Genomic DNA, 57937 nt, shown 5'->3' with positions numbered 1-57937 from the left:
CCAGTGGGATAAAAATAACCGACTGAATCTCGGTTCCCATGTTTTTTTTATGACCGGGAAGTTTTGAATTCCATCGTTTTCATTTAGGAAAATTTAGTGGGGATGGAAAAAATAGCACAATATTTTACATTCATTAATGATTGGTTTATTTTATCGAAATCTCAATGGGAATAGAAGTTAAATTGCTCCGTAATCGAGAAATTCAGTGGGAAACTCGTATCTATTCCCTTAGCTCGCGTTTTGATGATTCTGAATATCACGTCCATCAGCTTATGGTTATGGTAAAATAAAAAAGTGGTACGAGTGGCTCTGTGTCAACCTCGTTCCCTGCGTATTATCAGCTTTTTAATGCTTACTGATAGCGTCAATCAGTAAAGTCTAAATAAAGCCTAGGTTACACGTGAACGAGGTTGGCTTTTCCCTTGAATATGAAATGGATATCAAAGTCAATTTCTCAGTGAGGCTGACATTGTCCCATTGGGGACGAGATTTCTGCGTAGGGGGGAGTCCCAGCGGGTCTGTGACACAGAGGTGTATAAAACATAATTAATTTTTCTTAACAGTAAATAACTACACAAACTGCTCTTGCCGCCATCATGAATCCAAAATGCCACCGCTGTCAAAAGACTGTATATCCTGTTGAAAAGATGCTTTGTTTGGACAAAGCATGGCACAAAGGATGTTTCAATTGTGAAGTGTGCCATATGAAATTAAGCATGAAAACGTATGTTTATTTTAAAAGTTTTGTTTTTAAATAAGAATGATATCGTTTGCTTACTCATCAATTTTAATTTACAAGCTTTTTCAAATTGAATTGATACGAATGTGGAGCAAGATTAGTAAGAAAGAAAGAGGGAAAGAAAGCAAAACTTTCAAAAAATTTCTGTTTATTCGGCAAAATATAGCAAAAGTGGACACCGGCCTGATATAAAACATGTGTCCGATAAGAAACGGGAACACTAAAGTAAAACAAAAACCTTTTGAACGGATCTGCCTTATCGGGGAAAACTTCGTCGGGGAAAAGTGACGAAATTTTGGACAAGTGACGAATATTTCCCCCGACGAAAATTTTCCCCGGCCTTAATGCGTTTACCAACTACCAGCAAGCGACGAATTTTTCCCCGACGAAAATTTTCACCGACGAAAATTTTCCCCAACGAAGATTTCCCCGATAAGGTATCCAAGAGAAACTTTCATGGCCTTTAAATGGCTCTAAAATGGATAAGCTCAGAATGTTGCCTGGAAATACTAGGAAATGACTCAAAGTTATTTTTAAAAAATGTAAAATTCTTTAAAAGTACTTTAAAACTTTTACCGGAACTAACCTTTCAAAAAATCATTTTACTAGCCCCCTTTCGGCTAGTTATGAGAACAAAAAATACATTTACAGTTGTCTCCCGCGAATTCGAACTAAAACGGGGAACCTTATTCATTTGATTGACAGAGAGATTCGAATTATAGAGAGTATTTCAAAAGGGTTTTCCTGAGAAAAGTTTCAAATTAAAGAAAGATTCGAATAATAGAAGTCCGAAACGAGAGGCAGCTTATCCTAAGAGTCTCTCCATTTTTTTTCTTTAGATACAAGGGTTACAATAAACTTCCATACTGTGGACCGCATTACCCAACGACCAAACATACAACAGTAGCTGAGACACCTGAACAATTGAGATTAAAAGAAGCAACCTCGAACCAGGTAAGGATATTATTTGTGACAATCTCGTACCTGGACCCTTCGCACTTGTATCAATCTTATGCCCAGAGCCATTCACACTTGTAAAAATCTCGTGCCCGGACCCTTCGCACTTGTGGCAATCTGGTTCTCAGAGCCATTTGCACTTTTAGCAATCTGGTTCCCAGAGCCCTTCGCACCACTTTTGATTTTATTAAGTGAGCGCTATCAGAATAATAAAAAAGGTGAAATAAGGGACTCGGTTCGAGTTTGTCAACTGTAGGAAAAGACACTCATCTCCTTGGGGATTAATGCCCTCCTTGGAGATCGAATTAGTCAACTGTATCAACTGTATAATCTCGTGCCCAGCGCCACTTTCTTCATCTTTTTATTTTTCTGGTGGACGTGAGCGCTATCAAAATGATGAAATAGCGAACAAATGGACTAGGTCCGTGTTTACATTGGTGATACTAAGGCTACATCAAGACAAGACATGATGATCAAAAATAATGGTTCAGATTCTATCCTCTTCAAACATCTCTATACCCCACGACCTCGTTCCATGGTTTATTCATGATATGCAACATTGCAATGTCTTCGCAGCTGATTGGTTAGAAGTGACGTGACGATGTGACGATTGATTTTACGTCACTTACAATCAACGAGCTGTTGTCCATGATGTAATGTCAGAAGACATTGCAATGGTATATATCATGAATAAGGCATTTTTAACTGAAGGGACGAGAAAAATTTTTCCAGTTAAAAAGAAATTGTAGAGGTTTATGTTAAAAAGACTGTATTTTTATTTTTAAATTTTTCTGAATTAAATCAATTTTTTAATCTGTTTTGTTTAATCTGATTTTTCCTCACACCAGTCAGGATTAGTTTACCAAAAGAATCACCAAGAGAATCTCAGCAAGTTCACCACAGTTTCTGATGACCCAGAAACGTTGAGGAACAAGAAGATTCAAGCACAAACCAGTGGGCTAGTCTACCAAAAAGATCACCAAGAAAACCTTGCCAAATTCACAGCTGTCTCCGATGATCCGGAAACTGTCAGAAACAAAAAAATGCAGGTACATGCTTTTTTATATATAAGAATATATTTTATAAGAATATTTATGATGAAATTGGCCGAAAAATTAAGAATGTCACCATCATGGGATTTGGCAGCTGAAGCTAACTATGTTATTTTTAGAGCAAATTCAATTATAAATTGCCAATTACCCCAAGTCCTGGAGGGGGGGGGTACCCTTGCAGACCGACGGGGGGGGCTCCGTTGAGGTTCGAAAAATGGACCCTACGTGGGACTGTTTTTTTTTAAAAAGAATTGCCAAAAATTGACCCTGAATGGGACTGAAATTACAAAATTTTCTCAAAATTTTCTACTTTCTACCCAAAGTTTCTAAAAAAGACACCCTACGAGGAACTAATTTTTCTATTTTTGTGTTTTTGCGAGCCTATATGGAGATGAAAAAAGGTAACCTGACCCAGCGATGCATCCCCGTAACCTATTCATGATATGCACCATTGCAATGTCTTCCGTTCCACCCAATAGCTGATTGGTTGAAAGTAACGTATTGACTGATTTTACGTCACTTCCAACCAATGAGCTATTGGTACCGTGACGTAATGTCAGAAGACATTGCAGTGGTGCATATCATGAATTTTGCCCTTAATAACGGACCAAAACTCGATGGGGATTTATATTCCCGAGTTTTTTAAGGCTGGGAATTTGAATTCCATTGTCATAAACTTCATAAAATTCATTTGGGATGGAAGAAATACCACAATATTTGGCAGTGTGAATTTTCTTATCTGATTATTTTCAACGGGAACAAAAAGTGGAATATAATTTTCCACTGGGGACGATATTTTGGCCGATTCTTCAAGTAGGAAAGGGTACCAGTGGGTCCATAGGGGATGTCTTAAATCAGTCGGCTAATTGCACACATTTTTTTTCAAGGCTCAACAAAGTCAAGCAGTTTACCAAAAGAACCATCAAGAAGAACTAGGTAAATTCACCGCAGTTACTGACGACCCTGAGTTAGTACGAAACCGAAAAATGCAAGAACAAGCCAGTACAATAGCCTATAAAGGAACTGCTCCTCCAGGATCACGAGAAGCGGATGGTAAGTTTGACACTTGACTAACAAATCGGCTGAGTTTAGCGGGACGAGATGTAGTTTTTACAAGCTCTTATTTGATCTGGTTGGTTGCTAACCAGTAATGAATCAAGTTTGTTACTTTTTATAAAGAACGCGTCAGTTTTATTACTTCAAATGACCAATTATTAAAGTATCTTATAATCCTGAAAGGAGCTAGAGAGGAATCTTCAACTTTTCTCAAGCATAAAAAAAGTGAAGGGTTAAGAATTTCGCCGCATTTAGAATGACAGATTAATAAATTACCCATGATGCATTGTGAAAAAAAATTCACGGACGATATTGACTTTCCGTGAATTTTTTGTGCAATGCATCATGGGTAATCATTCGGGGAGAATTCGGAAAGCCGATATCGTCTATTGACTATAGCCTTTTCTTTGTTGTTTTTTCACGGCATTTATCAAAATCTACCGTTGGAATTAACTTCTAATCTAAACGTTTATGTGAAAACCACACGGGTCATGCATATTGGATGGGAGATAAAAGGCTTCATTTCTTCCCCGAGAGTTTCAAATCTAGTTCTACCCTTCCAACCTAAATTACGGCTTCCAAACCGTTTGTGGCTATAAGATTTCAAGGGAATTTCCCTTTTTTCTCAAATATTATGACTTTCGTTGTAAATTTGAACTAGTGATTGGTTATAAATTTTAGACCTTTATACTGCTCTGCAAAAGTAACTTTAAATTGAACTCCGTATTCCTATACTGTTCCATTAAAAATCTATACAGGGGGTGGAGGAATCTTTTCAAATCAAAAGTAACTTTTGAAATTGTATAGATACTCCCCTGGAAAATGGCACAAGTTCTAAAGAAATCCCTGGAAAAATGTCCTATTACCTTGAAGTGAAGGTGTTCATGCCCTGGACATTTTAGAATAACTTTTAACTCCCTGGAAAACAAAACACCCCCTTAGAAATTTTTCCCCTGGAAATGTTCCTCCACCCCTTGTATGGATATAAAATGGAATGGCCCGCTTCAACGTCGATTAGAAATCTAAATAACTGGAAAATTATAATTTTCTTTTTCCATTAGGGTTCGTGCCTGATTTGGAAAGCCAACAGTGAAAGTAATCTCTCGTATGGAATAGTTTTGGTGACAATGGCAATTAATTTGAAAATCATTTCAGATCTATTTACAAATCGATGGATATTTTAAATTCTGTATGCAACTTTTGTAAATTAACTTTCCATATTTTTTAATGAAAAAAACTTAATTTGATAAAAATTAGTAGCTTTTTATGTAAAGAATCACAGTGTATCAGAGCCCAAGTCTCTGGGGGAGCCAGGGGCAGAGGGGCCGTGCTGTCCTCACTCTTTTGCAAAGTAAAATTTTTGATTGCGCCTCCTTAGATTCTATATTCATTGGTCCCCCCTCCACTGTGTATGTAGCCAAACTGTGGTGTTCACAGTATTAAATAATGTGGTATTAGTATTGGACAATGCCTTGCTGGTCCTTAACCAGCCTTCGCCCATCCCAGGTTGAACACGCGGTTATCTAGCTAGGCAGAATAGGTTCAATTTAAGGGATCTGACCATAGTTAATTTTTCATCGTCTATTAGACGATATCGGCTTTCTGAATTCTCCCCGAATGATTACCCATGATGCATTGTTAGGGTTTGGGTTATCGTCCGTGATTTTTTTTGCGCAATGCATCATGGGTAATCATTCGGGGAGAATTCGGTAAAGCCGATATCGTCTATTGTCGTCTTTAAAATGTGTTTTCTGAGTGATGTAACCAACAAAACTATGACATGTTATACATTTTCTGTTAGACAAACTATTCCTGATTCTGAAAATTTAAAAATTGCATTGAAAAAATTTGATGAAGAAGAAAATGAAGATTTTTGCGAAGACGAGTATTTCAACTTTGAGGAGCTTATTTTCGGCGAAGATTTTGAAAATTTTTTTGCACTAGAAGGTGTACAGTATGTGGCCCCCAAAACGGCGATCAAATTTGAAACTTCTCTCAAATCTAGAGGAAAAGAGATTTTACAAAAATTTTTGCTGCATGAAAACCTTTAACATTAGTACTTTATTTCCTGGAAGTTCTTTTTTAAAATTTTCAATTTCAACAATATTTTTCAATCGCTTAAAGATAGGTAGCTTTTTTCTAATGGCCCCCAAAACGGAGGTTTGAAATTTTAGCGATTTCTCAAGATATTTTTAAGATATGTTTAAAAAATTTTGACCATAGTTTTGAAATATGATTTAGAGGGTTTTGGGCATAAATTTATTTGATAAAATTTTTACAGTATACCCCTGGTTGTCAAAATGCAGGTTTGGGGCCCCCAAAACGGAGGTGTAGCTAAAATCAAATTATCAAGCCCGGTGGTAAAAGGGGGAAAAACTATGAACATATTTGTGTTTTCCCTTATATTTACGACCCGATGGATGTAAAATTTATGATTTTTATGAAATATTTCAAGATTTTCAATATTGCAAAGTCCAAACTGAAAATTTAGAAATTTTCAAAATGACATTTTTGATTTAACAACGTCTTAATCAAGTTTTTGAAACAAATCTCTTTCGAAAATAGTTCAATTCATGTATGGAATAAGCTGTGAAAATTTTAGAAAAAAAGCTTAAATGAAACTGAAAATATTAAGCTTTAAAGATATTTTTCTCCTATATTTTGCAAAAAAATGACATAATTTGCCGTTTTTGCTGATTCAGCAAAAAATTTTATATATAATGTTAATTTTTTGTTATAAACTATTAACTCAAGGTGATGTTGATCAAGATTTTTTGCTTTTTCTCATAATTAGAATTTTCGGTTTTGTCAATGCTGATTCTAGGGCTCCAAAATACTGGTTGACCTTCAAGATGCTATATCTTTTACCCAGCCTCTAAAGTCACAGATGTATTTGCATTTTCTGAACGGCATTAGGTGTAGAAAGTTTCCTATACCCCGTTTTCATAACTTATTTTCAATATCCAAGGAGCTAGAGTGAGTCATATGCAATATTTATCCAATTTTGGTGTTAAAATATTTCCTTTAGACGCAAATATGTTATTTTGAATCCGTCAAAATCGAACCAGCAAAAACATGCTTATTCTTAAGTATAACCATCATTCTTTCAAAATAAACAAAAATCGTTTAATTCTGATAAATCTACAAGTCAGAATGTTCATTTTAATGAAAACCTCCGTTTTGGGGGCCGTCTCCGTTTTGGGGGCCATATACTGTATCTTTAACCAAACTAACAATATATTTTCGGAAATTTTCTGTAAAAGCTTCTTTGTCTCAAAATCTTGAAAATAGTGGCTTTTGACCAATTTTTAATCCCAGTTTTTTGGGATTGAAACATCAATTTAGAAAATTTTTCCGAAAATTTTTAGATAGTTCAATCTTTTTCAGACAATTAAAAAAAAATTGAAACAAAAAGGTTAATTTTACCCATTAAAACTTAGCAAGCTGTGAGAAAGATGCAAAAGACGTGTTGTGTATAAGAAATTGAATGTTGACACCAGAAATTTTCAAACTTCAACCTCAAAAAAACCACCTTGCCACCACGTGCCTCCAAAGGATTTTCATACCACAGTGGAGCCAAGACACTCAAGTCTTATGTATGCTAATTTCAGCTCTTCTGGGGACAGTCTTGGAAAGATATTTCCAATTGAAAATTTCGTGTCGCTATAATGATCAGAGCCCTTAAGTAGTTTCTAGACGAAGTTATCGTCCGTTAAAGTGATAGTAAAGGCGGGGAAATATGGCGGTATGGCGTTATGGAGGGAAAACGGAAAAATAATCGGCGTTAGAGTTTCGAAGACTGGCAAACTCAACCGGCTGTAAATCTTTTCGGCCGAAAAACTCGTGTACGAATCTTCTACGGCTTTGGGCTTAATTCTTACGTCAGTGCCGTAGCCAAAAAACTTTTTCAGATTATGACGTTTTTTTGAAAAAGGTGTAAATTTCGTCAATGTTGTCTGTATATTTACTTATTTGATTTATTTGCTTAATCTCTTCCCTCTTTTTACCACTCTTACGTTGAGCCGACGTGCGCCACAGAACGAAATAATTAACTAACGCACTGACTATGTAAGAAGATAGTCTTATGATTTGAAAATATACTAATATGGACGCGATTTCTACTTTCCTTTTGCTGAAAATTGACTTTCGGAGAGGCAGATTTAGCCAATCTGGAGGGTATAAAGTCCAAAAGTTTTCCTGGTCCGTCGGCCCCAACCATGGTGGGGCCTCCTTAGATACTAAACATATAGGGCCCCCTTAAAATATAATTTGTTACGGACGGCACTGTACGTTACATAGTGATTTGTCTTAGACTATAGCATAGTCTTAGAAGTTTCTAGAAATATGGTTGTAAAAGACGGAGGAGAAAATCTTTAGATAGTTTAAACAACTTATTCAATCGGGTTAAGTTTCGAAATCAATGATAAGTGCCTTTAAATGACTTTATTGATAAAAAGCTTAGCTTTACTACCATCTTTCCCTTATAAGATAAATAACGACATTGATTGAAAAAGAAGGAGGAATTCTATGAAAACTGCCTTATTAGGGTAATGTTCAAAACAAACACATTTTGTAATTTCCGAATACCGTTTAATGCTTATTAACTGATTTCCTCTACACGTTTTTTTATAAGAACAAACTAAAATTTGAATTTTTTCCAACAAGTTAGATCATTTTGTATGTAGCTGATGATAGACCTTTTCATAAATTACGTCACGAACATCACTTGCCTCGTTTTGAAATTATTGCCATGGTGATTAACTCCCAGCGGATTTTATCTAAACTACTTTCTATTCATAAAAAGATCATTTAATGTCACAAGGGACACAATCACCATGGTGATTGTTTGAATACGAGGCAAGTGATGTTCGTGACGTAATTTATGAAAAGGTCTATTGTACGCAAGAAACTTAAAGTACTACTAAAAATGTTTTGAATTTCTGTTTTTTTATAAAGGCTCCTTCTGGTAAAGCACTTTGTTTTTGTTAACAATCATTTTCAACTTATTTGATAAGAGAACAAAGAAATTATATAAGAACATAAGGCTTCGATGGATAAGGAACTAAGAACAAGTTAAGAACATTTTAAGGCTTTGAGGACTCTAAAACACCCAATTTCTTAGGAAAATGGACAAAAATACTCACAAAATGGTATGAATAAGAACATTTTTATGCTTACAACTCAAAAGGTTAAGAACAACATCCGAAGGCTTCAAAAATTTTGGATATTCTTATGAAAAAACGTCAGTTCACTGATCTACATAGTAACATTGACTCTACATAGTAACATTAACTCAACATAAACATGTTATTTTAAGCATTCAAAGATCCAAAAACTTGCTCAGAGATGCTTAGATCAAGAGACTTAAAAATGCTTGAAGGATGCCTAAGAAATTCCGAAAACCCGTTTAATTCCAGCCAAAAACAGACAAAATCGGAAGATGTAGGCGCAGTTAATGCTCAGCATATGCTAAAAATTTAGTACAATGCTTATGATGAAAAAGACAAAACATATAGTAACATCAACTCTGCATTAACTTTAATTTTCAGATGCACGATTTTTCAGCCGTAGGATAGCCAAACTTTCTCTTTCACAGGACATGTTGTCCAAGAATAGCTGTTCGACTACGTACAAATGCGAAAACAAATCCTTGCTGTTTTGAGGCTAATCGCCTAGCAAACTGAAGTTACTTTTTAACCTATCAGAGGCATTATCTTTTTCCGTTGTAAATAAAGCAGATTGGGTACCACTCATGTTTTACGTTCGCTCGATGCTCTACCCTGCATAGTTCGACTGGTTACCCCATTGGCCAACGAGGAAAGCCCTCTTTTATGTCATCGTGGAAAGTAGTTATCAGAGTGAATCGTGGGTGATTGTTCTTTTCAGTCCAGGGAATATGGTTTACAAAAATGAATGTTATTGTAACACATTTGTTTCTGCTGAGTCCTTCTGTCAAATATTATTTCAGCAAACAAAACAAAACTAGAAATGTTTTGAAACAGAAATCCTTATAAGGGAGTAGACACGAGACAAATAAACAACACATAGGCGATAGACAGGAGAAAAAATCTGTTGGCTTACTGAGTTTTTTCATCTTATCTTATATCAATCTACTAAACGGTTTTTAAATCGAACCGCAATTCTAAATTTATCTTTAATAACTATATTACCTGAGGTTTTGTAGAGATCTGTGATTATCAGACTAAACCGATGGGTGGACGGGTGTTCATCCTAAAAGGTAGGGTATCCCGATTGGGGTCCCATTAGACTACTTATTGGCCTACCCTACCTTTTGGGAGCACCCATAACTGACTAAATATCGTAAATGAAGCAACGATCGCAATTTTTGACACCCCTGTCTCACAGTTCCGGTTAAAATTTTCCTATCAAAAATCGAACATCGAAATCCCAATGGGGATAGAAATTCTATTGTTCCCAGCTCAAAAAATCCAGGGGTGGTGTTTTGGGGTCCAATTCTTTCCAGCTAATTTCCGGTGGGTCTGGAATTGTAGAGTAATTTTCCAAATTCTCACTGCGGATGAAATTATGGCCGAATTCTCCAGTTCGGTGGGTGGGGGTCTCAGCGGGATTACGACACAGGGGTGTCTTTTGGTACCAATTGTAACGCCTTCATGTAAAAGTAATAGGGCATGGTTTTGGCTAGCAAATGTGTATTCACTTGTACAGTCATCTTCTCTAATTCGAACTTCTATTATTTGAATCTTTCCATAATTTGAATTAAAACGTGGGGGGAAACATCGGTCAGCGGGGACTTACGGTGACTTGTCTTTGCCATTTAAAGAAGATGTAGGCTGTCTTCTCTAATTCTGTAATATGACATGCCACTAAAAATTATTTTTGAAATTTTAATCCAATCAACTGGTGTTTAATTGATAAAACCACTGTGGTCATAATAAAACAAAGCCTTTCTGACACTTTCTGGAATGAGATATTCTGTTTTATATGCATTTAATAGAGGCTTGCATAGGCCAAGTCGATACAGTATAAAAACACACACGGCTCATTTTGGTCAGAAATGGCTAAGAAAATGGAATTTTAAGCCTTTTTTAAGTCCATATGGCTTTAAATGAATACGGCTCCTACAAAAGAAAGCTCAGAGGTAACTTATAAGAAACATTTTTTATAAGAATATTAATGTTTTATAAGAAACATTTTTTATAAATATCGATGTTTTAAAAGAAACATTTTTTATAAATATCGATGTTTTAAAAGAAACATTTTTTATAAATATCGATGTTTTAAAAGAAACATTTTTTATAAATATCGATGTTTTATAAGAAAATTTTTTTATAAGAATATCGATCTTCCCAGTTAGGGTCAGGGTTGGAGCCCGAAACAATAACATAACTATGCTAATTATGCTATTAATGATGCAATCTTTACTGTACGAGATTTTATATTGACAGCCCTCTTGGTTCTTATAAAAAAAACCGTATTTCCTCTCGCAGCACTGTTTGTTTACACACGTCAAAAAGTCATAAAGTGCAGACGCTTTGCTCATAACTGGTCGCTCAATAACATATTCCAACAAAGGTCGGAATTTCTCGTTAACTTCAAAATTAGCAATTTTGGAAATAAGCAACACATTTTCAAAGACATTAAGAAAATTTGACTCATAAAATAATATTGATTTAATAGAAAGCACTGTGATCTCAACTTTAAGAAGATTTTTTAAGTGTCAAATTTTAAAAGAATGTTTTCATAAATTTATCAGCACTGTGTTAGCATCTATACCAGTTGCCGCATAAACTGACAAAGTGGCATGGACCCGAATCAACTCCCTCATTTCGAACTTGGTATTTCGTATAGGAGGTGGCTAAACAATTTGTGTCATAGAGTTTGTTTGTAACGTTTCACGTTGACTTGTCAACTGGATATTGCAATTTATCTTGGAGATATCAATTTGTAAAGATGAATCCTCCTTGTGCACGTTGCAATAAGACTGTATATCCTACAGAGAAATTAAATTGTCTGGATAAAATATGGCACAAGGGTTGTTTCAAATGCGAATCTTGTGGTATGACCTTGAACATGAAAAACTACAAGGGATACAAGAAGCTTCCATACTGTAGTGCTCACTATCCCACTACCAAGTTTACAGCTGTTGCTGATACTCCAGAAAATTTGCGTTTGAAGAAAAATACAACAAATCAGAGTGGGGCTGTTTACCAGAAAGAATTTATTAAGGAAAAGGGAAAGTTTACGGCTGTTACTGATGACCCTGAAACCATGAGAACAAGAAAGACACAGCAACAAGCCAGCGGCGTTGTATATCAAAAAGATTTCATTAAGGAAAAGGGAAAAGTTACATCTGTTACTGATGACCCTGAAACAATGAGAACGAAGAAAACACAACAACAAGCTAGCGATCTTTCATACAGGGGTACTGCACCACCAGGATCTCGAGAAGCTGATGGTAAATTATTTACAACATTTTCAACATATTCTACATGGTGTCAATTAAACATAGCCAGATAGAAAACACAATTGATAAATTGAAGTTCAAATCCAGGCGGTGTCAATCGAACAACTTTGAACAAAAATCGCAATTGAACGTAATCGAATGTAATCGAACGCGATCGAATAATTGTGATTCAATTGTTGAACGTGATCGAATCTCAATCAAACGGCCGATTCCTTGGCTGGTAATATTCAATTGTGTTTGATTGCGTTCGAGTAAGGTTAGATTGGTTCGAATAATAGTTAACTATGTTCCACCGGTATTGATTGTCAATTACATTCGATTAATCTTCAATTACGATTGTGTTCGATGAGTTTGATTGTGATTGAATTAAATTGGATCACTCCGATAGAGCTTTTTAGCGTGGGCGACCGAGCGCTTTAAGTATGGTACGAAAGCGAATAAAATCTAAATCAATCGAACGTAATCGAACATAATCGAATACAATCGAACGTAATCAAAGCAATCGAACCGCAAATCCTGGATAATATTCGATTGCAATTATTCGATTGTGTTCAATTGCGTTCAATTGATTCGGCGTTTGATTTGTTCAATTGACACCGTCTGGTCAATTGTTGGTTCATTCACGATCACGGCAACTCAAATTAGAAAATTACTAGCTACCAATTCACATCCTAATATAATTGTAGTACAATTATATTAGGATGTGAATCGGTCTTATTGTATGTTTCATAGATATGCTCATGGCAGGCATAGAAAAATTGTTCTGTTTGCCTCACCTGTCCGCATCATGTTTTCCTCTGACTTTCCTGTGCAGCAGAGCTAAGTGAGAAGAATTTTGAAAAGGCAAATTGTTTTTTAATATATAACGGTGTCAATCGAACGAATCAAACTGCGAATCAATTGAACGAACACAATCAAATAATTGTCATTTGATTGCTGAGCGCAATCGTATCGTAATCAACTATTACCCAGGATTTGCTATTCGATTTCTTCGATTACGTTCAATTGCATTCACTCACATTAATCACTCTCGTCTTGTAAGGTACTTGCACGCTCGCTCTTACTTGATTTTCCAATTGGCTCTTCCCTGCTCTTCCAGAAAAAATTTGATATAGGGGGTGGACGACAGGAATGGTCAGATAAAAAAACACTCCAAATTTTTCCACCAATTAACTGATTTTTATTAGAAATCCAGTAGTTTCGATTGTTTTTGTATTGGAAATCCAGGAATTTCAAAAAAAACTATTTGCCTCAGAATTCTGCCGTCGTTCACCCCCTGTAACAGACTTAAACTGGAAGAGCGCAATGGCGTATTGGCCGCCCAAGCTAAAGCTTCAAAGGTCTTTGTAAGGTCATTGGTCGTTTGAAAAATGAAGGAATTCGATGGGGCAAATCTGACGTAACGGTTAAAAAAAAGTTAATTTATTTCGAAACTTTATTTTTTATGCTTGAAGCTTTTTTAATGATGTAATGCAGGCAAAAATGATTGACAAAAATTTTTTGCTCATTTTCACAGGAAAGTCGACATCGACGGCTAATTTAATTGAAATCAATATCTTATTGAACTAATCGAACATAATCAAATCTCAATCGTACATAGTTCGACTGCAATTGAATATTACTCAGAAATTGGCTGTTTGATTGAGATCCGATTGTGTTCAACAATCGTATCGCAATTGTTCCATCGCCTTTGATTGACACCATCTGGATATATAGCTTTTTTATTTAGCTTTTCTTCACAGAACACGACTGCAGGTGGAGAAAAACGTTACTTTATTTTAGCTATACACAACAAAATACAACAAGGTGGGCGGATGAAAAGAAAATGGCATACTTTCTAATAATCACCTCTTCAATCAATTTTCAAAAATTTTATCGCAGCATGCACCGTCATCCTTGAAAAAATTACCATTTGATAGTTCCTTGAGATTTTCCCAGACATTTATTTATCCGGAATTAAATCCTAGGTCCTCCTCTCTTGTAATTATGTCACTCAGCCAAGTGGAATACTACACCCATGTTTAGAACTGGGGCGAACCCGAAAAATATTTTTGTTTCCGGTCCACAGTGTGACAAAAAAACACTCACCTGGTCGGCTGCGAAAAAATCTTTTTTGTTCCCAAGCTGGTCCTCTTTCAAATGAAATAAAAAAATTTCAGATTTTGAGGACTTTTTAATTGTCGATGTCGTCATTTTCTGAGCTATTTTCCTTTAGCTTCCTCAAATATTGAATTTTAGGTAGATGTTGTGATAATCCTTGGATAAATATCTTTCATTTGAGCCATATTTGAGCTTCTAATTTTCACTTTCATTTTCAAGCCCCAGTAAAAGTTATGACGTCACATGGGGACCAGCAAAATGATCAACATTTTTCTCACCACTCGTTTTTGTGATCTATAGGCAACTACTTTTTTATTTTCTGGTTTACAGACATTTAGAGATGATTTTTTGGACCGGAGGATGGAAGAAAAAATTAAAGTAAAATTATTTTCAAAATCTAATGTCAGAGAAAATAAAAGATATATGCTTTGAGGAACCCAGAACACCAGATATAAAAAAAAAGTTTGAAATGAAGCACATTTGAAAATGAGAGTTTGTTGTACTCTTTTCCCTTCCTTTCCTTGCCCATATAGACTGAAGTTTTCTAAAAAAAATCTTTCTCATAGGGGTTTGGAAGAGCAAAAATAAATTAAGGTTTTCAAAATGTCAATTTTACTTTTATTTTATTTTTACAAAAAAAACGTCAGACCATAGACTGGAGTCGTTTATAATGCGTGCAATACTAATAATACCAATACTAATAATAATAATACGGGGTTTAGTTTGTATAAACGACTGGAAGAATCCGGTGTTCCAGCCTTATAGATACAGGGGCTAGCTACGCAGAAACTTGCATGGCCCCCGTCACCGGAGGGGCCAGGGGGGCCATGGCCCCCCCCAATATTTTGCAAAGTATTTTTTTTTTTACTTTGAAAAATCTTATATATACCGTTTAGAGGGGTGAAATAAGGGCAAAAAGTCGAAAATTTTCTTCGTCGCCCAACCATGGTGGGCGACATATTTTTTTGGCCCCCTCAATTCGATGCGCACGCCGGGGGCCATGACTTGCGTAGCGAGAAAACAATTTATCAAGCAACAACAAACTCTCAAAACGAAATCGACTCAAATGAAAAACGTTCAATAAACAAATCCACACATATTTTTTTTCTCAAGAATTATTTTGAGCAGGAAAAAATTATAATTGCAATATTGATACTTTTCTTTTGTTTGGAGTTAGTGTGCACAAAGGTTTCTAGACGACTAAAATTGTTCCATTCATTACTTTTTGCTTTATTTCTACTATGTATAAATTAGTCGTCTAGCTTGCTAGACTAGTCAGACCAGAAAATAAGTAATTGCCTTATAGACCTAATTGATTATTTAAAAAAGTTAGTTTGCTTTTAAAAAGTCTGTGCACACAAAAAGACATTGTAGCTCTCACTACAATGTAGTGAGAAGTTCAGAATTGGAATTTCAGAATCACCGATCGAAAAAGTTTTGTTTTTCTCTGACCGCTAAGAAAAGAAGCAGCTTCAAACAGGGATTCCGACATCCCTATTATTCCCAGCTCTAAAACAGAGTGTCAGAATTACATGAAGGATGTTGATTCTAGACCAAATTATGGTAAGCACCAAAATACAAATCCCTGCCCCATTACAAAGAATTGGTAAAATTTAACACAATGATCCAGGGGGGGGGCACGCAGTTACTACAAGACAGTATGACACTTACTACCGTGGTGGTACTGTATTCAGAAGTTATGAAAACAGTTACTACACAGTGTAGTAACTGCTGTTTGGGGGTGGTGCCAAACACTAAAACTAGCACTTTTGGTGTAGTAAGTGCTTATATTTTAATTCTTTTTAAAGAACTTTCAAAATTTTTCACAAAAAATGATTTTTTTTGTGAAAAAATTCTTTGTTAAAAAAGATATTTTTGTTATAAATGGACGAAAAAAAAATTTGAAATTTTTCTCAGACCCAACTTTGAAATTATGCTTTCCCTAATTATCATTAAAATGTTCTCAACAGCTGTTAACCAAGTAAATTAAAAGAAAATATAGCACAAAAATGGCTTTAGGTTGAAAAATAATCGCAATTTAGGGTAATTTCGAGCATGTTTTTGATGATATCACTCAAAAACAGGGGTGGTACCTGGAAATCTTTTCTGAAAACAGTTACTACCAAGGTGTAGTAACTGCAAAGGGTGATGGTCCTGAAAAAAAGTGTTGAAAAAGCACTTACTACACATCATGTCTTGTAGTAACTGCGTGCCCCCCCCCCTGAATGATCAGCTAAAAACATGTACATAAATCCTGTATTTCATATTTCATATTTAAAGGGACATAAAAGTACTGACAAAATTTGTAAACAAACTGTATTCAACGGGATACAAAATCAAAACAAATGTCACATGTCAAAATAAAAAAAAATAAAAAATATGGTTGATTTTGATTGTTTCAATTGTTTTACAAGTTTGTTTTGAACGCGTGATTTTAATTGTTCTCTTTAAAATGACACGTGGTTCACGCAATGTTTGCGTTTTACTACTTTAATGTCCCTTTAACATGTGAAAAAAGAAAACAAAGAAAAATGACACAATTAATGGAAAGAGAAAAGTTTGTCAATATTTTTCAAGTTGAAAATAAACCAGTGATCACACTTTTACCCAAGTACAATATTTTGCCTAAAAATATGATTAAAAATCTGAACTTCTGAATAATATATTCAATATTGCACTTTGTACTGTGCCACAACTATTACTTTGATTGTGTCTGAAAATCAACAATGGAGATTTCTGGTTGTTACAGTACTTTGCAAAGCAGAAACTACAAAACAAACCAATGCTTTAGAAAATATCTCAGGATTCTAATTTTGACTCAAATTTTTACTTAATTGATTGAGGTACTTTAATATTACACTAATGATGCAGATTGTAATATTGAAAATTCTCTAGTAATACTTTTAAATACCCTGCAAATACCTGCTGTAGTTGACACATGTTGATACAAAATAGTCATTTACAAGCAAAATTATACAAATAAAACACCTTTTTTATATTCCTTTCTCTATCCCTCCTTTAGGTTCATCTTCTTCACTTGAAGATACCAGATATACACCACGTTCAGAGCCAGTACATCAAGCACCAGCACCCACATATGATCCAGAACCAGAGTACGAGCCTGAGCCAGAACCCGAACCTGAACCCGAGCCAGCGTTACCTGAACCAGCAGCGGGAGGGAGTGGTGGAAGATATGTTGCAATTTATGATTATGCTGCAGCTGATGAGGACGAGGTAATGTTTTTATGAGTGCAGCTGTCTTCTACACATTGGGCTTACAAGGTGAATCATTTGAATCGGATAGCACCTGCACTGCGTAAAATATGCAGATGTTTATCAGTGTCACAAAAATAAATTTTACAAAAAGTAAAACGCTGATAAGTTAAAACATTTTTTTATGTTTTTTTGGATAATTGCAATCGACTTTTAAAATTTGTCACATCAATATAAAACTTGATTCAATAAAAAAATGCTATAGCATAAGATTTTTTCGTAAAATTCAGCCCGATATTGCGAGAGAAAAAAACAAGAAATGGCCCATCGCCTCTTGAGGTCAAGAAATGAACATGAAGGGATTATGGGGGGAATGTTATGCACACTTTATTCCACATCTCCATCTGAATTACTATACAACATTTCAAGTGATTTGGACAAGGGATTCAGATTTTATGGCAATTTGAAATTTTAAGATTTAGACACTTTGGGGCGGTTGTAATAGTAGGGGGAAATTTGTTTTTTTTAGGTCGTTCGGTTGTTTTGGTCAAAGCACTTGTTAGGCGAGACCAATTTGATTCGTTGTTTTACGGGCCCGACTAGACTGGAGTCGTTTATAATGCGCGTAATACTAATAATACCAATACTAATAATAATAATACGGGATTTAGTTTGTATAAACGACTGGAAGAATCCGGTGTTCCAGCCTTATAGATACAGGGGCTAGCTACGCAGAAACTTGCGTAGCGAGAAAACAATTTATCAAGCAACAACAAACTCTCAAAACGAAATCAACTCAAATGAAAAACTTTCAATACACAAATCCACACATATTTTTTTTCTCAAGAATTATTTTGAGCAGGAAAAAATTATAACTGCAATATTGACACTTTTCTTTTGTTTGGAGTTAGTGCACAAAGGTTTCTAGACGACTAAAATTGTTCCATTCATTACTTTTAGCTTTATTTCTACTATGTATAAATTAGTCGTCTAGCTTGCTAGACTAGGGCCCGACTGACCCTGAAATCACATACTTTAAAGGCAGAAAGTTTCGCAAAGTTTAAAAGTTTCGCAAATTATGGTTTTATCCGAAATTTCACAGATAGAAATTTCGCGAATTCCTATAAAATTTACCTTTTTTGATAACAAAAACTCATAAAACACGCAAAAATTTAGCAAACAGTGCAAAAAAGTTTATTTTTCGCGAAAAAAAGTTTCGCTTTTTTCAAGTTTAATTTCTTACCTGGAAGAAACTGTCGCGGGAAAAGATCAAAATCGCGAAAGTTTCTGCCCTTAAAGGGACATAACAGTACTTGCGAAATTTGTAAACAAACTGTATGCAGCGGATACAAAATCAAAACAAATGTCACATGTCAAAATAAAAAATAAAACTAAATATGGCTAATTTTGATTGTTCAATTGTTTTACAAGTTTGTTTTGGACACGTGATTTTAATTGTTCTCTTTAATGACACGTGGTTCGCGCAATGTTTACATTTTACTACTTTAATGTCCCTTTAAAGTAAACTGAAATAAAAATAAAGTTTATTTTGGTTGTACATTTTATTTTTATTGCTTTACAGACTGCAAAAGTTTCAAAACTTTGGTATTTTTCCAAGGTTTTGAGAATTTCATGTTCAATTTTTCATTTTATCCATGAATTCGAGCTCTTTGTGTCTTTTTATTTTATATTTCGCATTTTTATCAAAATGTAGTAGTTTTTGCTCCCTTTTTAGGAGGTTTTATAGGAGAAATTCTACTTTTATTTTTAATTTTTCGCCGACCGACCGACCCTCTTTTTTGGGTAGCTTGACCTGTAAAACAACAAATTTAATTGGTCTCGTCTTATACATTTTTGGAAAGCTAAGGGGTAGGGGAATCAAAATAACTTAGTTTCCAAATTTTTTTTCGGACACTTTCGGACACAATCGAGCGATATTACAAAATGCCCTCTACTATAATATTTGGATTTCTTTTTTAATATCCACCATGTGTTTGGGTAAGTTTGTGGAGAAGGAAAAATTTGAAAGAATTGGGCAAGTGGTTGAAATTCAGCAGAAAAAAACATGGGGGGTGTTCCCCACCGAGCAAGTAGGATTAAAGGCATTAAATGATTTTAGTAAAGGTCAGTGTGAGGTTTGGGGTGGACAACATGGTGTGAACCCCCCCCCCCAACCAACCAACCTTCTTTAATAAAAGATTTTTGTCTTTGGCGTTAGAGAAATTTAAATTTTTTGCTTTTTATGAACGGTTGGTAAACTTCGACTGTAAATTGTGTGGGCAAGTGATATTTTTAAATAGGGGAATGGTCCAGGGTTTCAGACCCCTTTCCACAATGTTAAGTTACACTGGATCTATTTAGGGTCAGATCAGTGCTGGCAACTGCAATGGTAGGGACCTAGCCCCCAGGTAAGCATAATGGTTTTTTGAAAAACCTCTTGCCCTCTCATTTTTGAAAATTTTTTTGAAGCCTCAAGTCCCCAATTTCATGCGTTTTTTCCTAAACCTTGACATTTTTGAATAAAAAAAAGTCATTTCTCTGAAAAAGACAAGGTAGCTTCTGGATAAATTTCAAATTCACCTCTCATTAGGGCTAGAAGTAAGGTTCTTGACGAAGATATCTGTAAATTGAAAACTTATAGTCTATTAGTAGTTTTTGTCGCCATGACCCAATGGGTTTGTGGTCAAGATGTTTGGTTTCTAATCATAATTAGCTTCTGAACATAACTAAGAGTACACTTAGAAAATATTTGAACTGTCTAAGAGAGAAACTCAGATTGAAGGAAGGAAAAAAACCTGTCGATCTAAATATTTTATTTCCATTTTAAAGAAGAATTTTGAATTAGGCTGACTTGGTTTTCATGTTGCAGCAATAAATAGTGCATACTTAAAGTGAATGGGTTTTAAATATGGCGTCGAATAGCCTTTAATATTCGACCTTCCCAATTTTTCAGGTGTCTTTCCAAGAAGGAGACATTATCATTAACGGCGAATCGATCGACGCCGGATGGATGACGGGAACTGTCGAACGCACTGGCGAAAGCGGTATGTTGCCCTCCAATTACGTCGAAGAAGCTTAAAAATTTTGCATCAAAATCAAGTATACGTTCACACATGAAAAAGCAAAGTTAAAAAATATTTTTTATGTTAATAATTTTTTTTGTTTCATTTTTTTTTTTTTCTTCATAACACGTTTTAGAGAAAACTCTTTTTCATATATATCTCTTACTTTTTGGCTGTTTCTAAACAGTTTTAAATAACCATATTAAAGTTGAAAGTTCTTTATTGAGAGAAAAATTTTGTTGTGTAAATTCGTAATTAAACCCAATTGACTTTCATTGAGTCACGTAAACATTTTTCCCCGTTTATTTTTTGTGCTTTTTTTTATGTGTATACATTTTAGAAATTTTCTGTCCGTCCGTCCGTCCTTTTACAAAGTTACGTAACAGCTAATATTCAACTCAAATTTGAGCGTATTGAAAGAACTGTTTTACCGTGTGTCCAAGAAAAAGCGGAACATAATTTACATGAAACGCTCATTTAATTAGCAAATTTTATTGAGATGCCTTGAAGTTTTTACAAGATACTTCACTAATTGGTCATTTAAAGTGATAGAGATGACGCGTTCTTTAGAAAAAGTAATAAGATTCTATTTTTACATCTTAACGACCAACCAAATCAAATAAGAGCTTGTAAAAACTCCAGCTTGTCCCATTTTATTACCTTCTCATTGGTTTCTCATGTTCAAAACCTGCCTTGAGTAGTAGTTAATCATTTTCAATAAATTTATTCCAAACTTGATGAGATGAATGAATTTTATGAATTTATGCCCATATAAAATCTGTTCTACTTTTTATTCGGACACACTGATCAAACCTTTTTCTTACGTCATATTCAAAGCTTGTTTGCAAAAAAATACGAGTCTCCCATATTCCCATACCGTATGATAATAACTTAATAAATTTTAAACCATTTTTTTTTGTAAATTTTTCTGTTGTTGAATGCTACGGAGTACTGTTTTTGTTTCTTTTGTCTTATATATACATTTTTTTTTGTTTAGCTAGTCTGTGTCTGAATCGAAAATCAATAAATTTGTGTGTTTGTTTATTAATTTTCAGCTTATAAAATAATGGATAATAAAATGACATTTTATACGTATATTATCTTTGTCTTAATTATTTTCCACACCAGAAACTTGCTCTTCTTAAGTTCCCTTCTAGCTTTCAATTTCTCAAAAATTAATTCTTTATTTCAGAATATTCTACTCACTCCAATCAATATCTTTTCAACGAAAATTAAACAATATCACACCCTTGGAATTCTTTTGCTACCAGCTTGACGTTTTCTTATAAGAATTATAAAATATTTTATAAAAGATTTTTGAAGCCTTCGGATGTTCTTAACTTTTTGAGTTTTCAGCCTAACAATGTTCTTAACATGTTCTTTTTTTATATAAGGAACACGTTTATAAGGAACTCGAGGCTGAAAATGGTCCAAAAAATAAGGAATTGTTTAGGAACTGCTCAGGCTGAGAATAAGAAAACAAGTTTTAAGGAACAGTAAGAGATGGTTATCCAAACTTAGCAGCTATGTAAATAAGGAACTTTGAGGCTTAAATTCTCTGTAAAAATAAGGAACTCCAGACTCAGAGCAAAGTTAAGGTTCCTTATAAAAAAAACCTGTATTTTGTCCCTTTTCTTGAGAAATTGGGTTTTTTAGAGTCCGTGAAGCCTTAAAATGTTGTTAACTTGTTCTTGGCATTTTTGCCATCGAAGCTTTGTGTTCTTATAAAAAAACGTGTAGCTTACAACAGAAAACGAACTTTATACACAATAATCATTCTTGTATCAGCAAATACGGTAAAATTTGTAACTTTTTAATGGGAAATGTGTAGGAAATAATGATTTTGAAATTTCACATCTTTGGATTGAATAAAGTTTTACCCTGAAATTCTCACAGCGTAATCTATACCCAAATAGAATTTATTCCTTGTAATGAAAATTGTCTTCAAAAATTTAATCAAAACATTATTATCTTAACAGTCATTTTATAAAATTTCAAAACTTTTGGTTGCCATAAACCTATATTTAGACAACCAAGAGATGCTGTGGACATTTACAGTATATGGCCCCCAAAACGTCCGTCCAAATTGAAGTCTTTCTATTGAATTCAGAAAATAGTGAGCGTTAAATTTTAAAGTTTTAACATATCTAGTTTTTTTCCCAAAAGATAATTTTCTTAACAAAAGAGGTTTTTGCATGATTCTTATTCAATCAAAATTGAGTCACATCTTTCTACTGGTCCCTACGGTGGTTTAAAGTTTTTTCGCAATATCTTGATCAAAAGCATAGCACCGACATCAAATTACTATCAATGTGTATGACTTAAAAAATCAAAATTTACAAGTTTTGGAGACAATATACTGTAGAAAATTTATAATTCCACACTATTGTCACAAGATTAGAAAACATTACGTCATGAACTATCTTCTTCGGACACTACCAGGCAAAATCAACATCGCTTTTTCACCAAGGCCCATTTTACTGACCTCCTTATCCTCGCTTGAAAATCTTTTTCGAACAACTTCAAAACAAAACAAACACGGTATCAATAAAAAACAAACAAAGCTTGCGATTATAAGTAGGCCCCCAAAGGACGTGATACCGGCTCTTTCGGCCGCTTGGTGCCCACGATTCTGATCATGGCAATTGTTACTAAACCATTTCATCTGGAGTCGTTCAATAGTTCCGTCGTATTTATACTTTCGGACGAGCTCTGATAAGATGTTTCTATACGTCGAGCCTTTCCGCATTGCTAGGCTGTATCCGGCGTCGGGGACGACTTTACCGACCATTCGGATACTACAGTCGGGTTGTCGGACCATGTAATAACGTAGAATGTAATAATCGTTGATCACTGCATTCAGTTTCCTACGAAAAAAAAGAGATGAAGAAAACTTTTAAAAAATTATTTAAATATTGATTCTGTCAAAGATACCAAATGAGATAGAGTTTTTTTTTATAGAAAAAGTAACGAAATTGTTTTATTACAACCAAATCAAATAAGAGCTTCTAAAAGCTCCATCTCGTCCCAAAGATACCCTACAGAAACCTTTTAAGGTACCATCATGGTCATGTTCAGAAAATTTAGGAATTTCACATTTCATGGAAAGGGAAGCACCTCGTACCAACATGTCCTAGTTCTCCTACTGAGCTTATATGCATGCATACGCCCGCCGCCCTTATGTTCCCGCCCCCTGCTTAGTCTGCAAAAATAAATCAGAAAATCAAAACAATAATGATGATATATCAAGTCGGTTGACAAGTAGACGATGCTATCGTCTGTTTTAGAGGGTCAGTAACCGCGGGAAATTATACAAGCGGATAGTCAGGGCGTCAGGGCGGTTTACTCCTAGTTGGCAAGAAACTTACCCTGATTTAAGATCTCTAATAGCTTGTGACGTATCAGCATAATTATATCTCTTCATAAAAAGAAATGTCTTCTGAAATGAGGGATCTCGTTTAGGGTCAAAATATTCAACATATCCTGTGTTCAATTGTGTTCCAAACTTGAAAGATGCTGTCGGATTTATAATCTGAAAGCAAACATAAGAAGGGCGGTAAGGCTAAAATTTTCATCAGGTTGAACTTTTCGAGGGGTAAATTACTCAAATAAAATGTACGAGATTTTTTGATTTTATGTGGTTTTTTTTGTGATTTTTTTATTTTTTCGTGATTTTGTGATTTATTTTTGTGTGATTTTTTAGGAAGGTGTAGGTGATTTTTTCGAGTAATTTATTTACCCCCAGGAACTTTCGCCACATTCCTTTTTCAAAGTTCGGCAGAAACATTAGAAAAAACTTCGCCAATTGCCTAAAAAGTTTCCCCTTTAAATAAAAATTTTCAGGTTAAATCTCGTGAATTATTTGAGTCTCGTCAGTGAAATTAAGAGGATTTGATAAGAGTTCATCTGAAAAATTCGATGGAATCTCTATAGCTCGAAAATGCACAGGGAACGCAAATTTGTTCAATCATCGATAGTCCGATAACGATAATTAAAGGTTTTGTTTTTAAATACGAGTGATATCGTTTGCTTATTCATTTTAATTCACAAGCTTTTTCACATTGGATTGACACGGATGTGGAGCAAGATTGGTCAGAAAAAGGAAAGGAAAAACATTTTTTACTCATCATATCAGCATAATTAATATAACAATAGCAAGACACTGTCCTGATATGAACTATGTGTCTGATATGAAACAGGAACACTTATGTAAAAACAAAACCTTGAAGGAAATTTCGAGATACGGAGTAAAATTTATAATTTTTAGTTAAACAGTTATTCGAGTTAAAGAAATTCGAGTTGAAGAGACTCAACTGTATTTTCGAACTAAACTCTTACAAAAAAAAAACCGTTCATTCGAGTTAAAGAAATTCGAGTTGAAGAGACTCAACTGTATTTTCGAACTAAACTCTTACAAAAAAAAACCGTTCAAATTTCGAATCAAACCTTTTCATCTTTCAATCCATGGATGGGTAGTGATACAGTTGAGGCTACCATATTGGATGTCAAAACAGCAGTGTAGGTTGACATGACAATCAGCATAAACAAAGCTACACTAATTCCAATCACTCTCGAACCCAATTTCACTGGATTCAATGCACCAATATCACGGGCAAAAGCCAATCCAGTGAAATAGTTGACACTCTCCCATAGTGGGTACACAGGTGTTTTGATAGACAACTTCTCAGCAAAATATACAATCAAACTAGCCGCTAAAGTCAAGGATAACAAAACAAACCACATTGAAGCGGATAGAGGCTGGAATGTTCGAAAATTGAAAAGGGTCATGTTAGATTTCTGTGCGACGGTTACTAGTGCCATTCCACCATTTAAATATGATTCGTCTGTGAAGTCTAAAGCTAAAAGTCGGTCCCGTGTCATTAAGAAGGGCGCAATGATGACGTCAGCTTTATTTTGAACGACGTCACTGACCATTCCATTCCACGTGCCGTTAATTTTAGCGCCATAAAAGCCATCTTCCACTAATAAATAAAATCAAAATTAGAAAAACTTGTTTGTAGGTAGTATCGTGAAAATAAATTAAGTCTGTCTCAAAATAATATATATGGCAAGTAAACGAAAAAGTCTGCAATTTTAGTTTAAAAAACGTTTGAAAAAACGTTTGAAAAAACGTTTGAAAAAACCTTTAAAAACCTTTAAAAACCTATAAAAAACTTTTTAAAAACCTTCGAAGAACCTTTAAAAACCCTTTAAAAGCCCTTTAAAAACCCTTTTAAAAAAGCTTTAAAAAAGCTTTAAAAAACCTTTACAAAACCTATAAAAAACGTTTTAAGAACCTTCAAAAAACATTAAAAAACCTTCAAAAAACCTTTAAAAACCTTCAAAAAGGCTTTGAAAAACCTTTACAAAACCTATAAAAAACCCTTTGAAAACCGTAAAAAACATCAAAAAAACTTTTAATAACCTTTAAAAACCTTTTAAAAGCCTTTGAAGAACCTATAAAAAACCTTTAAAAAACTTTTTGAAAACCTTCAAATAGCCATAAAAAACCTTTAAAAACCTTTAAAAAGCCTTCAAAAAAGCTTAAAAAAACCTTTACAAAACCCATAAAAAAACTTTTGAAAACCTTAAAAAAAACATCAAAAAATCTTTTAAAAACCTTTGAAGAACCTTTAAAAACCCTTTAAAAACCCTTTTAAAAAAGCTTTAAAAAAGCTTTAAAAAACCTTTACAAAACCTATACAAAACCTATAAAAACGTTTTAAGAACCTTCAAAAAACCTTTGAAAACCTTCAAAAAGGCTTTGAAAAACCTTTACAAAACCTATAAAAAACCCTTTGAAAACCTTAAAAAACATCAAAAAAACTTTTGATAACCTTAAAAAAACCTTTGAAAAACCTTTGAAAACCTTCCAAAAAACTTCAAAAACCTTTTTAAAAACCTTTAAAAAAACCTTTACAAAACCTTTTAAAAGCCTTTGAAGAACCTATAGAAAACCTTTAAAAAACTTTTTGAAAACCTTCAAATAGCCATAAAAAACCTTTAAAAACCTTTAAAAAGCCTTCAAAAAAGCTTAAAAAAACCTTTACAAAACCCATAAAATTTTTTTTGAAAACCTTACAAAAAACATCAAAAAATCGTTTAAAAACCTTTGAAGAACCTTTTAAAAACCTTTGCAGAACCTTTAAAAAACCTTTGAAAACCTTTAACAAACCTTCAAAAAACCTTTTCTAAAACCTTTTAGAAGTCTTTGAAAACTTTTAAAAAACCTCTAAATACCTTTAAAAAAACCTTTACAAAACCTTTTAAAAACCTTTGAAGAACCTATTAAAAACCTTTAAAAAATTTTTTGAAAACCTTCAAAAAGCCATAAAAAACATTTAAAAACCTTTAAAAAGCCTTCAAAAAAGCTTAAAAAACCTTTGCAAAACCTATAAAAAACCTTTTGAAAACCTTAAAAACATTAAAAAAACCTTTTAAAAACCTTTGAAGAACCTCCAAAAAACCTCTAAAAACCTTAAAAAACCTTAAAAAACCTTAAAAAATTAAAACCTTTTAGGCCATGGCCAGTGCCAACAAAACGTTTCACCTTTTTTCAAAATGTCCGTGACCAAGCTTTTAGAATTGATTTTGGTCAATTTGAGGGTACTGATTTGGAATTTGAATGTTACCAAGCTTGCAAACCCGCAGTTTTTGCGTAATTTTCGATTTTTTTGCTTTTCCAGGCAAAATTGCAATGCCTGAAAATTCATGATTTTTGGGGGACCTATATCACGTGATAGAGCTCTTCAGGCTGAGCAGAAAAAAAATATTACATCAAAGTCTCAACTTCTCTAGATCAAAAGTTATGGGCGTTTTTGTGGTCAAAAACTGATGGAAAACAGGGAATTTCTCCACAATCTGCATAATTTATGCAAAATTAAACACCTTTTTTCACCACAAGTATGCCCATAACTTTTGATCTAGAGAAGTTGAGACTTTGAAGTAATATTAATTTTTTGCTCAGTCTGAAGAGCGTGGTATAGGTCTTTTTCTAATTTGAAGACCCCCCAAAAATCATGGTATTTCAAGCCTTGCAATTTTGCCTGGAAACGCAAAAAATTGAAAAATTACACAAAAACTGCGGGTTTTCACGTTTAGTAAGATTCAAATTCGGATTCAGCCCCTCAAATTGACCAAAATCAATTGCCAAAGCTTGGTCAAAGACATTTTGAATTTGTTCTTTATTTTTGAACATTTAACCATCCACTGGCCACGGCCTATTTTAAAAAACCTTAAAACTCACTCACACTTGCAATCAAATCAAAAGAAAGTACAATCATGGCCGAAATATATTGAGATTTTAGTATTCTAACATTTTTCAGAATTTAAAGTTTGAAATTTGAGCTTTTAAATCCTGAGATTTAACTCTTCTTTCCAACTGTAGTTTAACCAAGTTAACGCGCTTCAAAATCATTTGTGGTGTTTGAAATTTCGCAGGGAAATCCCCTTTGTCTCAAATATTTTGTCCATGATTGTAGTATTGGGCTCTCAATAAAAAAATTGAATATTTGGGGTGGGTGTTGAAATAGTTTTTGGAAATTAACCCCCTCACAAGGTCAAACCCCCCTGGAAAAACATCAATATAACCCCTGGACAATAGTCTATCCTCCAGCCCCCATCTTTCAGGAAGGGCCCGTTTTGTTTATACATTCCAGATGAGATGGAGTTTTTATAAGATACTTTAATGATTGGTAATTTGAGAAATTAGAAATGATGCATTCTTTAGAAAAAGTAACAAAATTGTTTTATTACTGGTTAACGACCAACCAAATCAAATAAGAGCTTGAAAAAACTTCATCTCATCCCATAAATTCACCAGTAATTCACCTACCAAGCCAAATTTCAAACTGTGCTTTCATATCAGTTTCCAAATATGACATCATATCAATACACAAACCAACACAACAAAAGGTTTCTACTTTCCTATCTCCCATTTGTAGATTTTTCACATATTTCATACATTTGCGACCATGACATTTCTCATTGTATAACGGAATGGAGGATACGAATGGAGGATCGATTGCAGTAACTATTCGAATTTGAGGATATTTGATAAAAAATTGTGGACGAAAATTAGTCGTGTATCGAATCAACTCATCTGATTTTTCAATTTTGTTTTCAGAGAATTTTCCAATGGTTTGTAATGTGGATCTTGTTGGATGATCTTTCGATTTTTGTTTGATTGTCAATACAGATTGAGTTTGCAATTCTGATGACTTGGACCTGAAGTTTAAAAAGAATATATCAAAGATGGGCCTCGTTGAAGAGTGATGAAACTTTGGTGAAAATGTGCTTTCCATCTCTCTTCGTACGATTACCTAGATTCTAAGCTCCCTTTTCCCGCCTGATATTGTTCCAGCCCGAATGGCATAGGATATCAGTTCCAATCCTTGCCTGGGTGTCCAGGGAGGGAAACTTTTCGGAAACTTTTATTTTGCATGGTTACTACCTGGTCTTCCTAAGTCGATTTACTACATTTTATTATCAGTAGACAGTGCATGCGTACTTTATAATTATAGGTTCGTATATTTAGCCCAGAATTCGTCGACAACAGGAGGACCAGGAGAACTCTCGGTATATTAAAAATAAAAATTGTCTTTTGATGTTTTACTTACATTGGACAAAAACTTTCGTTCTTTGTTTGCAAATAAAACACATTGATCGGTTCAAATTCAACATCAAATTTCGAAATTTCGTTTTCCAGCAAAATCCACAAATAGTCATCGCTCGAAACCTCGACAATGTGAGCTGCGTGTATAACATTTAGTGTCGTCACCATTGGCAATAAACAAACAAAAATCTTGATTCCAGTTGATTTCAAATATTGCAAGTGTTTCCCGATTTCACCGATTTTTGTATTTCGGATTTCATGAATTTGATAATCGTTTGCTGCTGGACACCATATCGGGGAAACATCGGGTTGGGTCAGTAAAATGTACGGTTGATGAAAAAGTTGGATAAATTTATGAATATCACAAGATGACTGGTGCAATATTTGTAAGTCCTCTTGGCTGGTCTGGTCAAGCTAAATAGATGCAAAAGACGAGTTAAAGGTTTTGTTTTGTTTGACAAGTTTTTTCACATTGGATTGACACGGATGTGGAGCAAGATTGATCAGAAATTAAAAAAGAAAAACATTTTTTTGAAATATGAAATGTGTGTCTGATATGAAACGGGAACACCTATGTAAAAATGAGCTCAAAACAAAAAAGTTTTTCATGCTTGGTAAAGTTACCTAGCTTCCGTAATTTCCACCATTATAAAAGTATGTACCAATTTTTCCTCTCTCTCTAAGAGTCAACTTTCGATTTTTGGCTCGGATATACCCGTCACCTCGGAAACCTAGTACCCCCCTATGGCCTTATATTAACACTGCTAGAAGACTTTTAGAAAAATGATCATTTAAAGGGGAACATAAGTGATGAAAAATATTACCTTCTTATTTGGTAGATGGTTTTCAATTTGATCACGTGATTCATCTCCAGTCCCTCTCAAACAGTCTACCAATTCGTTCAAGTTGCCGCCCTTACTACTCCTGCATATCAAGGGCGTGCTGGGCGTAATACATTTTACAAAACATCGCTCGATAAGTAATGTCCTCAGTATCAAAACCAAAATAAAGTGAAAAATCCGTTTTCGAGACGCTCTCATTATGAATCAAATATCAAAAGAATTGAAAAAAATCAAAATACCTAAAATAAAGGCGAATGAAAAAAGTTTAGTTATATTAAATAGTGGAATCTACCCAAACAGAAACTCATGTGGAAATTATATATGTTATTGTAGAATACTGATTGAAGACTTTGAAAAATGATGGCTTAGTCAGCAGCTGAGACCGGTGGCAAGGAGTGGTTTATCAACTGGCACATAACGTTGTTTCACCGTTTATCTATTGTTCAGAACGTCGATATAACGTTAGATGAACGTTGAAACAATGTTGTGTGCCAGCTTGGGGTCCACTCTGGTATGAACCAACAACCTAAACAAAGAGGACAATCGCCATCATTGCGAACGGCTAAAAAGGAAGAAAAATTCCTGCACGATTTTAGATTTAGATTTCACTGTATAAAAAGAAAGTGGGAAAAATATGAAAGATAAATTATAAATAAATTGAGGTAGAGTCTGGATCGCTTCGCAACCCTTAAACGAATAGAATTAGTCTTATTGCGTCCTTGATTAAACATAATTTAGCTAGCCGTACCAAATTTTAAAGCCGATGCATCCCCGAAAAAAATGAGGTTGAATAGACCTTTTCATAAATTATGTCACGAACATCAATTGCCTCGTATTCAAACAATTACTATGGTGATTATGTCCCTTGAGACATTAAATTATTTTTTTATGAAAAGAAAGTAGTTTTTATAAAATCTGCTGGGAGTTAATCACCATGGCAATAATTTCAAAACGAGGCAAGTGATGTTCGTGACGTAATTTAGGAAAAGGTCTATTATTACAAAACGAGATGATATTCTCGATTCTGTGATCAAGACAACTAGATGATAAAATACACCATACACCTTAAAACAGCACCTTCTAACACGATAAAAGAATTAGAAAAGGGCATGTAAAAATATCTAACCCTAAAAGACCTATAGAACAAAAGGCCTAATTAGCACATAATGTAGCTTAGACCTTTACAAAAGGTGTAAAAAATATAATATATCATATAAGAGAAACCCCTAAAGAAATAGAATCTAAAAATATTAAGACTATATTAAAACTATATTAGGAGTTAAGAGAATATTTTCCTTGGCATGTTTTTTGTTTAAAGTATTTGATCCCAGGATGGATTAGGATAATCAAAATCTTTATCTAAGATAAAAATATGTTCTAATATGTTTTCATCATATAAATTATTAGGATTTGTGTAGTACTCAGGGTTCTTTTATTAGTGATTTCATCTGAAATTATTTCAACATAGTCCGTATAAAAAACCCTGGTCTGGAAGCCTTTTGTTTCTTTCCATTGTTTCTTACTTGAGCTTGCGTTGAGAAATTAGTTTGTTATGCTCACTTTTTGATCATGTGATTAAATCTTAAACCAATCACAAGTGGAGTACTTGGTAACGTGATCAAAAACTGAGCAAATCGATTTTCATCTTTTGATAATAACAAAGGAAGAGCTAACAAAAAGTTAAAACAATAAGCTTCCAGACCAGGGTTTTTTATAAGGACTTAGATTTAAATAACATTGACAATGTGGATGTTGGATGCACAAATTGCTAAAAAAAAATTTATGAATAACACTATTTTATCAACATGTTCTCATAATTTTCAAACAAACTTTTATTGTTCTTGCAAAAGGAGTTTCATCAAAAATTATTTCCATTTGCCACAAATTCCTTGCACAAAATTCAAAATTACTTGCTTTAGATGTTATGTAAATATAACACTTATGTAATACATTTTAACCCAGATGTAGACCCGGCGGAAGCGGGGACACTGGGAAGACTCCAGCCTCCCCACTTTTGCTCAAGTCAAATGAGATTCTTTTCTCAAATTTGTAGTAAATTTTATCTCATTTTGAGCCCTCAGCCTCCCTACTCTTACGGTTGTTCCGCCGGGCCTGAGATATTCTCATAATTTCCAAACTACCTTATTCTGTTGTCTCTTACAATCAAGCTCATTATATTTGGCACTTTTTTAGAAATTCATATATTCAAGGAGTCCAATCCCTTCCCCTTTTGTCTACAAAGCTGCAGTATTGGCAATCTTCTTGCAATAGATCCCAACAGCTCTGATGGGTTTTCCACACTTTTTTTTCTAAAAAAGTGCCAAACTATCATGAGCAGATTTGTACAAAAAGTATCTTGAAAAATCATAATTCTAGACTAGGGCCCCTCACTTGTAAGTTAGAAAATTCATACCTCTAAATTTGAGTTAGTTTTCTAAGAGGTCTCAAAGGTTACGAAAATTATTTTCGACTCATTTAGCAATTAGATCATAATTTCCACACCTTACTTAGAGCTTTGTTGGTCCAAACAGGTCCCTAACAGCAAAGCACAAAAGGCTTTTTCAAAGTGCTAATAATTCTTAAAACCTGAAATCAACTTTCAAAGTCGAATATCTTAGCATAACAATGAAAAATTTGTTCTTGCATAAATATCTTTTCAGATGTGATTTTCCTTTAAAAATACAAAGAATTGTTCAAATGCATTAGCTCTTTGCGATTTCGTTTTCCTTCAAAAATACAAGAAACAGCTTCATACTAAAATTGTTGCTTTCAAAATAAACAAAGAATCTCTCTCTCATCCGATCATCAAGGGACCTAAAATTGTCTTTGAATTAAACTTAAAGATAAATTCGAATAACGGAAGCTCGAATAAGAGAGAGTTGACTGTATTCAATGGCAAGTCATTTTCCTTAAAAAATACAAAGGATTGCTCTAATATAAAAAGTCCGTGTGATGTCACTTTCCTTCATATCAGAAATATAAGGAAGAGCTGTAAGATAAATATTTTTCTTCTAAATAAACAAGGATTTATTAATAAATATCTATTACCCAGCTGACACACAACGTTGTTTCAACGTTGATCTAACATTATATGGACGTTGTGAACGTTAGATGAACGTTGAACAATGTGGCGTGCCAGCTGGGTATTACTTATATTACATCTATTACTCTAATTCGATTTTCTCGGGACCTAAAATTTTCTTCCTCTCCAGCTGAGGGGACCAATTTTTCAATTCATATTACAATTAAAGATGGAGTAAAAGTTGGCTGTACAAATATTTATTAGTATGTCCATTCTCCTTTAAGAATACGAAGAATTGTTTTATTATGATATTTCCAGGACGTCATTTTCCTTTAAAAATACAAGGAATGGAAAATTGTAACATTCCTGAGATATTTTTTTCCTTCAATAATACAAGAAATAATTTTAATAAACATTCTTGAAACGTTATTTTCCTTCAAAAATACAAAGAATTATAACATTACCAGAATGTTATTTTCCATAAAAAAACAAAAGGAATTGTTCTAATAAAAATAATCCAGATTCAACAGAAATATTCGTACTAGTAATAACATGGTTTAGAGAGGGGTTATTAATCCAAAATCACCCGAGAATACCATGTTATTCCGCGTTAATTATATGGTCAAAAAAAGAATTGAAGAACAATCAATCGTTTTTTTTTTGTTTTTTTTCGAAACTTATAAAAACATTCGAAACTATAAAAAACATTTGATTGACACTCTTATCTAGATTTGCTTAAAAATTTTGTGCGATATTTTGTTAACCAATCAAAATGCTCTGAAGATATCGTACGATACTTTTCAACCAATAGAAATTCTTGTTTACATCAGGGCGATTACAAAAAAGCGGGGTTATTACGGATTTATCGCCCCGTTCGTCCCTTACAAATCTAAGCTAAATGTAATCAACCATATAATTATAAGCAAAATCGACTCCAATAGAATGAAACATGAAACAAGTTAGGTTTAAAGTTTCGTTAATTTATCACATTTTTATCTTTTCAATATTTTTTTTGGCCAAACCAGAAAGAAAATTTATACAAAATACTACCTTTTTAAATTTTGTTCAAAAAAAAAAGTGAAGCCAAAAAAAAATTTAATAAACTTATCTATATAAAGACCGAAAAAAGTCATAAACCAAAAAAAAATTATCTAAAACTTTTACAAAAAAAATCAAGTCTTTGGTATTTTTTTAAGAAATTGGGACAAGCTGGAGTTTTTACAAGTTCTTATTTGATTTGGTTGGTCGTTAAGATGTAATAAAAGAATCTTATTACTTTTTCTAAAGAACGCGTCATCTCTATCACTTTAAATGACCAATGAGTGAAGTATCTTGTAAAAACTCCAGCTCATCCCAAGAAATTGCTACTATTGATTACAGGAATATTTTCGCGTCCGAAACATTTCTCATCATTTTTCGTAAAAATCGTAAAATTTACCGGACGCAAAAATTTCCCGGAAACTTTACATTACACAGGTAACGATTCTATGTAACAACAAAATATAACAAGAAAAACATTTTATGAAAAATAGGTAATAAAAAATCTATTCTAGAGAATTAAAGAAAAAAAGGTTTCTAGTCTATCCAACTCCAAATGTAAATTTAGCTGCTAGATAGTATTCATTTTAACCTGCTTTTTTAACAAAGAACTAAAATTTATCAAATAAAACTCTATTGACCCCTGAGTTCAAAGTAAAGGCGCTAGAAGCGATTCTCTTGTTTGAAATGAAGGCACTTATCAAAAAATGTACCTTGTGTAAACCGTTCAATTCAGTATATTCATGACGTAATTGTTTTAAAGGGTTTGTTTTTAAATAAGACTGATATCGTTTGCTTACTCATCAATTTTAATTCACAAGCTTTTTCACATTGGATTGACACTGATGTGGAGCAAGATTGGCCAAAAATAGGAAAAGAAAAACATTTTTTTTGCTTATATCAGCATAATATAACAATAACAAGACACTGTCCTGATATGAAATATGTGTCTGATATGAAACGGAAACACTTATGTAAAAATAAAACCTTTAACGGAAGTACCCAAAAAAGGCCGTGTGTTTTGCCACTAATTTTGATTATAGACAATGAGACTAGTCACAAACACCCTGGCTGTTACTGGAAAAAACGTTATAAATATCATGAATTGGCAGTAGGGAAGGTTCGTAAGGGATAAAATAGTTTAAAAATATACCCCATTGGAAGAAAAAAAATGACAGAGAAAAAAACAAAAAGAACAATAATAAATATCATACAAAACACAAAAAATATAGAAGATTTTAAAATTAACCTTAGTTTTTATCCATTGAGTCGAATGAAGACTTCACACGTATGGTACGAAGGCCAGACCAAGACCCTTTATTCATATCCAAGACGTAATGCTTTATACGGAAGCACCTAAATTAACCCAGGCGTTTGCCACTAATTTGATTGCTTAAGTTTAAGATTAGTGGCAAACGCACGGTTTTTTAGGTGCTTCTGTCTAAAATATTACGTCATGAATACCATGAATTGATTGCTTGAAATACTTTTTTAAAGTTTGTTAAAGTGAGAATGGCTCTGAACTTTCTCATTCCCGGCTGAACTTTTCAATTTATACATTACAACGAAAAAAAAAAGAGTGAGACTCTGGAAAGGTAAAAAGTTGTTAGGTGGTCCCAAGGTCGTCATGTATTTTCCATACATTTATAGAAAAATATTTTTTGCCAGTACGTCCGGGAAAAGCAGCGGAAAGATCCCGGAAATTGCTGAACAGGGGATGAGAAAGCTCATGATAATCCCCAGATAGACTCTTTAACCGTTCAATATCGACTCATGTATCATAAGCCAATAAAATGATGCATGAACAAACTTAACTTTATTTTTAGAAGAATTTGAGAATTTGAGACAAACTTAAACAAATCACTGTGTGACCACACCCCTCTATAGAAAACTCACAAACAAGATTATCTATAAATTGTTCTAGAATCTTTAAAATTGTTATATCAAAAAATGAACAGAAATTATTATCATAATTAATATATTCCATTGTATGAAAAAAACTTTTTCCTATATTTTTAGGAATTGATTAGTCACGTATCCAGCCTTTCTAATTCAGATTTATTTGCGGCGACAAAAAATTCTGGTTTCTTAAGTACAATAAGCACTATTACGTCGGCATTTGCGTCGGCAATAGCCGAATGTCGGCAATAGCCGAATGCCATCATGCATCACGCGAATTAGAATGGCTGCGTATCTTATTGGGATGTTAGTTCGTCCAAAAGCACAAAACACTTAGAACTTATACCTTTATATTCTTTTAGAAAACTTTGTGTTCTTTATACTGCTTTTAATTTTTTTTTTCGAAGAAGAAACTTACGCCGGTAGTGCGAGAATGTGAAGACGTTACAACGCAAGACGCTAACGGGAGGGCTGGGACCAGGTTCTCATCAAATACACCTTTTCGACCGTAGCCGCCATTTGCCGCGCAGGTATTTTTTTGTCCGTTTTACCACCTTAAAATCGTCCCAGTCTTTTTTTCGCACTTAAAGACAATAGAAAAAGTGCAAAAAAAGGATTGGATCGAGTTTAGGGTGGTAAATAAAATAATAAAGTGGCACGCACCTGACCGCACGAAAGTGTATTCTGAGTAGATTTCTCTTGATGATTTTCATCAGCTCACTTGATAAGCTGACCTTAAAAAAGCAAAAATCTATACCTCTCAAAACATAACATCACTAAAAAACAATCGTTAGCAATTCCATTAGCAACTAAAGTATACACCTTTTCATAAATTACGTCACGAACATCACTTGCCTCATTTCGAAATTATTGCCATGGTGATTAACTCCCAGCGGATTTCATTAAAACTATTTTCTGTTCATAAAAAAATCATTTAATGTCTCAAGGGACATAATCACCATGGAAATTGTTTGAATACGAGGCAAGTGATGTTCGTGACGTAATTTATGAAAAGGTCTATTGAGATACCGACCCCATTCTTTGCAAAACACAATTTACTATGGAATAAACATTTTGATCAAATCTTTCTGTCTATCAAGGGATGTAAAATCCATTATCTTATATACCAATCTACCACGATTCCTTCATCAGATCCATCATCTTTCAGGATACCATTCACGAATTTTCGATAGATAGGTGCGCAACTAGCAATCACTTTGGAATTACAATCAGCGATGGTTTCATTAATTGTAGTTAGTACCTTGAGGATACCTTGAGGATAAGACCGAATTAATCTGGACAACTCCTCATCTTATAATAAGATGGTCTGTACACTTTAGAACCATACTACACAAATCAAGCATATAGGACAAGACTGGTGTTGAAAAATCAGTCGATTTCCATTTTCATTTCCTTTCCTTGCTGAAAATCACTTTCCATTTAGATTTGATAAAGGCAAAATTCAATCCTATGGGGTTGAACATTTTGCTACAGCACCTGACCCCGAGAATGTAGTAAACCCCGAGAATGTAGGTTTCTCATTTTTTAGCATGGTAGCCCTAACGTTAGTTCAACTTCATAAAAAGTTGTTTCAGAGCATACTGTTACATATTACTGATTATTTCTAGACATAAAATTTTAACTTGAATTGATTTTTTCAGGCGAAAATCTGAATCGAAGTTGATTGGATACTACTCGAATTGAGACATTTTTTAAATAAATCCTCTCTAAATTGAAATCTATTGGAATTAAGTTATGATGATAGGGTATTTTCTTATTCCTAATGAACTAAGGAAATGTGGAAAATAGTCCATTTCAATATTTATTGTTCTGAGTTAGATAGTTTAACGAAATGTTTGACCTACCTTTTGGGGTTAGTTGACCTACAATTTGGGAGCCTTCATAACCCGACATAAAAAGTCTGTCAAATTATAAAAAACTTTTTTGTTGTACTTTCAAAACATGAAAGCATTACCTGAGAGATGATTAATGTTGGCATTTTAAGCTTTTACGACGTGTCCCAGACCCGCTGGGACCCCAGCCCAATCAGAAAATTTGCCTAAGTTTTGAACAATAGAATTTCTATCCCCATTGGGAATTTAGTAGAAATTTTTTGACCCGCTGTGGGAAAAGTTCCACCGGGGCTGTGAGGGCAGGGGGTTGTACATAGTCACATATTTTAACACAGAATATTCAACGTAAAAATAAAAACAACTTCTTGTCTCTTCTTTCGTCCTTTCTTTTACTTTTCATCATTTGTAGCACGATAAAATTAATATCTTTGTTAATTTTTTGTCAGAGTATATTTCTAAAGTATGAATTTCACTTAGAGAACAAAAATTTCCGATGAATACTGAAATTTCGCTCTCAGCAACCGAATCTTTTCACCTACATTCTCGGGGTTAAAAAGCGAAAAAATCCAATTTTCAGAATAACAAAAGCTCTTTAGAATATTGTTTTGGCATAAAATGTTTCTAAAATTTCCTGTTATAATTAATTCAATCGAAAAAATATCAACATTTCACTATTACTAGATTTAAAGCCATAAAACCAAACCTACATTCTGGGGGTTATAACGAAAATGGGAGTCAACTTCAAGGACCAAAAAAATTAGCCTATCTATCAAAAGTAATGAAACTAACCCCTGGGAAAGGATTTTGGGAGTTCAAAATTTTGTTTAAAACATTCAATATTTTTTTAAATGCAAATCTACATCTCTCAGGTCTGATTCAAATTTCACCTACATTCTCGGGGTCAGGTGCTGTATCACGTTTGCGGATATTACAGCTAGGTTTTTAATATCAACACACCGGTCAACTCTTCCGATACCATGTTTCTAAGACTCAAGGGCTATCGAACCTAAAGAGTTTCTTTCCATTTCTTTTCCTTGATGTAAAACACACTTCGATTTGATAAAGCCAAAAATCAATCCTATAGTCGCAAACATTTGCTATTTGTTTGTGGCAGATACAACCAGATTCATAATATCACCACACAAGTCTACTTCCAGTGCCATTTTTCTAAGACACAGTACTATCGGATCCAAAATCAAAACCAATTCTATAGGGGTCGAACATTTTTCCTATCCGTTCGTTGCAGCTACGACCATGTCCATAACATTAACCAACAAACTTCCAACAACGCTATCAAAACCAAAGAAACAAGGTTAAAGCTTATCATAAGTGCGTCACGTTATCTTTATCTTGTTGTTGAGCTTTCTTAGTTGCAGCACTCATAACTGCTTGTGCAAGTTCTTGGTTCTTACGCCCTGGTTTCGGTTTTAGGGCGGTAGGCGGAGGTGGTGGCTTGAAGCTTGGAACAGCTTCGCCATGTTGTCCAGGTGTAGGCGGTTTATGAAGACCCAAACCAGAGGGCGGTCGTTCGCACATAATGGGCGTATTGTGAAACATTTTTGTTCTGTCTTTTACACTGCTTCTTGGCATGAATGTGCTAGAGGAGGGCTCACTTTCAGTTTCCGTTTCTTCTTTAATTTTGTTTTCGGCGTTTTGTCCCGCCATGTATTGTTTAGCAGCCGAGGGCGGGAGCGAAGGCGGTAGAATCGGTTGTTTGGTTTGAGAAAAGGCGGTGCTCACTTTGTTTAAAGTGTGCTGAAGTTGCGGGTCGTTGCCGCTGTTTTCCGCATCTGTCTCCGCAATACGGGAACGTCCGTTAGCCCCGAAACGTTCACTTTGTGAGCGGTTTGGAAGCGAGCCTACGCGGCCACCGCTAACACCCGAGCGGTCACTTCCTGAGCGTCGAATGGAAGAGGGCGATGCAGTAACAGGTCTTACGGTTGGGTCGAGTGCCGCAAATACGTTCCCGACGTGTTCACCCGTAGAGCCGACGCTGGATGTTGACGCTGATTTTAGTTGTTGCGTGGCCGGGTTGAACGCTGCGAAAGATTTCGGGTCAGCATTATTCGGGCTCGACGGCGAGCTCTCAGATTCGTTCGGTGATTTAGGTGACGTTAAATGTTCATGGCTTTTCCGTCGTCCAGTCATATTTCCACTAGCTGATACGTCACTGACGGAAGCGGGACGCTCCAGTACTTTAACGTACGGGACGGGTACGAAACCAAATTTGCCGTTGACGCGGGCATCCCACCAGTCTACGTTGGTGCGTGAGAAGACGCGAATGATATCGCCTTTGTTGAAGGACACTTCTTTAGTCGTGCGAGCCGTGTAATTATACAATGCAACAACATCAATGTAGTCATCTGCCTCTGTAAGAAGAAAAAAAAGTTTTGGGTCAAAGGTTTGTTAATAGGGATTGGGTAATCAAGGTAAGGCAATCCTCATTATAGGTTGACGACAAGTGTAAATTTGCTTCAATGACCTGGCCTCTGCAAAAAGTAAAAAAATTAAAAAAGATTTTGGCCATAGGTTTAGTAATAGGGATTGGGTATTCAAGGTAAGGCAATCCTCATTATAGGTTGACGACTAGTGTAAATTTGCTTCAATGACCTGGCCTCTGCAAAAAGAAAGAGAGTCAAAAAAGTTTTTGGTCAAAGGTTTGTTAATAGGGATTGGGTAATCAAGGTAAGGCAATCCTCATTATAGGTTGACGACTAGTGTAAATTTGCTTCAATCACCTGGCCTCTGCAAAAAGAAAGAGAGTCAAAAAAGTTTTTGGTCAAAGGTTTGTTAATAGGGATTGGGTAATTAAGGTAAGGCAATCCTCATTATAGGTTGAAGACAAGTGTAAATTTGCTTCAATGACCTGGCCTCTGCAAAAAGAAAGGAAGTCAAAAAAGTTTTTGGTCAAAGGTTTGTTAATAGGGATTGGGTAATCAAGGTTGGGCAACCCTCATTGGTAAAGATTGAAAACAAGTGTAATTTGCTTGATAGACCAAGCCTAATAAGAACTAACAAAATCGTACGAGAAAGGTGTTTCGCTGTGGATACGCATTTGGAAGTTCAAGACGAAAAGTTTATTTTCAACAGAGATTGAGTCATTAAGTAAAGGCGATTAAAATCATTATGGCCAAAGGTTGGTGCTATTTTGCTTGTACAATCACGTATCAGAGACACCTAGAAATCGAACTACAAAATGTTTTACGCTGCCAATAAAATACAGCTCATAGTTACTAGTTTGAGATAAATGATTGGTTAATCGAGTCAAACTAACGTGTCACGGTCAAGTTTGGAGTTAATAAGTTTGAATAAACGAGTAACACGTTTTTTATATAAGAACATCATCCAAAATTTTTGAAGCCTTGGGATGTTCTGAACTTTTTGAGTCCAGAAATGTTCTTAACATGTTCTTATTTTCGCCATTTTTAGAGTATTTTTGTCTATTTTCCTATGAGATTCGGTGTTCTAGAGTCTGTAAAGCCTTAAAATGTTCTTAACTTGTTCTTAACATTTCAGCTATCGAAGCCTTATGTTCTTATATAGTTTGTTCTTATAAAAAAAACGAGTTATGTCAACAAGGAAGTGCATGTCATAACGTATAAGCAGGATGTACAAAGTATCATTCAAGATCTTTCATAAGGAAAGTAAAAGATTAAAATCCTTAAAAACCACAAAAAGCGTGTAATAAGTCTCGAAAGAACACTTGAAAAAGTATATAAACGCAGATATGGGTGTTACGTGATGATATGGTAACTATATCGGGGTAATATCAGTCTCTATATATTATAATTTGTCCCTTCCATTGTTTTTTGACTAAGTCAGAATTACTCTTCCAGCATGCTACATTAGGAAATTAAAAGATTAAAATCCTTAAAAACCACAAAAAGTGTGTAATAAGTCTCGAAAGAACACTTGAAAAAGTATAAACGCAGATATGGGTGTTACATATTTTTTCTTTTATAAGCATAACGTTTATAAGCATATGCTCAGTTTTTGGTACCTAAACAATGGCTCTATTGTTTGAGAAAAATAGAATGGTAAGCATAATGCAAGCCTGATATAGGGCAGATACTTGCTTATAAAAAAAACATGTTATATGATAATACGATAATTGTTACGGGATAATATCAGTATACAATTCGACCCTTCCATTGTCTGAATTACTCTTCCAGCAAGCTAGACTAGCAAAGAAGAGGATTAAAACCCTTGAAAAACAAAGAAAAAGTGTGCAATATTTCCTGAAATTGTTACGGGATAATATCAGTTTATCAGTAATTAGTCCCTTCCATTGTTTTTTTGTTTATTTTCTACAATGTCTGAATTACTCTTCCAGCAAGCTAGACTAGCAAAGAAGAGGATTAATATCCTTGAAAAACAAAGAAAAAGTGTGTCATGTTTCCTGTAATTGTTACGGGATAATATCAGTTTATCAGTAATTAGTCCCTTCCATTGTTTTTTTGCTTATTTTCTACAATGTCTGAATTACTCTTCCAGCAAGCTAGACTAGCAAAGAAGAGGATTAAAATCCTTGAAAAACAAAGAAAAAGTGTGTAATGTTCCCTGAAAGAAAACTTAAAAAGTACACGTTTTTTATAAGAACATCCAAAGTTTTTGAAGCCTTCGGATGTTTAACTTTTTGAGTTTTAAGCCTGAAAATGTTCTTAACATGCTCTTATTTTCACTATTTTGTGAGTGTAAATTCGGTATTTTAGGGTCTGTAAAGCCTTAAAATGTTCTTAACTTGTTCCTAACATTTTGGCCATCGAAGCCTCATGTTCTTATATAGTTTGTTCTTATAAAAAAAAGTGTACGAAAGTTAAAAGAAAAAGATAAAGATAAAGATAAAGTTTGAGCCTTTGCTAGCTAAGAAGCAAAGTCTTTCTCTATTGCTAAGAAACTAGTCTAAATTTATACTCTGTAAGCTACTAAAACTTGAATCTTACTTTTAAATTAAGAATTATAATCTGTTGCTATAGCTTTCAATTATATGAAAACCCTTGATAGACTATAAAAAAATGAGGGTAATGTAAAAAGGGTTTTAATTCGATTTTGTAGTGTAAATAGAGCTTTATTTGAAAAGAATTGAGTAATTATGAGAATTAAGTTAACCCTTTTGTGGCAAGATTAAGATCTTTATTAGGGGAAGGAGGTATTTGCTGTTGAAAAAGGCCTTTTTATAAAGATCTACAAAAATCTTACGACTGGGTTTTGGTATTTCTCGCATGAGATTCTGAATAAGAAAGCTTAGTGTAGATAGGGTCTTAAGCAGTTTAAAAAAATCTTGTTGTTTTCAAAACAGGGTTTAAAGATAATAGTCACGTTTCATAAAAAAAAATTGGAGTTTCCATTCAAAACATTTCAGGGCTAATAATCTCGTTAGAGGGAGAGCAAAGTAACTTGGTCTCTGTCATCGTTTAACTTTTAAATCAAATCAAAGCTACTGAGAAAGAGATTGTATTCTGAAATACTTCTATTTACTGATATACGAATGTCTTTAGAATTCATAAATTTTTCTATACTAAAAGATATTATAAAATCATAAGAATACATAAAGAATGGGGGAAAATCAGCATAATATTTCAAGTGAATTTCATAATTTATAGCAGACAGTAAAAATTTAAACGCTTAAAGGTAAAAGATGTTGGCTGAAAGACTTCTTCTTTACTCCAAGACGGCTTAAAATTTGCATAGATATTCTAAAATTTCAATAATCAAATATAAAATCAAATTGAGACGAAATGTCTAAATAAATACATCCGAAATCATAAGGCCTTCTTTCAGACTACTCATTACTATATGTAGAATCAATCAATCAATCAATCAATCAATCAATCAATCAATCAATCAATCAATCAATCAATCAAATAATAAAATTTAAAGAAATACAAAAAACATAAATAATTATAATCAGTCGGCTTTTTCGTCATTTTATAATCTTTTAATGACTTCATAATTTTTCGGCAAGTTTAACGCTCCATTTAGGTGCCGTAACGGAAGACGAGTCATATTCCGTAGGCTCCATTTCCTCCAAAAGGTCTAGAGAAAATAAATCATTGAGCAAAGTGCATTTGGAGTACAAAATTGGGACGAGATGGAGTTTTTACAAGCTCTTCTTTGATTTGGTTGGGTGTTAACCAGTAATAAAACAATTTTATTACTTTTTCTAAAGAACTCGTCATTTTTTTTACTTCAAATGACCTTATAAAAACTCCATCTCATCTGAAAAAATTGGGATAAAATGAGAATTCGTATGTGTAATTTACCTATACCTTAAATAAACTTGAAGCGATTTCATCTAACAGGCTATCAGTTAAGTGGTTTCGCTACTAAATTGAGGTCATGGTTGCGCTACTCCCTTGTTGGCACTATTTTGGGAAGTCCTTGATGACGGTATAATGCTTAACAGCTTGATGATTCAAATTGACATGAAATCTCGTATCCATGTTTAAGAACTTTATTTTTCTGACAATTTTTTTAAGATGAGTTTGCGCCGTGATTCTCTGGAGTTTTTTTTCAGGAGTTTATTCTATGCTCTTCTTATTTTCCCAGATCATTCTAAATACTCTCTTCTCGGGATGCGTAAACTAATTGCGATCCTCGTTTTCCAAATATTGTTACCTGCATTACCGCAACGCCGTTAGACATGCAAATGTTTGCGGTTTTGTATCAAAATTGAAAATGGTTTCGCGTGGGAAAACATAGTACATGTGTAAATATCATTTGAAAATGAAGCCTGCAATGCTGATGTGATTTATCTCGAGAAGTGTGTATTTGTTTTTGCGTTATAACCAGAATTGACCAGAGTTATTCTTACAGTTACAAAATTGTTTCAATAAGAAGAAAAAAAACAAAACAAAGAGTAGTATGAGAAGTGGAAACATCTTACCGTCTTCAGAGAGTTCATCTTCGGTTTGAGCTCCATCTTCATCACCATCATCCTTGGTACCTCCATCTGTTTTGTCTTCGAAACCAATCTCGTGAGGCTCGTCAGGGAAAATGCTGTAAAATTCACTGATCAAAATACCTGTAGAGAAAAAAAGGAAATGTCATTCTTAGGAGGATTTTGCCAATAGATATGCTCCAAGTTTCTAGCTATGTCAAGGGTAGAAAACATCAAAAATACTTAACAAAGTCCTAGTCTATTCCTATCCAATCAGAGTGTCAGTGGGAAAACCGTGGTTGTCTGATAAATCCAAGAGCAATTCGACACTTTGAACGATTATAGGTATATTATTGGTGTTTGTTTCAGTAACAAAAAGCTAACCGAATCTTAAGTTTTTAGCTTCTAAGGAAACAGGAGAAGTTGCGATCTTCTCACTCAAGTCTTACGGCAAGATAACTATTTTTAAATGACAAATTTAGTATACCTATGAAAGCGTTTATTTGTCCTTGTGATGTCAGTAAGTTTTCGTTGTCTGGTACACGGAACAAGGTCGGTCCAAACACAACCGCTAGATTATGGGACGTCATTTTGTTGTGTTCGGAGTATTGAGCTATTCTGAAATTGAAAAGAAAAATATTATCAGAATTAAAAAGTAGACTATTAGACATAGCAGTAAATCACATAAGTTGGTGTGAATTTTTGAGTGTCAGCTTTGGCAGATTCTTCCTTGAATCAAAAGCAAGGTATTCGGTAATGATCACTGACCTTTATATAAACTATGGTCTAAATTATATCCAAGTTATATCTACCACCAGCACCAGTGGCGCTCTCCAGGGCTTCCAGGGTTTATATAAAGCTCAGGGGGTTATGAGCACAGAGTTTTGTTTTAAAACTTAAAACTTACAAGTTTAGAAATTTGAGCATATATTTGATAACGTGTAGATTCCATTGTTGAATCTTTTGAAGGATAGATCGTGCCTCAGCTACTTGTTCGTCTGTACGAGTAATACCTATTAAAGAAAGAAAATGAAAAAAATTAGAAATAATGAAAAAAAAAAAATTAAAGAAGGAATCTTCTTTCAAAAAAACAGATAAAAATAGATAAGGTTTTGTTGATAGGGAAACTACAGTCCTGTAAGAGAATATTTTTTTTCGCCTGAAAGAAAAATGAATACTGATTCTGATATTTTAAATTTTCCTTTAAAGGTAATTTTCCTCTAGAAATACAAAGAAGGAGTTGCGATACAATATTCCTTCAAAAATACAATGGAAAGTTGTGCTACAATCATTCTTTCTTTAGATGTCATTTTCCTTCAAAAATACAAAGGAAAGTTGTGATATAATTATTCTTTAGATGTCATTTTCCTTCAAAAATACAAAGAATAGTTGTGATACAATTAACGATTAAGCTGGCCTTAAAAAATTGTTGGTTTGCCGTCACCCGACCCTAGATTTTGGAGGTGGGTCGGTCGGTCGGTCGGATTTTTTTTTATTTTGTCGATTTATGAAATTTTCGTCTATGGAAGGGTTAACAGTTTGTTTACAATTAGGTAATTTTGAATAAAAAACAGAAGTGCTAGCAGGGAATTTACGATTCTTATGCTTGAGACAAACAAAATACGAGTTTTGATTTTTTATGGTTTGAAGTTTTTGAAAGGAAAAAAATCTTCTTTAAAATGGCAATAAAATTTTTTGGGTCGGCAGGTTTCGAGGTAGGGTCGGTCGGGTGACTGCAAACCAACAATTTTTTAAGTCCAGCCTTAGTTGTGATATAATCATTCTTTATAATGCCATTTTCCTTTATAAGTACAAAGAATTGTCTTCATCCATGAAATACTTCAAAAAGACAAATATAAGATATCTAATACAAAACTCATTAGAAAATAAGAAGATTTAATGATACAAAGTTCTGATATTTAACGAAAATCTCATCAAAAATCCCATCAGTTTTTTTAAAATACACAAAGATCTTCGAAAAATTTTCCTCTTCCATTTGAAGGTCGGAGAAAATTTTTAAGGTTCGGATTAAGGAATTTCGCGATACCACGTCACAGATTTTCCTCTTCTTTAGAGCTATGGCGTGGAAAGTCACTAATCCGCCATAGGATCATTAGATGACCATTTATTATCGTGTATCAAAGATAGAGCTATAATAATTATAAGTTGTACTCACAACTAGCTCGTAGGTAATCATTGTTGAATTCGTAAGGGAATAGTGGTTCGGACATTTCACGGAAATACACCCGGAACACCCCTGCAACCGCATTTATGTCTTTCCAATGATTCAGCCCAGAAAGCGGATCCCTTCCTAGAAATGAAAACCAAAGAAAATATTATTTTAGACCAAAATGATAAACACAACAGATTTGGATTGAGTGTAGATTTAAATTCTGGCTATCAACGTAGTGTTTGAAAATACAATAGAATGAACATGAACCAAATGATAATATGACAATTCTCCAAAAAAAAGATCACAGCTGACATGTCCATAAACTATTTGGAAAAAGTAATTCACAATATTCATGAAGTAATGTTTTTCATGGAAAGGCCCCAGTTCTTGCCAGTAGTGGCAAATTATAAGCAATCTTCTCAAGCTTAAATTTGCCACACTACTGTCAAAACCGGGGTGTTTGTACTAGTAATAACATGGTTTGGAGGGTGATTTGGGAATAAAAGTCCCAAGGTGTATTGAAAACATTTCAAAATAGCCTGAACGTAGTGATATGACTCTCAACCAGGAAACTATTACCTTCTTCGAAAGAAGTTTTCATGTCGCTAATTTCCTGTGATGCTCCAGGAACACGAAAAATACCTTGATGCTTTAAACCTGTCAAGAAAGATTTATAAAAATATAGTATGAAATAGATGAGCAGTGCTAAAAAGACACATAGACCTGATGAAGACCTGGACTAAATAGGTCAAACTATTGTTTATTCTAGATCGTATAAGAGCGACCAGGAAAATGTATAATCATTTAAAACATCCTTGTTATCCTAATTATGATACTTGAGAGACATGTGTGATATGAAAGTTAAATTTACTTCACTGGGATATATCTGAATATTAGTGTATCAGACCATTTGTTAGAAATGCAAAGAGCTCTAATATAAATTCTATGCATACTTCAAACCACAACACCTTACCATATTTTGCGATATATTTCGCACAACTTTCGACAATGTCAGGAATTTCACGACCAGTCTCATCAATTTGTTGTTTAAGACCTGTTCCAAATAATTTGATACGTTTCTTACGGTCCGGTATAATACTCCTACGTAGAGAGAAAAAACATGTATAGACTTAACAAGCAGTAAAATTCCAATTAACGAACCCATTACAAGGCGGACACCTCTGATATAAAGGTCACTATGAGGAACAAGTGGCTATTCGTTTCGCAACTTTTAAAGTCTTGACAAAAAGCACAATCAGAACTAATCAACATTAAAATGAATACTTCTCTACCAGCTGACCTTCCTGTTCAGCACTCATGCGGAAACTAAACAGTGTAGGGTTTTTGCTCAACAAATTAAGATTTTCAGAGAGTTTCATGTTCAACTAAAAAAACACATTGGCTGAAAGTCATTTTCAAAAAATATAGAAAGATACTTACAGTCGTGATGGATCAGAAGTAATTTCACCAAGTGCTTTTGTTAATAAGTCGTATTTCGATTGTTCCCCTGTTCTCATCATCTCACTCATTATACTTTCACGGAATTTCTACAAAACAAAGAAAGGAGAAGTAATATACAAACAAACTTGTTAAAGAAAATATATAACATCATTTTCCTTTAAGAATACACACAAATAATTAACCTAGTGAGAGCTCTGACATGATATTAAGTGTGGAAAATCTCTTAGATAGTTCAAACATCAGCAAATTTGTTTAAGAAACATGTAATATTTTCCTTCAAGAATACACAAATTATACTGGCCTGGTAAAACACTGACAAGATAGGTGCTTTTCATTTTCAGAAGAGGAAACATATTTAAGCAAGTTTGTTTCACAAACATGTAATATTTTCCTTAAAGAATACACAAATCATACTGAAAGCTCTAACAAAATGGATGTCTTTAATAATCTTAGAAATGGAAACATAGGTTTGTTTCAGAAACATGCAATATTTTCCTTCAAGAATACACAAATTGTACTGGCCTGGAAAAAGCTCTAACAAAATAAATGTCTTTAATCTTTTTAGAAAGGGAAACATGGTTTGTTTCAGAAACATGCAATTTTTTTCCTTTAAAATATACACAAATTATACCGGCCTGGTGAAAACACTAACACAACAGATGCTATAAATTTTCAGATAGAGAAACATAAGCTAGATTGTTAAATAAAACATATAATATTTTCCTTCAAAAATACAGAGATTATACTGAACTGACGAAAGCTCTAACGAGATATATCGATGTTATTCATTTTCAGAAAAAGAAACATAACCCAGATTGTTTCAGAAACATGCAATATTTTCCTTCAAAAATACACATATTATACTGGCCTGGTGAAAGCACTTCTCACAAGATAAAGGTAAGTAATATTTCAGTTAGGAGACTCAGTTATTTGGTAAAGCCAATTTCTCAATGATGCCAAAGGTTTCGTAGTGCAAAACCTCTGTTGCAAAAAGTAGTGCAAAACTGTCAAGCCATTCTGAAAATGTTTGTAATTTGAGTAATTTTCAATTTTCAGTTCTGTCAAACTAAAAAAGGTTCTCTTACCGATAGTAGAGATGTCTCCCATTCTTCCTTTTCTTGTTTCAGTTGTGAGGGAGGAGTGGTTTGTAGTTGACTATCAGTTGGTGATTTGGTTTGCGCGCCACTGACAGGTAACATGTCCATGTGGTAGAAACCGTTCATGTCTGAATCATATTTCTTGTAGGTCGTCTCCAGACCCTTTTTACGTTTTTCCATTGAAACTTGAAGCTAGAAATAGAGAAATTCAACAGCATTTCAGCCTTAGCATTAGATTGAAGGAGAAGCTATGGTTGAGATACTATAGGTATGTGACAACTTTGGAAAGACTCTTATGAAAAATTTTCTTCATGTTGACGATTATCCTGTATTTGGAATCCAAATGTCCCTAACTTTATTCTCTTCCTCAACTCTCAAAACTCCCAAGGAACCAAACATTTTGTTCCAGTTGAAGCAAATTGCCTTTGAAAATCATTATTGATTTGTTGTTGTGAAAGTTCATCAGAGTAGCCTTCTCTTATCAGATAAAATTCCTTGGCAAACAAAATGTCGACAAATGTAATACAAAGCTACATGATACAGCATGATGAGTCAATCTAAAGCTAAATGATTTTTTTTAATACAGATAGTAGAAACTCACATCGTGAAGTTCCATTTGCAATTGTTTTAATGATTCTTGTATCTTGTGATATTCATGCCGCAGTTCTGATTCAATATCACGGTCAGCTGTAATTGTGTGTGTCTGAAAAGAGAAATTTGTCCGAGACTGGCTAAAATTCTGAATGTTCTTGGCTAAATAGCCTCAACTTTTAAAATATAAAAAAAGAGTAATTCAAGAAGGATTATGTATTTAGCATCCATTTCTCAATCACCTTGTGCTTATTTTCAGGACAAAAGATAAGGAATGTAAATTTCAATAATCCATGTTTACTACTTTTTAAACCCTTGAATTGTCTGATATTCAGTCATTTATTCATTCATTTCAGCCATTCAACAGATTGTTCCGATTAATTTTATTTTTTGGTGTTTTTAAAGCTTCATTTTCCTCATAATGATGCTACTGTAGGAAGAAAAAGAGTTTACTATGATATATTCACTATAAAATATTTGTTACCTCATCTTCAGCATGCGGTAGGAATGTGAATTTGACTTGCGGTAAGAAAGTGGAATGATTGTCTTCTAAAAACATCTTAATATCACTATGACAATCCATTATCGAAATTGTGTGCGCTAAGGAGTTTGCTGATTGGATGTTTGCGTTTGACATTCGAATCTCCGCTCCGATGAACGATTGTAGTGTTGATGAGAAGGAACTATGGAAGTTATGGTCATATTTGCCGATCATGTCGGTGAGATCGTTATTGTAATATTTATGGATGATTGAGGATACTGATTCAGCGCCAAGAATGAATGCATTCCGTGCTCGAGCAGCTTTTAGTTTGCACTCTACAAATCGTGCCCTTCTCTGTATAACAAAATAGAGGAATTATTATAAGAGAAAATTGAATCAAATAAATACCATATAAACGCAATTTTTAATGTAATGTCATCTTGTCATATTCAGGATAATGCCTTAACTTATAATGCCAAATAATAGCAAGTCAATAGAAACTGTAACCAATAAAAATCCTACCTTCTCTACTGTTTTTTCCATGTTTTTCATTTTCTTTTCATTTCCTTTCTTCATAGGAGAATCGAGTACTTTTTGATGGTCGCTCTCAGAAGCTCTGTATTTCCCTTCAGATATGATGTATTCTGCGTGTTTTGTGTAATAATGTTTCATGTCCTGTTTGAAAGGAAAAAAATCTTCTGTAAAAATAATATGAAACAGGAAAAAATGGCGTTTTTAAAAAATTCCATTCTGAATCATTACTGTAATGTTTTTATCAGAGATATTGGGAACAAATTGAAAGATCTCAAAAACTTTAATGAAGGATACAACTGGAAAAAAGTTTAGGTTTTTGTAAGCATAGTTTCTACCCTCCCCCCTACATTTAGGGGGGGGGGGGGGGGGGGGTCTTCTTGGGTTTTGATGAACCAAAAGCAAGGGGGGGGGGGGTAAAGGTTAAAAGTATGACTTTCCTAAGGAAGGGTTGCCAGTTAAGGGGGGATCTTCTTACCTAAGGGGGGTCTTCTTAGATAAGATCTTAGATCTTCCTTGAATATGCGAAATTTTTCATTTTTTCCTAAGGGAGGGCACTAAGGGGGGGGGGGGGGGGGAAAGGGAATAAGGGGGGGGGGGGGGGGTTCCTCTTACCTAAGGGGGGTCTTGACTCCTCTAGAAACTAAGTAAGTTTGGTAAGTTCAATAGCTTAAAAGGAACAACTTTCGATGTAAAGAATTTTTGATCAATTTTGTAAAAGTAATCGCAATAATTTCTTTAGCATTATATGGTTGTCCACCAAATTTAATTACTTCTGTTTACTATAGTCTTCTGTTTACTATAGTCTTCATTTCCCTATTTCCCCCTTTTTTTAGCTAAAAAAAGGGGGAAAGTAAAAGTAAAAAAAAGTAAAAAAAAAACTATTCAAAAAATTAAACCCCAATCAAATTGTTCTTCAATCCATCAACATCCAAGCACTTTTTTACCACCGTTATTCGGCGGCAAAAAATCACTTTTAAATTGAGTTTTCAAACTCAATTTTAGAGGGCAAAAGTTTTCTTCATAAGCCAACCATGGTGGGTGATATTCAAAACCACCGCATTGAAACTCAATTTTTCGACTAAAATGGTTGTAAGGAAAAGTGCTTGGAAAATACCCTGATCAAAAATTGCCAAATAGATGTTGATCCTTTCACCAAAATGTCTTCTCTTAAAGTAACATTTTATGAACACTTACTGCCTGCAGTTGTGAAACCAATTGATTTACTTCTCCCTGAAGGGTTACTTGAGTCTCTTTGACCTTTGAAATAAAATGGAAAAAATACTGAAAAAAGTGATTTTGTACTTTCAAAGAATGTTTTAAAAAGATCTTAAGATCAGTGGTCAAAGCAATATTTTCGTCTGAAACGGAAAATGGATTTTACACAGTACAAACTATCACATATTCTTGAAATTTTGGTCAATTATGCAGGATTTTGAGACGGAAAAGTCTCTCTATATACTTCTCTGAGACGGAAATCCGTCTGAGACGGAAGAACTTTTAACACTGTAAGATAGAGATTTTGAATAAAGCTTTGCGTTAAGACGAAGAACTATATGCTTAGTTTTAGAATAACAAGTGGTTCAGAGTGGTTCTACAAAAAAAACAATGTAAACAAAATTAATATGTTTAAAAATTGCTCTACTTGTGCAATACTCTAAAGGCTTGGAAAAATATCAGGGAAAAATCTCTGAAGTCGTAAAATATTTCTCGTATTGCACTTAAAGTCATTGAATAACTAAAAGCCTGCTTGAAATATTTTTACTGATTTTGTGAGTTTCCTAAACAGGAGTAAAAAAATTTTTACCTTTCTAGCAATTCTTTGAACATCATCTGAAATATCAACCAGACGTTGACAAATATTTTTGTTGAAAATTTCACTCAGCGTTGTAGCAGTCTTTGCCTTGAATTTTGTATCAATCAGGAGTTTGTGCCATAAATTCACAAAGGAAGCTCTGTCTTTCCTAAAGAATGAATGAGAAAAGAACTTGCAGCATAGCTTTAACTCGTTATACCTATCATCAACTTTTGATTACTTTCAGCAAAATTTATGGATGCTGCTCAAATCAGAAATAAATTGTACACAGCAGAGGTAAGTATTCTGTTTTCTATTTTGGTGTAACTGCTCAATGCAAAGATTTTAATTATTTGATTGAAAATTTATATAATATCTTTTGATTGGATGATGTTTAGAGGAACTTACTTTGCTAAGCCATAATTACTTCGTTGTTTTTGAAATCTCTCTGTAAATCTATCACATAAACGATCCATACTTTTCCCATACTCAAGGTCAATTTCAGCTCTTCGTTTGAAAAATTCTTGCAAATCGTTGACCAGTAGTGTTTTATTTTCTGTACGAGAATCCAATACCCTTTGTTGATCTCCAAGCTGTTTACCAAAATCTGGAGAGAAAAAAATAATGATTTTTATCATCACCAAATCTGCCTGAAAAGCTAAGTGCCCGTTTGGTAACGGTTTCATAATTTGTTTGCTTGGAACCATAAACATAAAGATGACGGCTGTAAATCAAAACAGCCACACTTGAAAAATCAAAATTGGATGGGAAACTGGGCGCTGGGGTAAGAAAATTCAATAGTTTGATGAAATATTTTGAAGGATTCAATTTGGAAACAGCTAGGTACCCCAAATGAATAGGTAACCCCATAGAAAACCATATTCTCAAAAAGTGTTTCTAAGTCTCATTTTCATTAACCTAATAAAATTGCAATTACATCATTATTTCGTTTGAATTAAAAGCTGCAAAAAGATTTGCATTTTCAAATAAGACTGAAAAGATGGGCCTCAATGTACTAACTAAAAATTGTATGGTGCATGGGTTTTAGATGTCTAGACCACAAGATATCTAGGTTTAAAGTTTTGCTGGCCATCCTTTGAGGCATATTCTTTGAGCCTGATTTGAAAATGCAAATCTTACCAGGTAGCTGATGATGTCACCAAGAAATGTGACAGATTTTGGGCCATTTCTGACCATTAAAGAGGGTTTAATTGACAAAATTTCAACAACGACCCTATTTTTGTTATCTACTTTTCATGTTCTTTCAGATAAAAAATTTATTTTTGCAGGGGTTTGTACTCAAATTGACGTTAAGTTATCATAATGTGGCTCAAAAAGGTTTAAAAAATTTTTGATTCAATTACGTTTTTTTCTGGTGGTTGTAGGACCTAAAAGGAACATCTCTGACGAATTTAGTTCATATACTATTTTTGCAAGGTAAGGCTCTTTTTGAATAAACTTTGATTGCATACATGATCAAAGATTAGTATTTAGAAGGTTTCTGGATGGATGGTGTTTAATGTTAGTCTTATCATAAATATCATTTATAACATACAGAACCAAAAAGAAGTATTTATTTTGCAGATGAGGAGGTACATGAGCAATTTCATTTTGCAAGGGAGAAACCTCATTGTTGTATGTGTCATAGACAAAATGAAAGAATAAAATAGCAGAGGTTACAATAGAGAGAGGGGGAAGGAAAAGCTCCCATTGTAAAGGAAAAGTTTACAAAATATGGTTCAATTGTTTTCAAAACTGTTACAATGAAACACAAGTTTCTTATAATACTAATGATATACATGCAAAAGATGTTTTTTAAATATTCATAGAAACATTTCCTTTTTATCAATATATTCATTTTAGAATTCAATTCTACAATGGAATAGACACTTCAGTTCCTTATAAGGTAAAAAAGACTTTTTCTTATATTGAATAGCTAATGAGGACCATTTTCTTCCCTCTCTTTTGATGTGAAATATATCTATTGATTATAGAAGATAATATAATATTCAATACATAAGAATGGGAAGTACTCTTTGTCTCAAAGAATAAAAATACACACTATGAAGAATTCTAGTTGATTGCACATTTTAAAATTGGATGGCCATGCTCCCCCTTTTATGACTTAAATATCATAATCTATGTGGGAAAAGACATGATTAAATTAATAAAATGATTACTCTGTGGTGATTATATACACCAAAACTACAAGCTTAGGCCTAGAATACCTCATTTCTCTTTCGTTTAGAGGGTAAAACTTTTTCACTTTGAGATATAAAGCTCTTGATTTTCCTATTGGAATAATGGAATAAAAAACAGAATAATGAAGTGAAATTTCAATAAATCAGAAATATACTAAAATTTACAAAGAAACCATGTATTTTTATGAGGAGTAAGTAAGTATCATCAAAGAACACTACAAAAAACAAGTGACAATATGCACTAAATCAAAGGAAGCATACCGTCTAAAATAGTCAGCCATAATACAAATCAACACATGAAAATGTGAACACACTTTCAACGGTCAAAACCACAAAAAACTTGCACATGGAATGAGTTACTAAGTAAATACATCCCCACAATGTAATGATACTGATGCAACATCTTTCTAAATTTTGCAAAGCGGAAAACGATAAATGATGCTAATTTGGTGATGAAAGTGTGAGGACTTCTGACGAACTTGTTACTAATATTTTGATAAATATGATGAAACAACTTAATCTAATTGCAGCGAATTCAATTAAACTTGCATAAACGCAGCCGTGCCAGAATCAGCCCCAACCAACCAAATTTTGTCATTCAATTCCTGAGACAGGAGCTTTGATTTATTAGGTCTTGATTATAGTTCCCCACATGTAAATTATGGGCCTTTGTTTGAGGTCTGACAAATTTTCCGGATAATAGCCTATCCGGCTGTGCACGGATCTAGGTGGGTGCCTTCTCCCCCATAGATCTTTTCTTGGGAAGTTTTTCTTAAAATTAGTTTCGAAAGTTTCATTCATTGAGCCCAAAATTTGGGTAATATTTCTTAGTTTTTGAATATGTTAATTTCATTGAAAAGCCCTTTAGAAGTTTTTTAGTAATTTTTTTTGCTTATGAGTCAAGCAAATGATTGAGCATTTTTGCAGCATTAAATCTTCCATACACATTTCCAGACTGTGTCAATTGAACAAGTTCGAACGAAAATCGTGATTGAACCAATCAAATTTAATCGAATGCAATTGAATAATTGCGATTTAATTGTCGAACACAATCAAATCTCAATCAAACGGCCGGATCCTGGGTAATATTCAACCGTGTCTGTTCTTTCGCGGAAAATTGTGAGATCTGTTTCGGCACTTGGTAACTTTGACATGTCAATCAATCGCACACTGTGGAAAAAAGTCTCTTAGGGAAAACAACACAAAAGTCAAAACAAAAAAATGGCGTCAAGATGTGAGCAGCCTGTGTGTGTGATTATAAATTACTTCTTCAAACTATGTAGCTACTTTTAAAATGCTTTAAAAATACATTAAGTTGTGATTATGGGATGGTAAAAGTTTGATTGATAAACTTTAAAGTCTGAAAACAAATTTGTTGTCAAAGTGATTTAACAGGAAGTGAAAATACAAGTCAGATATTAATAATCCCATATTTTGACCAATTGTCCCAAGTTAGAGCCGTTGACGGTACGATTTATGATAATGTTTGATAAGATTGGCTGCAATTAAATTAGCCCAATCCACTACTAGAGCTTTAGAGGTTTAGCGTTAACAGTCGCCAATACGCCATTGGAAAATCAGATAAGAGCGGCCAATACAGCATGACAATGAGATGAGAGTGATTATGCAAGCAAATGCAATTGAATCAATTGAACGTCATCATTTGATTCGGTGTTCGATTCGTTTGATTGACACTGTCTGGGCATTCAGCAGCGGGACGCTAGTGTGACTAACTGCTAGATCTTAATCAGACAAAATATTTACTACCAATGGACCGTCAGGATTTGAAAATGTTTTAAGATGCAAATCCAATGTATTATTGATACTGTAGATAAGAGCGACCACGAAAATTATACCCTCAGAATTTGAGCCCATCATGCAACACAAGATTATTATACCAAACTTTAAAGGTATATATATGCACCAAATCAAATGTTAGTCTAGATTTCTTAGGCTGTATAAACATTATTTATCAGAAGCTAACTTAGCAAAATTTATAAACAATAGACAATAGAGCAAAATAGTTACCTCTGACAGATGCATCAAAATCCATCAAAATTTGTTTATCTTTACGGTTCAATGCAGAAGCCATGGTTGTAATTTAGTGAAGACTTGTGATACGCTTTATTGATTGTTTGGATTATAAGTTCTTGGTATTCAAATCTACCCACAAACAGGGGTATGTAGTAAAAAATAAACCAAAATAAAAGGTTTTTTGTAAACGAAACTCATAAAAAGTAATTTGTCTCAAGTCATAGTAGCACAATCATTATTTAGCAATCTCTAATGACGATCAATGAGAATGCCAGCTTTCAAACAACCCAATTATGTTATCAACAAAGCATAATATTTTTCTTGGTAAACTCCTTTCTGTGTAAATAAAGTTAGCAATTGGCAGCCATTTTGATTCTCAGACCTTGGCCTTCCTTTCCTTTCTGTGTGTATCGCCCGTCTCAAAACATAACTTTTGATTTTGCTATTGTTTTTCGAGCACGGCTTTACATCATAATACAACTTCGTGCCGAGTCCTTTATCAAAAAAAATCATAATAAAAATAAAAAATATACACAATTACATAATTCTAGTACTTATTTTAGATGAAGATGATCAACAAAATAATGCTAAAGAGAGAGAAATGAAAAAACTTAGAGAAACAGGAGAATTTCGAAGGTGTGTTCGAATATAAAAACAATAAGGTTCTACCGAGACTTGAACTCGGATCGCCAGATTCAGAGTCTGGAGTGCTAACCATTACACCATAGAACCCTTACTTACACCGGGGCCAAAGCTTGGTATCACCATTTAAAAAAAAATTCAAATGAGCACGATATGGG

At 33.9% G+C, this 57937-nt stretch overlaps 4 protein-coding genes and 1 non-coding gene across 5 annotated transcripts; 2 read left to right on the top strand and 3 right to left on the bottom strand.

Annotated features, from left to right (window-relative positions):
- Positions 1 to 563: 563 nt before the first annotated feature.
- On the top strand, positions 564 to 5034 carry LOC136823011 (LIM zinc-binding domain-containing Nebulette-like). The gene is made up of 5 exons (XM_067079316.1): positions 564 to 724; positions 1579 to 1693; positions 2545 to 2745; positions 3636 to 3801; positions 4866 to 5034. The coding sequence occupies exons 1-5, from the start codon at positions 597 to 599 to the stop codon at positions 4895 to 4897; spliced, it is 642 nt and encodes a 213-aa protein (XP_066935417.1). The 5' UTR covers positions 564 to 596; the 3' UTR covers positions 4898 to 5034.
- Positions 5035 to 11610: 6576 nt separating this feature from the next.
- On the top strand, positions 11611 to 21720 carry LOC136823049 (LIM and SH3 domain protein 1-like). Its single transcript, XM_067079344.1, has 3 exons — positions 11611 to 12241; positions 17373 to 17584; positions 20517 to 21720. The coding sequence occupies exons 1-3, from the start codon at positions 11737 to 11739 to the stop codon at positions 20640 to 20642; spliced, it is 843 nt and encodes a 280-aa protein (XP_066935445.1). The 5' UTR covers positions 11611 to 11736; the 3' UTR covers positions 20643 to 21720.
- A 1199-nt stretch (positions 21721 to 22919) lies between these two features.
- Positions 22920 to 30279, bottom strand: LOC136823051 (glutamate receptor ionotropic, NMDA 2A-like). The gene is made up of 6 exons (XM_067079346.1): positions 30064 to 30279; positions 29244 to 29653; positions 28460 to 28851; positions 25072 to 25607; positions 23994 to 24157; positions 22920 to 23492 (listed from the first exon to the last, which is right to left on the bottom strand). The coding sequence occupies exons 1-6, from the start codon at positions 30277 to 30279 to the stop codon at positions 23045 to 23047; spliced, it is 2166 nt and encodes a 721-aa protein (XP_066935447.1). The 3' UTR covers positions 22920 to 23044.
- Positions 30280 to 38810: 8531 nt separating this feature from the next.
- LOC136823041 (SLIT-ROBO Rho GTPase-activating protein 3-like) lies at positions 38811 to 57565 on the bottom strand. The gene is made up of 16 exons (XM_067079338.1): positions 57132 to 57565; positions 53311 to 53509; positions 52915 to 53071; positions 52305 to 52367; positions 51099 to 51251; positions 50580 to 50930; positions 50106 to 50207; positions 49493 to 49696; positions 48387 to 48493; positions 47920 to 48047; positions 47526 to 47603; positions 46950 to 47084; positions 45681 to 45786; positions 45261 to 45391; positions 44780 to 44917; positions 38811 to 40262 (listed from the first exon to the last, which is right to left on the bottom strand). Exons 1-16 carry the CDS (start codon positions 57193 to 57195, stop codon positions 39217 to 39219), a joined length of 3162 nt encoding a protein of 1053 aa, XP_066935439.1. The 5' UTR covers positions 57196 to 57565; the 3' UTR covers positions 38811 to 39216.
- A 232-nt stretch (positions 57566 to 57797) lies between these two features.
- Positions 57798 to 57869, bottom strand: Trnaq-cug (transfer RNA glutamine (anticodon CUG)). The gene has a single exon. It is a non-coding gene; the product is annotated as a tRNA-Gln (tRNA).
- Positions 57870 to 57937: the final 68 nt, after the last annotated feature.

The sequence above is a fragment of the Clytia hemisphaerica genome, unplaced genomic scaffold (genome assembly GCF_902728285.1).
Source record: "Clytia hemisphaerica strain Z4C2 unplaced genomic scaffold, Clytia hemisphaerica genome assembly, whole genome shotgun sequence".
Lineage (NCBI taxonomy): Eukaryota > Metazoa > Cnidaria > Hydrozoa > Leptothecata > Clytiidae > Clytia > Clytia hemisphaerica.
Note: the sequence above shows the minus strand (reverse complement) of the source record. Positions and strands in the feature narration are given on the sequence as shown.

Excerpts from the sequence above, each read along its gene's own strand:
- LOC136823011 (XM_067079316.1), top strand. The coding sequence starts at position 597 with ATGAATCCAAAATGCCACCGCTGTCAAAAGACTGTATATCCTGTTGAA. Across the intron at positions 1,694-2,544 it reads AAGAAGCAACCTCGAACCAG|TCAGGATTAGTTTACCAAAA; the intron begins GTAAGGATATTA and ends TCCTCACACCAG. Across the intron at positions 2,746-3,635 it reads TCAGAAACAAAAAAATGCAG|GCTCAACAAAGTCAAGCAGT; the intron begins GTACATGCTTTT and ends TTTTTTTTCAAG.
- LOC136823049 (XM_067079344.1), top strand. The coding sequence starts at position 11,737 with ATGAATCCTCCTTGTGCACGTTGCAATAAGACTGTATATCCTACAGAG. Across the intron at positions 12,242-17,372 it reads AGGATCTCGAGAAGCTGATG|GTTCATCTTCTTCACTTGAA; the intron begins GTAAATTATTTA and ends TCCCTCCTTTAG. Across the intron at positions 17,585-20,516 it reads CTGCAGCTGATGAGGACGAG|GTGTCTTTCCAAGAAGGAGA; the intron begins GTAATGTTTTTA and ends CCAATTTTTCAG.
- LOC136823051 (XM_067079346.1), bottom strand. The coding sequence starts at position 30,279 with ATGAGAGCGTCTCGAAAACGGATTTTTCACTTTATTTTGGTTTTGATA. Across the intron at positions 29,654-30,063 it reads ACCATCTACCAAATAAGAAG|CTTGACCAGACCAGCCAAGA; the intron begins GTAATATTTTTC and ends GCATCTATTTAG. Across the intron at positions 24,158-25,071 it reads ATGGATTGAAAGATGAAAAG|ATTATAAATCCGACAGCATC; the intron begins GTTTGATTCGAA and ends GTTTGCTTTCAG.
- LOC136823041 (XM_067079338.1), bottom strand. The coding sequence starts at position 57,195 with ATGGCTTCTGCATTGAACCGTAAAGATAAACAAATTTTGATGGATTTT. Across the intron at positions 50,208-50,579 it reads TACCGCATGCTGAAGATGAG|ACACACACAATTACAGCTGA; the intron begins GTAACAAATATT and ends TTCTCTTTTCAG. Across the intron at positions 45,787-46,949 it reads TGATTACCTACGAGCTAGTT|GTATTACTCGTACAGACGAA; the intron begins GTGAGTACAACT and ends TTTCTTTAATAG.